Genomic DNA, 60948 nt, shown 5'->3' on the forward strand with positions numbered 1-60948 from the left:
ATTTCTGTATGTTTTTTAGAGTTGACTCAGTGAGTACTCAAATGAAGATGACAGATAAAAAAATTAATAGATGTTTATTGCCTTTTATATACAAAGCCTTATTGTGGGAATTCTTCAGCTTTAAAACAGATAAATCTTTTTTTTTTTTTTTCACTCAAAGACAGATGATACATAATTCAAAGAAATGGTAGTATGCTTTATGAAGTCATTAATCTATGTATTATTGGTAACAACATAGGCACATATTGACTTAAAGGATAGAGTCACATTTTTAAGAACACATGCAATAGAGTTAATCATTAATTTCTCAAAACAAATTCTGGATTTTATTTTTTTAAGTCTAAACTTGAACAGAATTAGTTTTATGAACACTAGCACAGTTGGCTACAGCTGCTAATTGAATGCATTCTATTCTAAAAATATTTTTCAAACTGAGACATTAACAATAGGATATTAAAGTGCATGTCTGCAGAATAGAAAAAGAAAAACATATTGCATATTGTTTTGGGTAACTATGTGGAAATAATAATGCCAAAATAGACCCCACAAGAATAAACATTTCAATGCATGTTGTAGGTATTTCTTTTGCTAAGAATCTTCACAAAATTTCAGTTAATGTACATTTTTAGATTTTCTCTTCATTTGTACTGAAGCATTCTGTAAATATTTATATAAGAAAATGAAAACAATCAAACAAAAATTGAAAATTGAAAAAATACTGGGCTCATATTTTTAGTCCACAATGAGATCCTTAAGAAAGTATTACAGTAAATTTATATTGAAGTCAGCTTTTCTGTATCTTATATAAAACATCTGCCCACACAAATACTTCACAGAATTGTTCTTCTTCTCTTATAAATTCTAAAAATATACTTAAGTAATTAGCTCAGGAAGAATGTGGTAAATGCATAAGATGGCCATGTGAGAAAGCATTGATTCTTCTGCTGTCTTAAAGTCCAGAAAAGATTTGATCAAAGAAGAAAAGTCTAGAAGAGAAATGTGAACCTAGTGAATGGTGATAGTCATAAACTTGGGAATAGATTTTTCTAATATTACGTGTGAAGATTACCTTACATTAACATATGCTCTAGTAATGAGTTAAATTTTCAGAAAGAATAAAATTGGAATTTGATTACACCATTAATTCTGATTGTTTTGTGCTGATTGATCCATAATTACTCTAGAAGACTTGATGCTATCTTACCATTCATCCATGGATTCATTTATGAACCTTTTGATTCACATGCATTCAACACATAAAATATGTGTGTGTTCAGTTCCCTCAAGTTACTCAGAAACTAGAGAAAGGAAATAGAGGAAGGAAATAAATTATACTGTTAAAATAATGTAAAGTGATGAGATACATATTACAATGCTGAGTAGGGCTGCATAGGGGAGCTCAGGAAAGTCTTAGCGGAAAAAGTTGCTTTGAACTGCATTTTGAAGGATGTCCAAGAATTTTCCTGGCTAGTATGAAAATTTTATGTAGTGAGAATAACATAAGCCAGCATTTCTGAGAATTAGATGTCATATTTAAAAAAAGGATGCCCATACCTAAATATGCTTGGCAAATACTGGGCAAACAAAGGTAATAAAGGTGTCTTTATTGCAGCATTCTGAGAAACTTTAGCAAGTGTTTCTTAAAATTTTGGATTATAAATATACCTTTGGTCACTTAATAAAAATACAGATTTTACAAATTCACTGTTTTAGTCCATTCAGGCTGTTGTAACAAATACCACAGGCTAGGTAGTTTATATACAGAAATCTATTCCCTACAGTTCTGGTGGTTGCAAGTATGAGATCAGGGGAACACTATAGCTGAATTCTCGTGAAAGCGATCTTTCGGGTTGCAGATTTTTCATCCTGTCTTCACGGTGGAGGGGGCTTAGGATCTCAATCCTCTTTTATAAAAATATTAATTTCATTCATGAAAGTTTTGCCTTCATGACCCAGTTCAGTTCAGTTCAGTTCAATCACTCAGTCGTGTCCGACTCTTTGCAACCCCATGAATTGCAGCATGCCAGGCCTCCCTGTCCATCACCAACTCCCGGAGTTCACTCAGACTCATGTCCATTGAGTCAGTGATGCCATCCAGCCATCTTACCTTCTGTCGTCCCCTTTTCCTCCTGCCCCCAATCCTTCCCAACATCAGAGTCTTTTCCAACAAGTCAACTCTTTGCATGAGGCGGCCAAAGTACTGGAGTTTAAGCTTTAGCATCATTCCTTCCAAAGAACCGCCCCCAACCCGACCCAAGACCCTTCCAAAGGCCACACTTCCTAATATCATCACACTCCAAAAAGAAAAAGAAAGGTGGTCACTCACTCATGTCTGACTCTTTGTGACCCCACGTACTGTAGCCCACCAGCCTCGTCTGTCCACGGAGTTTTCCAGGTGAGAATACTGGAGTGGGTTGCCATTACCTACTCCAGAGGATCTTCCTGACCCAGGGATCGAACTGAGGTCTCCCACATTGCAGACAGACTCTTTACAGACTAAGCCAACAGAGAAGCCACCATCACACTAGGCATTAAGATTTCAGCATGTGAATTAGGGGTTGGGGGAGCAACAGACATTCAGACCACAGTGCTCACCTTAGATATGTGATTCAGAATCTTGCTTTAAATAGGCTGGCACTAGTGGTTAAGAACCCACCTGCCTAATGAAGGAGATGTAACAGACGCTGGTTCTATCCCTGGGTTGGAAAGATCCCTTGGAGGAGGGCATAGCAACTGTTTCAGTATTCTTGCCTGGAGAATTCTATGAACAGAATAGTCTGGAGAGCTATGGGTATAGGGTCACAGAGAGTCGGACATGAAGCGACTTAGCACACATGCACAAGAATCCAGACTTTAAAAAAAAAAAAAAAGATCTCTCAGGTGATTCTCATAACCTTTAGGTTTGAAAAATACTATTAATACTTCCAATTTAAGCAAACGTGCAGTCAGGTCTTCATAAGAAGAGTGTGGTATATGCCACTTTCCAAACTTACTTGATACTATAACTTTCATATGAGTTATATGTGAAATAATTTTGCTTCTCAGAGTATCTTTGAAGATATCATCAAAATACAAAGATGTGGAAAGTTGAAAAGCTAGGATTTATTTAGTGACTCCTTAGAAGATCTGTGGTCTTGAACACTTGACTCCGGAATGTGATGCTGAAAAATTGTAGCAATCAGACAATGCAGCCATGATAAGGTTTTTTTGTACTTTGCTGCTGCTGCTGCTAAGTCGTTTCAGTCGTGTCCGACTCTGTGCAACCCCATAGACGGCAGCCCAGAGAATCCCCCGTCCCTGGGATTCTCCAAGCAAGAACACTGGAATGGGTTGCCATTTCCTTCTCCAATGCATGAAAGTGAAAAGTGAAAATGAAGTCGCTCAGACGTGTCCAACTCTTAGTGACCCCATGGACTGTAGCCTACCAGGCCCCTCCATCCATGGGATTTTCCAGGCAAGAGTACTGGAGTGGGGTGCCATTGCCTTCTCCATTTTTGTACTTTACTTAATGAGTATTAAGGACTCAAGAATAGTTTTTGTAGTCAGTAAAATTAGACTTGGAAAATGTGCATGGTTGACTATATATATGCTTCATTTGTGACACAACTTAATTGATTTTGAAGTGACACATAACTCAAGACAATGATGAAATAGAAAAAGTAAATAAGAGAGAATTACATTAAATGGAGTAAGCAATGAAGCTGGTGTGCCAATGTATTTGCTAATGAACTTACACATCTGTGGTGAGTGAGCTATAAAGATGATTCAAACTTTATAATGGGGAACCTAAAAAGGAAAGCAAAACCAAATTTGGGCTCAGAAATGGTATTGCTTGAGTATTTCTTGAATGAGAGAATAAAAGATGACCAAATGACTGAATGATTGACTGGAGATTGGCTTTATATAAGAAGATAAATCTAGTAGCCACGTAGAAAGAAGAAAGCTTCTGGTGACTAAAACATGACTGAGAAAAGCATGATTATGTTTTGAGTTAGGTAGCACTAATACAGAATGATAAGGAAAACCAGATTTAAGAAACAATTTTGAGATTTAATTACAGTTTTTAGTAATTGATGTGATGTTGGAGAATTAAAAAAAAAATGTGATATGTGATGGGAGTTGAAGATGATTCACTACTTGTGAAGTTTTTGGATCCACTACTTGGAAGTTTTTTTTTTTTTTTTTTTCAGATTCACCGCCTTTATGAAAATACTGCTCAGACTCTGCACACCCCACGGGCGGCCCGCCTACAGCATGAAGGGCAGGTCTAGGTTCTTCTCGCCGGTGCCCACTTAGATGTAGCCATAGTTTCTGGTGCGAGGAGCATGGTAGAAGGTGAGGCCGGGCCAGAGCAGGCTGCGCAGCACCACCAGGGCGTTGCCTCTCTCCATCTGGACACTCCAAGACCCTTTGGGGATGTCGTGCTCCAAAGAGTCCATGAAGTCTAGGGACGGGTCGAGCTCAGCCTTCTCCAGCAAGGTCTTGTTCTTCAGCTCAACAGGCTCCCTGAAGTGGAAATAAGAACTCAGCTTCTTGGCTTCAGACAAGGACAGTCCTTCAAAGGTCCGATTGACATTGATAGGTCCAAAAGGGGTCTTAAAGAGGGCACCTCGGGGGATGACAGCCACAGCCTTGTCGATCTGGTCAATAACGGACACCAAGCGCGTCTCTTCCTTGATCTTCCATGATTGATTGACAGCATATACTATTTAACAAGAATAAGGATTATGGGATGAGGACTAACCTGAGGAAGAGGATACTTGTTGGTGAAGGATAAATTAAGTGTGAGATGAAGTTTGACCTTTCAATAAAATATTGGAAATATATTTTGTGAAACTCAGGAAAGAGGATACAGGCCAGTGATTTTCAACTGTCAGTCCATGTATCTTTTCTAACAGATCAATAATATTGATTAGATCTTTTCTTCTTTCCCCAATAATACTATAAAAGTGTAATAAAAGGATATCAAAAAAAGAAGACAAATGTTTTCAACATACAAGAATATGAGTTTGAGAAAACAGTCAATAAATAAAATCATGACTAATTTTTAAATTTCTTAAAATTTAAGAAATTTTTATCATGAAAAGAATGAAAAACATTTACTTGATTAATTTTAGAACTAGAACAAAATTTCTAACATAAAAATTCAGATTAATGCTATCTATATTATTTTTATTACAGAAAATAAATCAGGAGTAGTTTTTAATAGATTTTTCTGCTTTACTCAGTTGTATTGTCAGAAGCCAAGAGATAAGCAAAGCTGTCATTCATAAACAACACAGCCAACAACCTACCAACCAATATTTTCTTGTGAGATAACGCAGAGATTAAAACAAAACCATGGTTAATCAGTATTAGTTCTCAAGATCCCAGAAAATGTATTTTAACTATTCTGAATGAATTTGTTAAATTAATAGATATCAAGGGAAGAACCATTTACAAGTCTTTTATAGAAATTATTGTTACATGTATAAAACCTCATCAGGACATGCTGATTTAGGAATATTTTAAGGACTATCATATAACTGTTAGATCTTAGGAAAAGGAGAAAGAAATTTTTTTTGTCCCTGCAGGCACTATGGGGCACTCTCAGGGGGATTACAATCCTGGAACAGTTTCTTTAATTCCAGGCAATCTGGACACCCGAGCTGTTTTTCCCTGAGTTATGGGTGGAATGGAACTGAGGAGATGCTGAGTTGATTTTGCTTGGGTTTTGCTGAAATGGGTGATTCAAGGGGCAATATTCACAAGCAAAACCAAAATCAAAACTAACATCTGAGTAACATATTCAAGTTGTTTATCAATTTCAGGGCAAAGAAAGAGAAAAAATTATGTATAAGGACACAGGATAGAAACAAGAAAATCAGGTAGGAAGAGGGCAGAGGGGATTGAGCCAAATAGTGCCTAAAGAATTTCTTGGACTATTAATATGTGGCTACTTCTACTTTACACATAGCATGTTTCACCTTGAAGAATACGAGAGAGGAACTATAGGAGCAGTTCTCAACTCAATTACTGAAAATGAACATCAGTGATTACTCAACAAAACTCAGCAAATCAACTATTGCTAACATAGATTCTAAAACACACCAAGTTTAATGTCATTCTATATCACCCAACCCTAGCTTAGTTTTTTTAGTGCTCACAAAGTGCCAAGAGCTGAGCAAAAAGCAATGCCTTGATCAACTCCTTACTTTTCATAGAAAAATTTAGAGTTGTCAGTCCAAAAAGGAATCATAACAAAATTTATTTGAATTCATGTTAAGAGAATATGACTTAAAAACATTTGGGAAAGTATAAGAAGAATGTGACAAACCTATTAAATTAATGTAGTAATTTGTAGCTCAGAAGAGCATGAGATTATTGAATTTGGGCCCAAATGCTACTCTTTCTCTGAGGCTTTTCCAAATTAAGCAAGCTTGCATCCTTTGGAAACTTCTTCAGATGCAAGTGCAAGTACTCATTCAGACAATGAGTGTGGTCTCATTTAATGGACTCATTATCTCTGTTTTTGCTCCATCCTGGGTTCTCTGCCTTTATTACAGAATTAATTTAGAAAAACTAGCTGTCTTCAAAGCAGCTAACTGGTTTGGTTCCTGGCCAACATACCAAACACTCTTCATAGGAGCTCATAATATTGAAAACAAACATTTTGGAAGTGTAGTGGATCGTGTAGGTACTCTCCGCTCTTAACTCCTACAATCCTCCTCTGGACCACACAGTTGAGCGGTTGGTTAGCTACTTATTAGCCACTCTATAAATACTTGTTGACTCATCAACTATGTGAGGTTTCATGGTTTTTAATTGTTTGCCCTCTTTAACTCATATTTCCCCAAATAGAATGGTGACTCAGATGGTAAATAAGCCGCCTGCAATGCGGGAGACTGGGTTCGGTCCCTGGGTTGGGAAGATCCCTTGGAGAAGGGAATGGCTACCCGTTCCAGTATCCTGGCCTTGAGAATTCCATGGACTGTATAGTCCATGGGGTCACAAAGAGTCAGACAGGACTAAGCGACTTTCACAATGTGATATTCAAACAGCGTTGTTTTTCTGTCTACATATAATCCCTTAGTATTTTCTTCTAAAGTATTCAGGTAAGGAGAAAAAAAAATTTTCCCTATCTTTCACTATTTTTCTTCACAAACTACAGAGAAACGTTGAGTTACTCTCAGTGGCCTTCATGAGAGTCAAGTTGCAATTTCAGGAAATGAAGCTAATTCCAGCTTACTTTTGTAATACATTTTTATGTCTCCTTAAAAGAAGAAAGACAGGTTGAAAAAAGAAAAGATGGTGGTGATATAATACACTCAGGGAAGATTTAGAGGGGTTTAATGAGGACCATATAAATCAGGGGGAAAAAAAAAAACTATATGCTTGAGGTAGAGAAAGAAAAGACTGCAATAAATTCTGGTTGAAATGACAGATGACTGCAAAACACCTTGTATATATGAGATGGGATTTGACTTGCATTATAAACAAATGCCTTTTATACTTGCTTGCTATTAGTCATTGCCCAAATTGGTAGCAGAACCAGCAGAACTGATGGTTGAATGAAGGTCTTCTATCATGCAGTCTAATGCATTCTCATGATTTGCCTGTGGTACACAAGAATTGCTTTTCATCATGTCGAACTTTACCAAGAAAAGTGGATTGTGGTGCTTAGCAATAAAACTGGGTATGTGGCTCTCTGACATATTTCAACTTTTGAAGCATAACTTCCCAAGAAGCAGTAGACCAAAAACCACCCTAATGTTTTTTTCTATATTTTACTATGGCATGAATTCTATCAAGAGGTTTTTGGGAGTAACAACACTTTTTGAAACATTCATCCATATTTATAAAATTAAAGTATCCCCCCTACTTTTGAATATTGATTTTATTAAGGTCAAAGGAGTGCAGGAATAAGAGTAGAATGGAAGATAGACCCTGCTTTTTGAGGCTCTCTAAACCAAAATACATCTCAAAATATTAAAAATTAAAATACAAGTATGAAAATGTTAAAATATTTTAAAGAATCCAATTTAATATTTTATAATTTTTAAAATGGTGTGACCACTTGATGTAAGTTTTCCTACTTCTTCTCTGCCTACTTGCAGACTTTGACATTTTTTCTACCTTTTGGAGGATTTATTCTAATTATATGGTACCAAATATTAACTCATAAGTAAAAAAAAGAAAACAAGAAAAACCAATAAAATCCATTCCGCCTCTTGAAACAGGAAATCACTACAAAATAGCAGTTAAAGCTTGTCTTTTTTCTGCTAATGTCCACCCCATCAGGATTTCCCTATATCCAGTAATAGAGCTAATACTAAGTAACATTTGTGTAGCAATTTCTAGGTTACCATTACAGCTTTTTCACAAACACTACCTCATTTAGTCCCCACAATAAACCTTTGGGATGGTTATTATCATTACCATGCTGCAGACAAGGAAACTAAGATTCAAAGACACTAAGCAACTTGTATATAGTTTTCAGAATTCACTGGACTCATTATACAGCCATTAAAAATGAGGATTTCGTCGACAACTTAACAACATGAAAAAGTGCTCATGAAAAAAGAAAAAAAGAATCTTTAAAAACAAAACCCAGCAGGCCATAAATTATAGTAAATACATCTTATTTTCTCCTTTCTGCACTTCAAATTTTCCATAAAAAGCATGTACTAATTTTCATAATGTGATTAGGTCCACAATAATTTTTATTGTCTAGCTAAAACATTAACCTCATACTTTGTTCAATTCCATTCCCAACTTTCTCATAGAAAAGCTATTAATGCCATAGCTGCATAATTGGAGACAAATGTTTTGGAAATGATGAACTGAGGTTTGCACATGAACAGGTTAATTTGTTAATAAAATCACCAGTGTTTTGTTCTCCTTAATTATTTTTTTCCAAAAGCCATTGAATTGTCAGTCAAGAGTAGACTAACTAGAGTGTATTCATTGTAGCTAGAAAATTTTACATTTCCCGTACTCCTGGGGAATACACAGGACTCAAAATAGCTAAGATTTATTGAGTAATTATTTTGTGTTAGATCTTTTATAAAATGCTATAGTAGATTAAGCCACTTAAATCTGACAATAACTCTATGAAACTGGTCTCATTTACCATGCACTTTCATAGCGTGGGAAACTGATCTTGGAATGGAAGATGAACTATCCATGTTCACAGCATGTGAATAGCAGAGATACAACTCAAACCCAGATTTTTTTTTTTAAGCCCGTGTTCTCAAGCTGCTAATTCTGTTCTCCCTAAATTGAAGAATATATGAGTGATCTTAACCCTTGTGACCTGAAACTCAGCTAGTAATCATAATTTATTGGGTAACCTCCTTCATTATTTATTTTAAATTTTAGAGCCATATTTAGTTCTTAGCTCTGCTTTCCATTAACTAGTTATTTGTTATTATAAAGATAAATAAATATAAATTCATCTTCTTTTGCTAGCTTCCACTGACTAGTCATTTGGAGAGCAGGAGAAAGAACTGGGGGGATAATCAAACAAGCAAAAAATGTGTCACGTGATGAATTCACAATTCTCTGGGCTTTAATAAATTTTGAAATGTTAAGAGTCAGATTTTAACAGCCCAATTAAATTCACATTGTGTAATTTGTAAATAGAAAAAATATTTCAGACAAAAAAATTATTTTATTCATCAAATACCAATCACAGATGGTCTTCTTTTTTTAATATCACAGAAGTAGAACTTTCTGAAGATGTTCTTCATTTGAGATTTTGGGTTGGTGATAGGTTGCCTCAACATTTATCCAAAAGGTATTTGAAAAACTAAACTATCGTCTTATCTTTGGGGCAATAAATTCTGGCTGCACTAAACTCTCTGGATGTTCATGGGTTTAAACTGTAATGTGTCAAGATAAAAAATGCTACAGGTCAAATGGGAACTGAAATGAAACCAAAGGGAAATAACTAGACTGAGGGGGAGCATTTTCTTGGTCACTCTAAGTTATTTGGTTGTTTTCTACGCAAAAACGTATCTCATGATTTTATTTTATTCTGTCTTTTAGTGAACCATTGCGTTCACATAATTATATATTCTATTCTCCACATTCAATTTGATAGAACATGAAAAGAATCAGGTTAGAATTGAAAAAGTTTTTCTAAGTATTTCACTTATTTCTTCTGTTTGTCTTTTAGAGGCTGATCCTATTGATAGCTATATTTGGTGATTCTTGGATAGCAAACTGCAAATACAGATGTACAAGGCTTTAAACATTCTTCAAATATGAACAGTCTTTGGTTATTCACTAATTCACCCCAAGTTACATTAAGGATCATGCTATTTAGTACAGTTATATTTTTGAATATTAAAGCTTACAAATCCCAAAGAATCTATAACTTTAGGAATATCTGTTTAATTATAAATAAATCATTGTAAATATATTATGGGAATTTTGGTAAGTTTGCATTAAATCAATAACTTAATCTGGTGATCATCAACATCCTTACTGCCTTGAGTTTTCCAAATTATTAAAATGATTATATACCTTCATTTACTTAAATTTTTTTTGGTTTCCTTTTACCAGAGCTTTGTGATTTTCAGTATACAAATACTGTACATGTGTTGTTAAATTTATATGTATGTATTTTGGTTTTTGAGTGATTGTAAATGGTATTGTTTTTAATTTTGGTTTCTATGTTTTTATTGCTAATAAATGGAAATACAATTGATTGGTAGATTCCTGGAATTTTCTATGTAGATTATAATGTCATCTGCAAAAAAAGTTTTATATCTTCTTTTTTGATTTATATGCCTTTTATTTCCTTTTCTTTCCTCATTAACAGCTATGTTGAATGAGTGATGAAAACTGATATCCTTGTCTTAACCTCATTTTATGAGGAATGCAGTCAGTCTTTCATTGTGAAGCATGATGTTAGCTGTAGATTATTTTTTTAAGTTTGTTTTGAATTATCAATTATTACATTACTGTAAGCAACTTTTCCTCCAGGAAAACAATAGAATGGGAAAGACTAGAGTTGTCTTCAAGAAAATTGGAGCTACCAGGAAACATTTCATGCAAAGATGGCCACAATAAAGGACGAAAAAGGCAAGGACCTATCAGAAGCAAAGGAGATTAGGAAGAGGTGGCAGGAATACACAGAACTGTACAAAAAAAGGTCTTGATAACCCAGATAACCACAATAGTGTGATCACTCAGCTAGAGCCAGAAGTCCTGGAGTGTAAAGTCAAGTGGGCTTAGGAAGGATTGCTACAAACAAACCTAGGGAGATGATGTATTCAAGCTGAGTTATTTAAAATCCTAAAAGATGATGCTGTTAAAGTGCTGCACTCAATATGCCAGCAAACTTGGAAAACTCTGCAGTAGCCACAGGACTGCAAACATTCAGTTTTCATTATAATTCCAAAGAAAGGCAATGCCAAAGAATGTTAATTACTGTACAATTGCTCTAATTTCACATGCTACCAAGGCAATGCTCAAAATCCTTCAAGTTAGGCTTCAGCAGTACATGAACCAAGAACTTTCAGATGTACAAGCCAGATTTAGAAAAGGCAGAGGAATCAGAGATCAAATTGGCAGGTCAAGAATCAACAGCTAGAACTGGACATGGAACAATGGACTGGTTTCAAATTGGCGAAGGAGTACATCAAGGCTGTATATTGTCACTCTGCTTATTTTTAACTTATTTACAGAGTACATCATGCAAAATGCCAGGCTGGATGACTCACAAGCTGGTATCAAGATTGCCAAGAGGAAAAAAAAAAAAAAAGATTGCCAAGAGAAATATCAGCAACCACGCATATGTAGATGATACCACTTTAATGGCAGAAAGCAAAGAGCCTCTTGATGAAAGTGAAAGAGAAGAATGAAAAATCTGTTTTTCTTTTTTAAGAAAAATCTATAGGTGAAAAATTACTAATGAAACTGTGTGCGTATATGTGCGTGCAACATAAAAGTACAGTAGCACCAAGGAGCTTGAATCTTGGTTCCTGTAAAATGCAAATTGATGTGGTATTAATAAAAAAGAAAAAAAGAAAAAAAATTTATTTAAAAAAAAAAAAGAAAGAAAAATCTGGTTTAAAACAAAACATTCAAAAAATGAAGATCATGGCATCCGATCCCATCAATTCATGGCAAATAGATGGTGAAAAAGTGGAAACAGTGACAAATATTATTTTCTTGGGATCCAAAATCACTGTGGATGGTGACTACAGCCATGATATGAAAGACGCTTCCTCCTAGGGAGAGAGGCTGTAACAAACCAGGACAGCATATTCAAAAGCAGAGACATCACTTTGCCAATAAAAGCCCATATAGTCAAAGCTATGGTTTTTCCAGTAGCCATGTATGGATGTGAAAGTGGGACCATAAAGAAGTCTAAGTACTGAAGAATTGATACTTTTGAACTGTGGTGTTGGAGAAGACTCTTGAGAGTCCCTTGGACAGCAAGGAGATCAAACCAGTCAATCCTAAAGGAAATCAGTCCTGAATATTCATTGGAAGAACTGATGCTGAAGCTGAAGCTCCAGTGCTTTGGCCACCTGATGTAAAGAGTCAACTCATTGGAAAAGACCCTGATGATGGGAAAGATTGAAGGTGGGAGGAGAAGGGCACAACAGAGGATGAGATGGTTGGATGGCATCAAAGACTCAATGGACATGAGTTTGAGAAAAGTCAGGGAGACAGTGAAGTGTGACAGGGAAATCTGGGATCGCGAGAGTAAGACACAACTTAGTGAGTGAACAACAACCTGTATTCTAAATATCTTATAATGTGTAATTATCTTTTTGTATTTATTAGTTACTCATCTATCTGGAGGTCAAAATGGGAATACATAATCTTTTTTCAAGACATAGTTACAAAAAATATTTTTGGTCTTTCAAGACTCTTACTTTTTGATATAAACCTATAATTTTTTGTTTATGATAAATATTCATTGAAAACAAATGGAATTAAAATGTGCTTTTCATAGTAATGCAGATGCTTGGAAATGTAACAGCAAATTTTCTTCACTCATTGTAGAAATTTTAGTGCTATACATACAATTCTGTAAGGAATTATATAGAAAAAAACAAGCTTTTAGAAATCAGAACATGTTTGTATTCATTCTAGCTGTTCCACCAACAACAGGGGGAAAAGAAATGAAAGAGACAATTTTCAAACCCCTGCCAGCAAATAATTGCATGGCATTGGGGAAAAAATTAATTTTCTGGGTCTAGTTGCCTCAAAAAAATCTAAAGGATTGAACCATAAAATTTTTGTTTGATTTTCTTTATTTGAATTATTCTCTAAAATGTCACTTTAAGAAAAAAAAAATTCCTGCCATGTAACAAATTTAGAAAAGATTCAAAGAATGCCTGGAAACATGTGTCCTCTGGTTTTCAGACTTAACTTCTAGCTTTTATATTAGCTGGATCATTGTGGTGGTGAGTATGCCATTTTTAATATTTTAAAATGAAAAATTTTTTTTCTATATGTTTAAAATATATTCACAAAAGAAACTTAACGTAAGATGGACAATAAAGTATAAAAAAAATCTACTCCTGGATAATGTCATTTCATCCTTTCTTCCTAATAGCAATATTGTGTGCTTAGTAACAACCCTTAATGAAGAATGCTTCCAGACATTTACTGTTGTATTTAATGGATGGCATGCCAGAAACTTTATGCAAATTATTAATGAATTCTCGATAACCCCATAATGATCTTTCATGTTGCATCTAGTATTTGGGGGTCTTTGCTTTGAAGGTAGATAAAAAGACTACTCTTTCAGATTACACCATGATTGAGTGGGACCATGTAGTCAGTGATGGTCACTTCTAGACTGAATCATTTATTTGTGAAAGCTCTTTTCCTCTGCTTCAGCTAATCACAACTTTTGAAATAATGGTTTCTGAATCAGATGATGTCACAGACTGAGCAGATATGATAGAGAGCAAATATGATGAAGTCTGTCAATTCATGACAGACACACAACCCAGTAACTTTTTAATAAACTACTTAGGTTTATAGGGATTTGGGTACTGTAGCCTAACCAGACTACCAATAAATGCCCTGTTTTACAGGTTAAAATAAACTATGCAGCTAGTAATAAGGAGAATTAAGATACAAACTAAAGTCCATTTCCAAAATGCATGCTTTTCCATACAGCCTACAGTGGTGCAAGAGGCATCCTGGATCCCTTTGCACCAACATTTGGACTTTCAGTCACTTAGTATTATAGCTGTTGTGAAAACCTCAGGTGTTTTGATATTATAGAACACTAAAGTCTTTTCTCTTAGAATGCATTAAAATACACTGTTTATCTAAGGCTCAAATTAATAACTCTGTTACTGCTATGATTTGCATACGGAGGGCATTGGGAATTATGTAGAACAACATTTCATGGTCTTGATGTTGCATAACTCCCAGCTGCTGACCATATGAAGAAGATACATAAACAACTGCAAACACACAATAGAGGGTTTTATTAAAAATACGTGAACTCTGGACCAAACACTGGTGCAAATTGTTAAACTTTTTGGTTTGATTTAAAATATGTAATAAATCTCAGCATAGAGAGTTTAGTTATATGGTACAGTTTCATCTTTTTGTTTAAAGTAATATTTTCATTGGGTAAAAGAAGACATTGTATTATATGCGTCAACTTAGTTTATACACAGCCTTTATTCATTTTAAGAGAAACGCTATACTAACTATTGAACTATTGGATGGTACTTGGAATGAATGATGATCCAATATTTATGGTATTTACAACATTTAAAACATTAAAATTTGATTTTATCTCCGTAGCTCTAGCACAAATCAAATGACAAAATTATATGATGTTTTCGTTTTGTGCTACATTTATACTACAGACTTTATTGGTCTAATAGATTTTGAAAGTGAAAGTAAAAAGTGAAACTGAAGGAGGTCGCTCAGTTGTGTCCAACTCTTTGCAACCCCATGGACTGTAACCCTCCCTGCTCCTCTGTCCCTGGAATTCTCCAGGCCAGAAGACTGGAGTGAGAAGCTATTCCCTTCTCCAAGGGATATTCCCTACCCAAGGATTGAACCCAAGTCTCCCCCTTTACAGGCAGACTCTTTACTGACTGAGCCACCAGGGAAGCCCAGTGTATTTTGGTTGTAAGCAAAAATATATTGATTTTGCTTGCTTGAGTGCCAATAGGAAGTGACTAAGGAAATCATAATCCAAAATCTTGAGTCAAGAGATTCAGTTAATAAGTCAAACACTCCAAGAAGTTAAAAAAACACCAGTTGGATCCAACCTTCACAAAAGAAAAAATATTTATTCTAAAGGAAAGTGATCTGAAATAACGTGTTCTAAAGCATAACCAAAAAGCATGGCCTAGAACATAATTTGGGTTTCAAAAAACTTTTGACTGACTTTGGAAGGCTCTTTTATCCTATAAATGGACTTCTTCTTCCTTAAAAAGTCATAGTAATGTCCTTCCAGTATTATTGTATCTAATATAAATATTCCTGGAGACCTGAAAAGAGCTATCATTATATGTGTTATGTAGCGTTTTAAAACATTAAGAAAAAAAGGCAAGACATAACCTAGGAGGTGTCAACTGAAAACTATAGAACCAACAATGGATTAATATTCCAAACATATAAAGTGAAAATTCAGGGAAAAATTAATATGATAAAATGCAAGAAACTTATAAAAATAAGAAAATATTTACATGCAAGTAAAAACACATGCCTAGGCTGCAGCCATGAAATTAAAAGACGCTTACTCCTTGGAAGGAAAGTTATGACCAACCTAGATAGCATATTCGAAAGCAGAGACATTACTTTGCCAACAAAGGTCCGGCTAGTCAAGGCTGTGGTTTTTCCTGTGGTCATGTATGGATGTGAGAGTTGAACTGTGAAGAAGGCTGAGGGCCGAAGAATTGATGCTTTTGAATTGTGGTTTTGGAGAAGACTTTTGAGAGTCCCTTGGACTGCAAGGAGATCCAACCAGTCCATTCTAAAGGAGATCAGTCCTGGGTGTTCTTTGGAAGGAATGATGCTAAAGCTGAAACTCCAGTACTTTGGCCACCTCATGCGAAGAGTTGACTCATTGGAAAAGACTCTGATGCTGGGAGGGATTGGGGGCAGAAGGAGAAGGGGACAACAGAGGATGAGATGGCTGACTAGCATCACTGACTCGATAGACGTGAGTCTGGGTGAACTCTGGGAGTTGGTGATGGACAGGGAGGCCTGGCGTGCTGCGATTCATGGGGTCGCAGAGTCGGACACGACTGAGCAACTGAACTGAACTGAAGGGCTTCCCTGGTGACTTAGATGGTAAAGAATCTGCCTGCAATGCAGGAGACCAGACTTCCATCCCAGAGTGGCAACCCACTCCAGTATTCTTGCCTGGAGAATCCCCATAGACAGAGGATCCTGGTAGGCTACATTCCATGGTGTCGCAGAGCCAGACATGATTGAGTGACTGACACTTTCACTTTCACTCTTAAAAACACATGCTGAATAAACATAAATTGAATTTGTAATTAAACCACAGTGGTGGCTCAGACAGCAAAGTGTCTGTCTACTATGCGGGAGACCGGATTCTATTCCTGGGTCCGGAAGATCCCCTGGAGAAGGAAGTGGCAATCCACTCCAGTGCTATTGCCTGGAAAATCCTATGGACAGAGGAGCCTGGTAGACTACAGTCCATGGGGTCGCAAAGAGTCGGATACGACTGAGCAACTTCACCTTCACTTCACTTTGCATCATCTTTTATGTACTCATATGGAGGAAATCGAAAGAGCAGCTAATATTACGTGTTCATAGCATGTGAATGACAGGAACTCATGTACACTGCTGAATGGAGTGTAGTCTATAAGCCGCTACATAAAGTCCAAAGCCCTTACTTTGACAAGCAATTTGGCACAATTTTGTAAAGCTGAAGATGTAGGTGCCTTACATTTAAACAATTCCAGCTCTAGGAAAAGTACCATGATATCCTCTACCATTATGCTCCAGGTGACACATACAAGAATATTAACAGAATAGTTTATAATACCAAAATATTGGAAACAACTCAAACTATTCATCAACCTGAGAACAGGAAAATATACATTATGAAACAAAAATGAACCTCATCTACATAATATATCACCAGAGATGCAGCTTATAAATGTAAAATGTAGTATAAGAGAAAAGTTACAGCAGAATACATACATATGACCCACCTAAAATTAATAAACTAGATTCTATATTGTTATGGAACATCTATCTGTGCCAAAAGTATAAAGCAAATAACCTATCACTATAGTTAAATCCGTACAAAGTGTCAAAAAATATAGCCTTATAACACTGAGAGACCTCTTGCTAATGTACATATTCAATGAACTTCCTAGTTGTATAATGCAGGGCCATGAACTAAACTTCCAAGTATATTGCTCATTTTAAAAATTTAATCATGTGCACTTACTATGTCTAAATCAACCAATGCTCCTTATCTAAAGGAATGCCTTATCTTATGTTTCTATAATGGGCCCTTGAATCCTCTAGTGAATATTTTGTTTCAATTTTGTGTTTATTTTACAGCAAACGGTTTTTACAACTAATCACTCACCTATCCCACTTGCCTATCTCTGAAATGACAACTATATGGTCTAAAGAGAAGGTACGTAATATGACCACATTCAAGTGATAGCATGTCATGGAATTCTAATGCTTTATTGGACCAAGTCAGCATCTTCTCTTACTGCAGCTATTCAGCTCTCCCTATCAGGGTCTCTCTGCTTCTACTGCTCTCCATGACTTCAGTGGTTTCTCAACACTGGTCAAATAAGTTAACAAATAAGTAAAATTATTCCACTTCCCTATTTAAAATCCTCCAGTGGTCTCATCCTAAAGGAGATCAGTCCTGAGAGGACTGATTGGAAGGACTGATGTTGAAGCTGAAACTACAATACTTTGGCCACCTGATACGGAGAGCTGACTCATTTGAAAAGACCCTGATGCTGAGAAAGACTGAGGGCAGGAGGAGAAGGGGACGACAGAGGATGAGATGGTTGGATGGCATCACTGACACAACGGACATGGGTTTGTGTAAACGCCAGGAGTTGGTGACGGACAGGGAGGCCTGGCGTGCTGTGGTTCATGCGGTTGCAGAGTCGGACACGACTGAGCGACTGAACTGAAATGAAGTGGCCTCTTGTTGTTGTTCAGTCACTAAGTCATGTCTGATCCCATGGACCGCATCACAGCAGATTCCCTTGTCCTTCACTATCTCCCAGAGTTCGTTCAAACTCGTGTCCATTGAGTCAGTGATGCCATCCAACCATCTCATCCCCTGTTGCCCCCTTCTCCTCTTGGTTTCAATCTTTCCCAGCATCAGGGTCTTTTCTAATGAGTCAGCTCTTCACATCATGTGACCAAAGTATTGGAGCTTCAGCTTCAGCATCAGTCCTTCCAATGAATTTTCAGGACTGATTTCCTTTAGGATTCACTGGTTTGATCTCCTTGCTGTCCAAGGGACTCTCAAGAGTCTTCTCCAGCACCACCAGTTCAAAAGTATCAATTTTTCAGCACTTAGCCTTCTTGATGGTCATAGCCAAATGCTTACACTGGCCTTCGAGACCCCATGTGAGGTAATTCCTTGTTATCCAAGTCATCTGCCCTTTCCCATGCTCATTCCATTCTATTTCTATTCTGTTAGACATGCTCCCACAGCATGACCTTTTAATATACACGTTGTTTCCTCTGCTCGACATTCATTTTCTCTAGAATCCTATAGGGCTTGCTGCCTTACATCCTTTGGGCACTTAATTATCAATTTCTCAGCAAAGCATTTGCCCACCAAACAATTAAAAATTTAAACTTATTTTTATCTGTGCTTGTATGTGTATAGAATTTTTATAACTTACTTTTTCCATTTATTCATCCTTTCCTTTGACTTCTAGAATGTAAGCTGTATAAAGGCAAGAACTCTCCTGACTTTCTTGAGATCTCCCCCCACTCCCCTTTTTTTCCCCTGTATCAGTCATGCTGCTGTCAGTGCCATATACATAATAATACTGATTTTGAATGAATTATTCCTCAAAATTTTGGTATTAGGATTGAGGCATTAACCTCATAAAACCCATTATAAAAAACAGGAAATGTATAATAAGAAGGAAACTTATAAAACATTTAAACTTCCTCTACACTTGTGACCCAGGAAGAATAAGGCCATATAGGAATGGTCATGGTACATCAAAGACACCCATTAAAGGTGAACTGAATGAAGGGATTTTGGCACATAGGAGAGGTAAATGTCCACAGGAAGAGAAAAATTTCCGGAATAGGATTTAAACAACCTCACAGTCTAAGAAAGGACAAAATAATTTCATTCAGCCTAATACTTTCATATTTTGTATTTACTTAAGAGTTTTATGCACAGTTCAACCTTCTTTCTCTTTTCCTTTCTCCAAATAGATTCTTTTCTTCATTGCAAGATGAATTAACTTGTTAGATTGCAACATATTTTGTTTGTTATTATTGCTTCAACTGGAATTGTGATCAGTACAAAGAATTCAAACGTAAATTTTATCCATATTATGCAAATATTGCTTTTGTTTCCTGCAACTTTGAAAAAGACCAATCAAAAGAAGTTAAAACAAAAACACAGATTAAAAAGAATATGAATAAGCACTTACATTGTCATATTTGACCACATACTAATTATTTTTTTTATAATATACTAACCATATGTAAACTGTAACCTCCATGAGAGTAGGAGTATTGTTTATTTTCTTTGTTTCTCTTAGTAAATTTCTTATTAAAGTTGCAAAAAAAATGTTGCATAGCTAACAAATTTCAGTGGTATCTACCAAAATACTTGTTTTTTTTATTCAGGTTACATGAGGGCTATGGGTCAATCAAGGCTCTGCTGGATCCTGCTGGGTTCTGTGGAGATGTATGTAGCTTCTCAGACCAGATTGAGGAGATATAGGACAAATGTAACCATTTTCTGGGATGTGCTTATTGTAGAAAGCAGAGCACACTACCAAGACATTTAGCAAAAATTGTAAGCTTCTCCTTGGATGAGACACATAATGGGCTCACTCACTATGCTTTGAAGAAGACTGACAATGGATTGAGAAACTTACAAGAATTCATGGTAAGTCTGAGCACAGACAATTATCTTATACAGGAGGAGTGGATAACTGAAAACAATAGTGAAGTCTACCACAATCATATAACCCAAGCAGCTAGAACAATGTCTGTTTTGTTAATGTATATCGAATGCATATTTTTAAGATTTAATAATTGAGTTTTTTTAATTTCATACCTGAAACTTATATAATAATAGCAAATAACTTTATAATTGATCAAGATTAGGAAATATACATGTTACATATATATATATATTTTAGGAAAATCAAAGACCATTGATCTCCTAAAGTGGTCTACAATTTGGATATACACACACCCAAGGATATGTGAGTATGGTGGACATCAGGATCATTGAAGGGATTGATATTTAGATCCTCAACTTCCATGTTATTCTTTCCCGTTTTTGTTCTTCCTTAAGAAACATTTCTGGGGCTTTCCTGGTTGCTCAGTGGTAGAGAATCCGCCTGGGAGAGATCTGCCTAGGAGAGAATCTGCCTAGGAACATAGGAGACATGGGTTCAGTCTCTGGGCTGGGAAGATTCCCTGGAGAAGGAAATGGCAACCCACTTCAGTATTCTTGCCTGGAGAATCCATGGACAGAGGAGCCTGGTGGGCTACAGTCAGACACAACTTAGCAATTAAACAATGACAGCAAATAAAGCATTTTTAGTCTGTCAAATCTCCTATCTCAGCTCCCTTTTTAAGTTGCCATTCTATGTCATTAAGAAAGAAAGCATATTCCCTTCTATGGAGAATCTTTGCAGCCCAGGATCAAAAAATCTCCAGGGCATCAAACAAAGGAATGTGCTTCTCAGTAAAAGCCAGGCAAAGATAGTTTCATGGGGTCTATGTCCAACTTTATTCTTGTGACCCCACTCCAGGCAATGTTTCACGGCATTACTCACTTTCTTCCTTAACTATCTTATGGCTGAAATTCAAAAGTGAGGAAGTTTACAATATATAAATATATATATATACACACACACATTTACATATATATACATGAAACGTGAAAGTGTTAGTCTTTTAGTTGTGTCTGACTCTTTGTGACCCCATGGACTAGCCCACCAGGTTCCTCTGTCCATTGGATTCTTCAGGCAAGAATATTGGAATAGGTAGCCATTCCCTTCTCCAGGGGATCTTCCCAACCCAGGAAGTGAATCCAAGTCTCCTGCATTGCAGGCAGATTCTTTACTGTCTGAGCCACCTATATATATTTATCATATATGTACATATATAATAATTTTAAAAATAAAGTCTAATTCTTTTTGCCAAAAAAAATTATTTGGCTAATTGATTTTACAAAGAGGACTGTCTTTGTCAATTGGATTATACGGCAACATTTCTCATAAACTGAATGAGCTAAATATGTTACTCTGAGGTTATCATAAAATCCAATTAAAGAACTAAAGTTTATAATATATAATATTCCGTAAAACTTATCCTTCACTACTATTAAAATCATAGTCATTTTATATCAAATTTGAAATGAACAAGTGAAAACAGTATTTCAAAACTTTTCTGCATGGCATGCAAGAAAAAGTGTTTCATCTGGTCAGTGGAGACAAGAAAATGAACTGCCAGTGTAATATGAAGACATTGAAGACGTATTTTATCTAATTATCAATTATACATGAGGCTAACTCTATTGTTACTTGCAAAAAGCTAATGATTTCTAATAAATGTCTAAAATCTCCACACACAAAACCAAATACGGGGTTTTGTGATTGATACCTTTGAAGGTTTTATTTTGATGAGCTGTTATAAGGCAGGTGTCCCAGCTATTGTGAAATAAACACAAGAAATGCAACATAATGATAAGGATCTGAATGTCATAATCGTTATTCTTTTGCACCTAAATTATGTAGTGACTAGTCATTCACAGAGGCTGCATTCACATGTGGTAAACCACAATTGAGGAGCTGAAATGGTTTGTCTTGAGGGTGTAAAAGAAATCATTTCAGGGCTGTAATGATTGGATTGCAGGGCTCAACACCACCTACTTCAGCTATCAGAGCTGATGTGAAGGTACGGTCAAACAATCAACCTATTGAAAATTAAATATATACGAAAGAATTGCTGGCTTTAAAGCAATCTAAACTGTATATTCTAAAAAAAACATACTATATAGTCTGAACTATGTATTATAAAGTTGATTGGCTTAGACTACTTGACTGCTTTTTTAGCCACACAACAGGTCTTATGTTGCAGAATTTGTATTTTACATCAATCACCTGGCAGTGAAATACTGAACTTATGAACTAAATTTTAAAATGCATTTTTGGAAATTACGTTATTACTTCTTTATATGCTAGCTAAAACTCTGATGGCATTCTAGCCACACAGTGACTGTATACACCTAATTCTAAATATCTACAAATAAAGGAAAGCTCTTGATCAATGATGCATATTCCCCTATATCCAGATTTATTCCAAGTATTTGTTATAAAAAAGTTAGGTAATTGATATTTCGTCTTATTTTTGTATCTTTTGGACATAACATAGAAAAATAAAATTTAGACAACTTCATAACAAAGACCATCATACAGTTTTAAGTAGTTGAGAGGAAAGGACTTATAAACCATGTTGATAGCAAAAGCCAGGAGGTAAAAGTGCTCTTCCAGGACTGCTATAAGCCACTTTCATTTGGTTTGGGAAACTTACTTTTTGTATGTTTATTTTCCCCTTTATATTTAACCACGGAGAAGGCAATGGCACCCCACTCCAGTACTCTTGCCTGGAAAATCCCATGGATAGATATTTAACCAAGTATGCTATCTGAGGGGGAAAATATCAGATATACAATTATTCTCAATGTAAAATTAAATTCAACAATTAAGTATATTAAATATATTTTCTAAGTTGAAATCATTCAGCAAGCTATTGACCCATTTCCTTAAGTATATTTTTTAGTTCTTTCCACTTCCTTTGTCTTGACTACAGGGTTAAGGCTTTTGGAGTTTTAAAGACAAATTAATTCTCTTTTAAAATTGACATGTTTTAATTGACATGACATTAATTCTCTTTTGAAATGTTTCAACAAATGGCATATTACATTGTATTACTAAGCTTTTAAAGATGCTATTATATTTTTTATTAAGTTATAATCAGACTAGTTGAGTACATTGAAAGTATTCGGTGGCTTCACACCACAACCCCTCAAGTCCCCAGACCCAGGGAGGAGATCCCCACTGCCTGAACTGAACATGGCAGGGAAGGGACAGCTTGTGATTCCATCCGACTCTTCAAAGAATGATGCATCTTTCAAAATGCACCTGGAGGGATAAAATTGTATTTGGGGTGTGTCTACATTCAAGGAAAGATAAAGTTGTAAATGGTGATTTAATGCATGGATTAAAAAAGCAAACGTTATTGCTTTTGAGGAATTTAAAATTTAGGGGAAAATGTAAATGCATTAAATAATATAAGTATTTGCATGTAGTCTAATGTGTTCCTTAAGATGAATATCTTAAGAATATATTTATCTTAAGATATTCACCATTGGCTTCCCTTATGACTCAGACAGTAAAGAATCTGCCTGCTCTGTGGGATACCTGGGTTTGATCCCTGGGTTGTGAAGATCCCCTGGAAAAAGGAATGGCTGCCCACTCCAGTATTTTGACCAGGAGAATTTCATGGACTGTATAGTCCATGGGGTTGCAAAGAGTCGGACACAAATGATCAACTTTCACTCTCACTTTGCATGTAGTTCGATGGGTTTCTCAAGATGAATAAGGTGTGGTAGTTGGTGTCTCTAGCAAGGTAGCAAACCAATCAGTTGCTGGAACACAAGAGCTGTCCAGGTTTTGTGAAAAGAAGGTGAAGGTATACTGGAGATCAAAGCTTCATCCAGTAGGATAGAAGTATTTGTTTGTTTGTTTTTTTCCAAAATAAATGATGTTTTATTGAAGTATAGTTGACTTATAATTTGCATAACTTCAGGTATACAGTAAAGTGATTCAGTTATAAACATACATACATATACATATATGTATATACATATGTATTCTTTTTCAGATTCTTTTCCATTGTAGGCTATTACAAGACATGGAATATAGTCTGTTATGCTATTCAGTAGGTCCCTGTTGGTTTTCTATTGTATATATAGTAGTGTATCTGTTCATCCCAAACTCCTAAATTATCCCTCTGGCCCCTTTCCCCCTTAGTAATCATAAATTTGTTTTCTATGAAATAGGACAGATTTCTGATCCTCTAATGTACCTATTCATATAAACATGACATACACAGCTAAAGTTAAGGTAAAACATTCTTTTTAGCTGCATCAGCGTGGCTTAATGGCAACATGAGCTTATGGTTCACCTAATAAATTCACAAGATTAATTCCAGACTTTACCACTAGGCTAGATAGATTTGCTATTACATTCAGGCGTGCTCCAGATTAGGCCACAACTTTGATGGGAATGAGTCCATAGACAGAATTGTCTGATGTTTAACTTGAGTAGAAAAAATGATTAAATCACTTTGGATTTATTCACATATTTCACTTATAAGTCACTTCACTTCAGTCGTGTCTGACTCTGTGCGACCCCATAGACGGCAGCCCACCAGGCTCCCCGGTCCCTGGGATTCTCCAGGCAAGAACACTGGAGTGGGTTGCCATTTCCTTCTCCAATGCATGAAAGTGAAAAGTGAAAATGAAGTCGCTCAGACGTGTCCGACTCTTAGCAACCCCATGGACTGCAGCCTACCAGGCTCCTCAGTCCATGGGATTTTCCAGGTAAGAGTACTGGAGTGGGGTGCCATCGCCTTCTCCGATTTCACTTATAGCTATTGCTAATTTATTAGATAACCAACACCATTCCAGGTACTGATGATATACCATTAAATAACATAAATACCCTGATTTCATGATTCTTAACATACTAGTGGACATAGTTATAATTCTTCATTCATTTTCATGGTACTTTTCCTTTGAGAAAAAAATAACTGAAGGAAATCTCAATGAAAAATAACATATTGAAGTTTTTGATTTGGCCCTAAAATTTGCTCTCAAATAATCTGTGGTTTCTATCTACCTTTCATTATTCTTTTGGGTTTTGCGGACTATATGGGGCTGACTATGTGCTCAGTTGCTCAGTTGTGTCCAACTCTTTGCCACCCCATGGACTGCAGCCCACCAGGCTCTTCTGGCCTTGGGATTTTCCAGGCAACAATACTGAGTTGGATTGCCGTTTCCTCCTCTGGGGTGTTTTCCTGACCCAGGGATCAAACCCACATCTCCTGTCTCCTGCACTGCAGGTGGATTATTTGCCCACTGAGCCACCTGGGAAGCCCAGGGTTGACTATGGAAAATTCCAAAATGAGGAAATTGGGTCTTGGTGTTTGTTACTACATTTTAGTGTTCTTTGTTCTCATCCCCCCTTAAGATATTTTCCAATGGTAAAGCAGCATAAAGAAATAGATATATTACAGTTTGCAGGCTGGGGCCTGTTGGATTTGAATCTGGAGTCTATTAATTACTAATTGTATATCTTGCTGCTCAGATGTCTAGAGCACCTGTTTCCATATGTGTAAAACCGAGTTGGGAGCTGAGACTGTGACTGAGGAGGGAAGGCAGGAGACTATTGCTGCTCCGTTCCTCCCTACCTCTGACAGCTGCTGGGCTCCCTCCAGTGCCCTGAGAAGCTATGAGAGATCAGCAGAATTCATGGTTCCCAGAGAGATTTGAATTTTTTAAAGATGTATATTTTTTGGATAGCTAAACTTCTATCTCTAGCACTATGTTAAGAGTTTGGAACAAAAACAACTGAAAAAATAATATTCAGATAAACATATTTTTCTAAATTTTCTAGGAAATAGTATGTATCTCTCCTCTTTTTCACCCAGTACATAACCTCACTGAGTCCTCCTAAGTAGGTATCTCAGAAAATATTAGAATATACTAACAAAAAGTGAAAGTCTCCTTCTGAAACTGAGGTTTTCCAGACCAACTCATTTATTTTGTGGCAAAGATTACCATCACACGTCCAGGGCTTTGTTTGCCTGGGGTCAATTCCTGTGGTTCCCATAGTTGGAAGGGAATCATAAGAAGTTGGGAAAGACAGATGTTGGGCAAGGCTAACCATTAGTCGGCAGCTGCAGTTTCACATGTTTGAAATCGCATTGTGGTTTTTTAGTTTGATTCTTATTTTCTGTTCAGCCTAAACACTTGCCACTCTTGTGAAACTATGGATTATAAAGACCAGAGTCCAAATCTTAATCACATTGCTTTAATATCTCACTGTTATAACCAATGCCATCCAGAAATCTCTCAAAGAAGCATATTATAATGGTACCAAGGAAAAGTTCACAGTCTAAACGTTCATTGTTGATTTTAAAGATCATTCTTAGAGTTTTGCTTGCTTTAAAGGAAGGTAAAGCTTACATTAAGCCTTCTCAGGTGGCTGGAGCTGTGGTAAAGAATCTGCCTGCAATTCAGGAAACGCAGGCTCGATTCCTGGATTGGGAAGATCCCCCGGAGTTGGAAATGGCAACCCACTCCAGTATTCTTGCCTGGAAAATCCCATGGACAGAAAAGTTTGGCAGGCAAACTGTTTGCCATAGGGTGGCAAACAGTCGGACATGACTGAGCAACTGAGCTCGCACACAAAAGCTTAACTCTTCTGAAAAATGTGTGGGTAATTCTTAATACCCATGCCACTGAAAGTCAGCTCTCACCTCACTTGAGGTGAGATTTCACCTCACTTGAAAGTGATACACGGATAATTCTCTGATCCTTTATCAGCTTTTTTTCAAAAGCAGTAACTCAGATTCTTGAAGTTGCAGTCACACAGGAAGTTCACACCAAAGTTTTGCTCTCTGTTTGCTGTGTGACCTTTTTGCAAATCCCCTAACCTCTCTGAATCTTATCTTGTAATTTGTAAATGACTACCAAGAACTGTGAATGGAACTGATATTTCACCCCAAATTTAAGCAAACACATTAGCATGCCTCATTTTCATGGATTCTGGCAGAGGACATAAAACTACTGGGTCAGAGAAAAAGAACAGTTTATTACTCACAGCAATAACAATAGCCAGATTTTCGTTTTCCTCTGCCTTTTCCCCAGGCTTCAGTTCCCACAAAGCAACACAATGGGGACTTTTGAGAATTCAGAAGTGGAAGGGACTTTTATATTAACATTTACTTAATCATCCAGATTTTTTTTTTTAAAGAACACTGCTTCGTGCTCACTCTTTCTTTGCTTTTATCATGGAATATAGATTATCTCGGTAAAACTTTTCATATACTTTTGCTTGGTTTAGTTAAAGAATTTACTGTTTCTTCAAGCAGGGGCAAGACTCAGGGGGTGTAAATATTTCTTATAAACTTTCAAATTAGCCAACATCTTTTCTTTAGTTGTACCTGATGCTCCCAAGCCCTAAACTTCAGTGGATTCTTGACATGAAAGCCTCAGTTTCTGGCTTCTTGCCTATAGGCCTACATTTTATTTGTCTCCAGTCTTCTCAATCAAGCCCTATTTCCCATCCATTTTCTGGCTTTGAAAATTTTATTGACATGACATGTTTGCTGTTACATCTATTCCCATTTTCTTTGTCCTTGTAGATTTATACTTCTTTTTTTGTTCAGTCTCATTTAAATCAATTTTCAGGAGGAAGTGAAACTTAAAAAATCTCCGTTAGCATGATTTTAGAAACCAATGTTCTGAGGTGTTGCAAGTGTTTTCTTACTCTTTTTGAGTCCCAAGTTATTACTTGGTGTAAACAAACTGAACATAAATGGTTCTACGGCATTTAATTATTTTTCCTTAACTCTTTCCCCAAGCCCCGGGATAAAAATAATATTTATTTTACTGTGGATACTTATGACACCAACAACTTTTCTGAATTCCTAAAAGGATCATAATTGTTCATTCTTCAAGGTGAAGTTACTATAATGTGATCCTGTGTAAAATTCTTCTCCTTACTCTTCCCCTAACTGGCTCCATAGTTTGTTTGATTCCATTTCCCTGATACGTAAGAAAAGTTAGTGCTTGGGCTTCCCTGACAGCACAGTGGATAGGCGTCTGCCTGCCAATTCAGGGGACACAGGTTTGATCACCGGTCCGTGAAGATTCCACATGCTGCAGAGCAACACAGCCCATGTGCCCCAACTGCTGAGCCCACACTCTAGTGCCCATGAGCCACAACTACTGAAGCCCACACGCCTAAGGCTTGTGCTCTGCAACAAGAGAAGCCGTCTCAGTGAGAAGTCCATGCACCACAACTAGAGTAGCCCTCACACACTGAAACTAGAGAAAGCCCACAAAAAGCAAAGAAGACCCAGCACAGCAAAAAAAATAAATTATATAAAGAAATAAAATCCTAAAAAAATAACTCAGTGCTTTTGTAAAGATTCGGTGTAAAATATACATATTAAATGATTTGAATACAACAAAATATTATATAATGTAAAAGATTAATTGAGGGAAAATAGTCTATATATTTTAAACTTTTAAAAACAGTGCTATTTTTTTTTAAATCATCATTTTGGTTGACTTCTTTGTATATGCTCCAATTGCCTTACATTCTCTTTTTTTTTTTTTTTTTAATTTTATTTTATTTTGAAACTTTACAATATTGTATTGGTTCTGCCATATATCGAAATGAATCTGCCACAGGCATACACGTGTTCCCCATCTTGAACCCTCCTCCCTCCTCCCTCCCCATACCATCCCTCTGGGTCGTCCCAGTGCACCAGCCCCAAGCATCCAGTATTGTGCATCGAACCTGGACTGGCAACTCATTTCATATATGATGTTATACATATTTCAATGCCATTCTCCCAAATCATCTCACCCTCTCCCTCTCCCACAGAGTCCAAAAGACTGTTCTATACATCAGTGTCTCTTTTGCTGTCTCATATACAGGGTTATTGTTACCATCTTTCTAAATTCCATATATATGCATTAGTATACTGCATTGGTGTTTTTCTTTCTGGCTTACTTCACTCTGTATAATAGGCTCCAGTTTCATCCACCTCATTAGAACTGATTCAAATGTATTCTTTTTAATGGCTGAGTAATACTCCATTGTGTATATGTACCATAGCTTTCTTATCCATTCATCTGCTGATGGACATCTAGGTTGCTTCCATGTCCTGGCTATTAAAATTCCTTCTGAGACATAGTACCTTCAATTGAGAGTAACCAATGTCAAATACAATGCTTTCTGTTTTCACTCATTCCATTAACATGTTGCATTCCAGTATTTTGTCAGATTTTGAAGTATATGTGGAATTCCACTTTAACAAATATCATTTTAATGCCAGTTCTCCACAAAAGAGTACTTCCAGGTTCCAGAACGCATAAAAACGGTATATGAAAAAGCTCAAATACTATTTTATTGACTTGGATATAATAATCTGTAGTAAATGGGAAAAAGTATGTTTATAAGACATATTTAGAAATCCATGTCTACCTGGTGATATTTTAAATGTAGGTCTTGTTCTTTAAAATATTAGCTATAGTGGATAATTGAAGAAAATGGAAATTGTTATTTAATATTTAATCTGGGCTTTCCAGGTGGCACTAGTGGTAAAGAATCTACCTGCCAATGAAGAAGACACAAGAGGAAGCGGCTGTATCCCTGGGTTGAGAAGATCACCTGGAGGAGATGGCAACCCACTCCTGTATTCTTGCCTGGAAAATCCCATAGACAGAGAAGACTGACAGGCTACAGTCCATTGGGTCGCAAAGAGTTAGACATGTCTGAGCACCTGAGCACACATTGTAATATCTAGACCTCATCTAGGATATTTGTTATGCTAATACTAGAAACACCTAGTGTTCTGAAACGTTTTGTGTTGCAAATCTACAAAAACAGTAAAGATAACTTCTCAAGGACCCAGGTTGTGGCACTTTTAAAAAGTGAAAGTGAAAGTTACTCAGTCTTGTCCACCTCTTTGCGACCCCACAGACTGTAGCCCAACGGGTTCCACTGTTCATGGGATTTCCTAGGCAAGAATACTGGAGTGGGTTGCCATTCCCTTCTTCAGGGAGTCTTCCTGACCCAGGAATTGGACTTGGGTCTCTTGCATTGCAGGCAGATTTTTTAGTGTCTGAGCCACCAGTGAAGCCCAATGTAGTCACAAATTATTTGATGGGCTGCTTTATCTCATCATGATATAGGGTCTATATCACTTCTCCTTGAACCTGGGCAAGATTGTGACTGTTTCAATGAATACAGTACAGCATACAAGCTCATGAAAGACTGTACATCTTCATCTTGTTATCTGGAACATTTCTTCTTGAAACCCTGGGTCATGGTGTATGAAGTCCTACTACTCTGAGGTTTCCATGCCATTAGGAAGCCCATGTTACATGGAAAAGCCACATGAAGACATTCTGGTTGACAGTTCCAGCTAAACCCAATTTGAGTCATCCCAGCCCTGGCACAAGATAAATGAGTGAAAATGTATCTAAATGATTTCAGTTCCCAGCCTGTTAAGTTACTTTCAACTATTTCAATCTTCTCATGTCAGACCCTGGACATCATGGAGCAGAGACCATCATCCAACCTGTGTGCATCTGAACGTTGGACCTATAAAACTGCAAGCATAAGAAACGGTAATTGATTTATGCCACTGAATTCTGAGATTTGTTTTGCAGTAAATGATATCTAACTAACCTTAAATCAACAATGGCCTTGAAAAAGTTTTGTTCTTTGCCACATAAAATTAAAAGAATTTAATCTTTGGATCAATTACTTTGCAGAAGTCAAGAGAAGCATAATAAATTATCTTTTGAAATCAAAGGATGCACACACTCTAATGCTATCTGTCATATTTAATAATGAATGTATTGGATGTGCTTTCATTTTTTGCTTTAGGTAGGCACATTTAAAAATTGAGTATCTTACAATATGTCTTACAATATATTCACAAATATATTCAATTTTCTTATGTGCAAAATAAATTATTTTAATAATATTATCTCACACACAGTAGAATACAAATGTATCAGAAGTGGTAATGGAGATATCATATATCACAAAAGTTTCAAAAAGTACACAAAGTCAGGGTTAAGGCAGGCAAGTTGAAGTTGGGAAATATTCTTAGGAATATATCTTTACTGACATTGTTTGATTTCTCATGCAAATTTTAATTTACAAAGTACTCCTTGGTTTCCCTGGTAGCTCAGCTGGTAAAGAATTCGCCTGCAACACAGGAGACTCCGGTTCGATTCCTGGGTGAGGAAGATACCCTGGAAAGTGATGGGCTACCCAACCCAGTATTCTTGGGCTTCCTTGGAGGCTCGGATGGTAAAGAATCCTCCTGCAATTCAGGAGACTTGGGTTTGATCTCCGGGTTGGGAAGATCCCTTGGAGGAGGACATGGCAACCCACTCCAGTATTCTTGCCTGGAGAATCCCTATGGACAGAGGAACCTTGCTGGCTACAGTCCATGGGGTCACAAAGAATCAGACATGACTGAGTGACTAAGCACTGCACAGCACCTTGCCTAAAGCCCTTTTCCCCCTTCATCTAAACATACCTCAAGTTTGACTTACTATTTTCTTGAATACTCATAATCACCCTGAATTCTTCTCTGAAACTATGCCTATCTTTTCAACACATTAAAAAAAACTTAAACATCCGTGTCAAAAATTTATCTAGAAAAAAACTCTAGTGTTATTTATTGCCCTTTGCAGTGGGTTGTGGCAATTAAAGATGTATCTAGAGAATTTCACGGAAGTTTATATTAAATAAACTTGGGATAGAAATGTTCATTCAGAAATAAATGCTGTAGATATACCTGGGATAGATATGCTTCTTTAAAAATAAACAATGTTTGACAGAGATTATTCAAAAGGGAATTCCCAAGTAACTCTTATGCTTTCAGGGTGAATGAAAGGTGATTAATTCTTAAGAGTCCCTCCTAACTAAAAATGCCCAAACCATTTATGAACGGTCAGGCTACATAGTGAGTGACAGGATGAATATTAGAAATGATACTTGCAGGAATTCTTACTAATTCTTACACATGGCAGGTCACTCTTCGTGATAGCTTAGGTCATCATCATTCACACTCTAAGAACGTATATTCTAAGAATGCCTATTTCAGAAGAAACACAGTTGACATCCTCACCAAGGAGTTCTTGTCCCATTCAGACATCATAAAAACAGCCTCCCTGGTGGCTCACTCAGTAAAGAGTCCTCCTGCAATGCAGAAGACCCAGGTTTGATTCTCAGGTTGGGACCATCACTTGGAGAAGGATATGGCAAACAGCTCCTGTATTCTTGCCTGGGAAATCCCATGGACAGAGGAGACTGGTGGGCTACAGTCTATGGTGGGCTACAGTCTATGGGGGTCTCAAGAGTCAGACACAACTTAGCAACTAAATCACCAACACTAGTTAAGCCTCACCATACCTCGGAACTGTATATTAAATCAATTTTACAGGTATGGAAAACAAGAATAATAATAGATAGTGAAAGTGAAAGTGAAGTCGCTCAGTCATGTCCGACTCTTAGCGACCCCTTGGACTGCAGCCTACTGGGCTCTTCCGTAGGGATTTTCCAGGCAACAGTACTGGAGTGGGGTGCCATTGCCTTCTCCCAATAATAGGTAAGTCAATATTTATTGAGCCATTGATAGATAAATAGATACACACATAAAAGTCATTCAAGTGCTTTATATCTATTATTTAATTCTTATTACAACCATATGAGATAGTATTATTTTCTTAATTTATAGATGAGTCAGCTGAGGCCAAGAGAATTTAAGTACTTCCTACAAAGTCATCTAGTCATGAAGTAGTAAATATGAAATTTAAAATAAGTCAGACTTGTTTCTTAACCTATATTTTTAACATTATGCACTGAAAATGCTGTCTGGACTTGTTTATATCAATTAAATCTTTCCTTAAAAAAACATGGATTTACACCCAATTGTTCATCAATCTTAAATTAGGTTAATTATATAGATAATTTTCTGAGACTAATATATGTTTTCATCATTTTTCACAGTGAATAGATTTAAAGAAGACTTTTTCCCTTGGCATTCAACTGGTTTAACATTACAGGGAAAGAAGCTGAATCCAAACTCACTGTCTTCACATTTTAAGTCTCCACCTTACATTACCACTGTATTAAGATCTAGGTATTAAGTCAGTTTGGTTCAGTTCAGTCTTACAGTCGTGTCTGACTCTTTGCGAAACCATGGACTGCAGCACACCAGTGCCCCCTGTCCATCATCAACTCCCGGAGGTTGTTCAGACTCATGTCCATTGAGTTGGTGATGCCATGCAACCATCTCATCCTCTGTTGTCCCCTTCTCCTCCTGCCTTCAATCTTTCCCAGCATCAGGGTTTTTCAAATGAGTCAGCTCTTTGCATCAGGTGGCCAAAGTATTGGAGTTTCAGCTTCAACATCAATCTTTCCAATGAATATTCCGGACTAAGTTCCTTTAGGATGGACTGGTTGGATCTCCTTGCAGTCCCAGGGACTCTCGAGAATGTTAAGTAACTTGTCCCTATCTTAAGAACCAGCTGGAGAATTCCCTGGACAGAAGAGCCTGGCAGGCTACAGTCCACAGGGTTGCAAAGAATCTGACACAACTGAGCAACTAAGAAAAAATTCTATCTCAGCTTGCTAGCTGAGAAAACGTGATTATGAGTCCTTCAGATTTAAATCCTGCTTTTAAATTATCTTATACTATAATACAAAAGTCCCTTCCCTTATTTTCCCATCAATCTCTTTCCATGTATTTTTTGATGTCTCTCCATATCACAGATGACTTTGGTCTGGGATGCATTTTATATTGGTCCCAATTTCATACCTAAAATCTCCATTACCCAAGAAGTACTGAACAGGATATTCTGGGAAATGCAAATTTCTGCAAGAATTATCCTATTATAGAGATCAAATTATATTTGCAACTCTGCTGTCAACAGCCTCATCGACATACGAATAAGTTAAAACTGTCAATTTTACCTTCAAAAGATCTCGTGTTTATTCTAGTCTAGTCATTTTCACCACCATTCACACCAAAGGAACAAAACCTATGACAAACCTAGCATATTAAAAAGCAGAGATATCACTCTGACAACAAAGGTCCATATAGTCAAAGCTATGGTTTCACCAGGAGTCATATATAGACATGAGAGTTGAACCATAATGAAGGCCAAGAGTTGAAGAATTGTTGCTTTCAAATTGTGGTGCTGGAGAAGACTCTTGAGAGTCTATAGACAGCAGGGAGATGAAACCAATAAATCCTAAAGGAAATCTACCCTGAATATTGATTGCAAGGACTGGTGCTGAAGCTGAAGCTCCAATATTTTGGCCACCTATTGGGAAGAGCCAGCTCACTGGAAAAGATCCTAATGCTGGGAAAGATTGAGGGAAGGAGGAGAAGGGGGCAACAGAGAATGAGATGGTTGGATTGCATCACCATCTCAATAGGCATAAGTTGGAGCAAATGCCAGGAGATACTGGAGGACGTGGAAGCTTGGCATGCTGCACAAAGAGTCAGACATGACTGAGCTACTGAACAACAACAGCACATTCAAGCTCACATTTTGTCTGACATGGATACTTCAATGGATCCTTAAATATTCTGCACACATCCACGCTGACTTACTTTCAATCTGTTCTCCACTACATATCTCAGGCAAAGTTTGGGGGATGCAGATATGATCAGTTTTACACCCTATTAAAAATTTTTATTGGCTTCCCATTGCTCTTAAAATAACTTGACCAGGAGGCTTTCATAGAATGCAGGCCCAGATATCAAGAGAACATTGCTCCTTATTAGTGAAAGTATTAGTTGCTCATTTGTGTCAGATTCGTTGCACCCCATGGAATGTATCCTGCCAGGCTCTTCTGTCCATGGAATTCTCTAGATAACCCACTCCAGTATTTCTTGCCTGGAAAATTCCATGGACAGAGGAGCCTGGTGAGCTACAGTCCGTGGGGTCTCAAAAGACTGAGCTTGCACACACAAAGATAAGAAGAATACTCTTATGCTTGTTTTAAAAATAGAGTCAATAATATAAAATCTTCAAAAAAAAAAAGAAAGAAAATCACTAGACCCAAATATTTAAAAGAAATATGATACTGCTGCTGCTGCTGCTGCTAAGTTGCTTCAGTCGTGTCCGACTCTGTGCAACCCCATAGACGGCAGCCCACCAGGCTCCTCCATGCATGGGATTTTCCAGGCAAGAGTACTGGAGTGGGGTGCCATTGCCTTCTCCGAAATATGATACTAATCCCTCACTAAATTTTTTCAGAAAATAGAAGCTATGGGCACTTCCTGACTAATTTTATGAGGTTAACATTACCCTAATACCAAAATCAAATAAAGACATTAGAAGAAAAGAAAGCAGACCAACATCCCTCAGGAATATAGGAGAAAAAATTTCAAACAAAGTATTATCAATTTAATTTAGCAAAAAATAAAAAGGATAAACTCCTGTCAAGTATGGTCATTCCAGGAATGCAAGGCTGATCCAATATTTGTACATCAATCAATATAACTTATTATACTATCAGTTAATTAAAACTGCTGCTACTGCTGCTGCTAAGTCGCTTCAGTCGTGTCCAACTCTGTGCGACCGCATAGACGGTAGCCCACCAGGCCCCGCCGTCCCTGGGATTCTCCAGGCAAGAACACTGGAGTGGGGTGCCATTGCCAGTTAATAAAATTCAACACCTATTCATAAAAAACAAAACTCTCAAAAAACTAGGAATCAAAGGGAGCTTCTTTAACCTAATAAAGAATATATTTGAAAAACCTACAGCTAACATGATGTTTACTGGTTAAAACTAAAAACACAAGCAATGTATCTGATCTGACCATTCCTATTCAACATCAGATTGGTTATTCTAGCTAGTACCACAAAGAAATAAGAAGATAAGAAATAAAAGAAGACAAAGAAAAACATGTGCAGCTTATAAAGAAAGAAATAGAATTGCTGTATATAAACTGGTGAAATCATTGCCTTTGTAGAGAATTTGCAAAAATAATCTTGGAATTAATAGTGAAAAGCCATCCAAGATCTCAAGATACAAGGTTAATATACAAAAGACAATTGTTTTCTATATACCAGCAATAAAAAAAAAATGTACTTTGAAATTAAAACAAGCAAAACCACTTACTATAGCATCTCCTCCTCCCACAAAGTACTTTTCTAACAAAATAAACTGAAAACTACAAAACTATCATAAAAAAATGGTACATATACACAATGGAGTATTACTCAGCCATTAAAAAGAACACATTTGAATCAGTTCTAATGAGGTGGATGAAACTGGAGCCTATTATACAGAGTGAAGTAAGCCAGAAGGAAAAACACCAATACAGTATACTAACGCATATATATGGAATTTAGAAAGATGGTAACAATAACCCTGTGTACGAGACAGCAAAAGAGACACTGATGTATAGAACAGTCTTATGGACTCTATGGGAGAGGGAGAGGGTGGGAAGATTTGGGAGAATGGCATTGAAACATGTATAATATCATATATGAAACGAGTCGCCAGTCCAGATTCGATGCACGATACTGGATGCTTGGGGCTAGTGCACTGGGACAACCCAGAGGGATGGTATGGGGAGGGAGGAGGGAGGAGGGTTCAGGATGGGGAACACATGTATACCTGTGGTGGATTCATTCTGATATTTGGCAAAACTAATACAATTATGTAAAGTTTAAAAATAAAATTAAAAAAAACTATCATAAAAAAATCAAAGGAGATATAAATAAATAGTTATTTCAGGTAGATTAATTAGAAAAATCAATATTGTTTTGAGGCCAGCTATTCCCAAATTTAGGGTCCTGTTATGCCCTAATGCTTTCCAGGTGGCACTAGTGGTAAAGAACCTGCCTGCCAATGCAGGAGACATAAGAGACATGGGTTCGATCCCTGGCTTGGGAAGATCCCCTGGAGAAGGAAATGGCAACCTACTCCAATATTCTTGCTTAGAAAATCCCATGGACAGAGGAGCCTGGCAGGCTACAGTCCATGGAATCACGAAGAGTCAGACACGGCAGAGCGACTAACACTACAACACTACTATGCCCTAATAGGAGGTTCTACGATAGATTTTGAAACAAAAAAAGTAGACTTTGATTTTAACTTTGTCAAAGTGGCATTTTATCATTTGAGTTGCACTTATCTTTATTCTGCCTCTTACTCCTTTTTAGAATATTGGAAATCTTGAAATTGAACCCAGCATTAGCTCTTTTATTATTTTCTACTGTCACCTGCAAATGTGGCTCTATTAGAGACGTCAATATTAATACATGTGTTTTCCAATTTAGGAAGAATTGAGACAAGTTACCCTCATTAGTTTTTCTTTTCCCAGGACTAAGTAGGCTCATTTTGTAAATGTCTCTGGATTAATATTAAAGTCACCTTGAAATTGGCTCAAAATATCTCCAGCTACCTCTTAAAGTCTTCCACTGTTGACCCTGAATACAAATATGTTAGAAACCAATATTTCTTTGTAAGGATTTTATTTTCTATCAAATCGCCATAATTCTTAAAACACTTCCCTGCTTTAAAAGTCCATTTGATATCATAACATAATTTGTAAGTTGTGTGGGGTCATCCTAAGTGCATGCTCCAAACAAAGTTTTCCAAGAATAATGACAATCTTACTTGAAATTAAGCAGGTTACCTTCTACTAAAGGATGTCCATTCAACTAATTGACAAAAATTGATTTTCCAGAAGCAAATGAGTTGTCTTGTTGCCAGATTAAGTTCTCTTTGTATTTCATGAAGCACTTTTGGGATAACTGATTTTATTCCTATTAGAAAAGGAAAGTCCCAAAGTTTTGCCCCATCTTTTACTAATGAAGGAATTATGAACAATGCCTCAATATGGGACTCTTTTTGAAAGGAAGTCCAAGTGCAAAAAGTAATAATTGATTTCCCTGTATGTTGTTCAACAATATAAGTGGCCATTTCACCTGCAACTATTTCCCTGGGTTACTGCCCAACACAGAACATGTATACAGAAAGTGCCCAGTATTATACATATATACATGTTTGTATTGTATATATCATATCATATATATTTTATCAAATATATGTGATAAATATTATAGCTAGCTAGCTATATAAAAGAAGAAAACCGTATGCACACAGAAATAGAAAAACCTCAGGATAAAATACTAGAAGTCATCTTAGGGCATAATGATAACTACTGACAACAAAGTTTTTTTTTTTGATAGAAAGAGATGGAAAGGATAGCAGATAAAATCTGTTACATAGAATTTGTAGAAATAAAAAAAAGGGGTGTCTTATTCACATAGTAACATAAACAAATTATAAGTGCAACTATACTTAAGAAAAAGACAGGTAAACAATTGAGACAAAAAGTTACAATCAATTAAATTAATTTGACCCAATCTAACTGTGGTGTTGGAGAAGACTCCTGAGAGTCCCTTGGACTGCAAGAAGATCCAACCAGTCCATCCTAAAGGAGATCGGTCCCGGGTGTTTTTTGGAAGGACTGATGTTGAAGCTGAAACTCCAGTACTTTGGCCATCTCATGCGAAGAGTTGACTCATTGGAAAAGACCCTGATGCTGGGAAAGATTGAGGGCAGGAGGAGAAGGGGACAACAGAGGATGAGATGGCTGGATGGCATCACTGACTCGATGGACGTGAGTCTGGGTGAACTCTGGGAGTTGGTGATGGACAGGGAGGCCTAGTGTGCTGCGATTCATGGGGTCGCAAAGAGTCGGACACGACTGAGCCACTGAACTGAACTGAACTGAACCTGATATCTACCTGGGGCAGATCATGACAAGACAGCAAATGATATTTAGAAGTTCATGGCTCTGATGAAGAATGATTAAATTAATAATAAGAAAAAATTATGACTTAAATGTACATTTAAAATATCCTGCACTACTAAGACTTTCATACACTGCCATTGAAGAATGAATTGGTGTAATTACTATGGAAGTACATTATCTAAGTTGAACATGCATATGTGCATGCTGTCTCTTCAGTCGTGTCCTACTCTTTGCAACCCTATAGACTGTAGCCCACCAGTCTACTCTGTCCATGGGATTCTCCAGGCAAGAATACTAGAGTGAGTTGCCATTCCCTTCTCCAGGGGATCTTTACCACCCAGGGGTCAAACCCTGTGTCTCCTGTGTCTCCTGCATTGCAGGCAGATTCTTCACTGCTGAGTCACTGAGGAAGCCCAAGTTGAATAAATACATTCCCTATAACCCAGCACTTTTACTCCTGAGTATCTGCTCAACAGAACTTTTATTATGAACACTGAAATGCCAAGAGTGGAAACCACCCAAATCTGTCAATGGCACAATGGATAAATTGTGGTAGATTAATAATGGAATACTATATGCAACAATAAGAATAAACAAACTACAATTATATGCAATAACAATGGTGAATCACAAATACATTGTTGAGGGAGTATTAATATATTAATATAAATTAATATAATTATATTAATATACAATGTTTGATATAAATGTATACTGTATATAAGTTAATATATACTATATGATTCCATTTCTATAAAGTTAAAAATTAAGTGAAAATCAGTTTAATCTTGAGGAAGGGTAATAATCAGAAGGATCACCAGAGGGCATTCTTACAAGGAAACAATCAGTTTTCCTAAAGTTGCAATTTTTTATCTGAGTTTTACTAACATGGATTAGCTTTTTTGTAAAAAAATTTTTGGAACTGCATTTTCTTGTACTATATGTATGCTATAATTTAATTTAAAAATTAAAAAAATCACACTTTTAAAAAATCTACCAATATAATTTGCTAAATGTAAAAAGCTTAAAATTTCTACATGCTTTTGTTAGCATTTTGCCAATAAGAAAATGAAGATGATTGTCAAATTATTCACATTTCCTGCTTTAACTTTACTCCAGCAATTGCTAACATATACAAGAAACGTAATAAATGGGAGAATTATTCAGAATACTAACTTACACATTTATTGATAGCAAAGAATTGGAGGGAAACATGAATTATACAACTGCAGATTTAGTGTGGTTTTCTTCTACTCTTTTATAAAAACACAAAAACAAAAAAATTTTTTCTCTAAATATTGTCTGCATATGAAGACTAGGGACTCATTCGTCTAAAAATCAAATTGGCATTTATTCCTCAAACCTAACAAAAAAAAAAAATCAATGAATCTTTTAAACTTTAGCATTACAATGATCAAAAAGACAAATAGAATATTGTTGTGTGTGTGTCCAGTGGTGTCTAACTCTTTGTGACACCATTGACTATAGCCCGCCAGGCTCCTCTGTCCATGGGATTTCCCAGGCAAGAATACTGGAGTAGGTTGGCATTTCCTTCACCAAGGGATCTTCCTAACACAGGGATGGAACCTGCCTATGTCTCGCATGTCTCTTGCATTGGCAGGAGGATCTTTACAACTAGTGCTACCTGGGAAGCCCGTATCTAAACTATCAGATCAGATCAGATCAGTTACTCAGTCCTGTCCGACTCCTTGTGACCCCATGAATCGCAGCACGCCAGGCCTCTCTGTCCATCACCAACTCCCAGAGTTCACTCAGACTCACGTCCATCGAGTCAGTGATGCCATCCAGCCATCTCATCCTGTCGTCCCCTTCTCCTCCTGCCCCCAATCCCTCCCAGCATCAGAGTCTTTTCCAATGAGTCAACCCTTCGCATGAGATGGCCAAAGTACTGGAGTTTCAGCTTTAGCATCATTCCTTCCAAAGAAATCCCAGGGTTGATCTCCTTCAGAATGGACCGGTTGGATCTCCTTGCAGCCCAAGGGACTCTCAAGAGTCTTCTCCAACACCACAGTTCAAAAGCATCAATTCTTCAGCACTCAGCCTTCTTCACAGTCCAACTCTCACATCCATACATGATCACAGGAAAAACCATAGCTTTGACTAGATGAACCTTTGTTGGCAAAGTAATGTCTCTGCTTTTGAATAAGCTATCTAGGTTGGTCATAACTTTCCTTCCAAGGAGTAAGTGTCTTTTAATTTCATGGCTACAATCACCATCTGCAGTGATTTTGGAGCCAAGAAAAATGAAGTATGACACTGTTTCCACTGTTTCCCCATCTATTTCCCATGAAGTGATGGGACCAGATGCCGTGATCTTCGTTTTCTGAATGTTGAGCTTTAAGCCAACTTTTTCACTCTCCACTTTCACTTTCATCAAGAGGCTTTTTAGTTTCTCTTCACTTTCTGCCGTAAGGGTGGTGTCATCTGTATATCTGAGGTTACTGATATTTCTCCCGGCAATCTTGATTCCAGCTTGTGTTTCTTCCAGTCCAGTGTTTCTCATGATGTACTCTGCATATAAACAAGGTGAAAAGACAGCCTTCAGAATGCGAGAAAATAATAGCAAATGAAGCAACTGACAAAAAATTAATCTCAAAAATATACAAGCAACTCCTGCTGCTCAATTCCAGAAAAAGAAACAACCCAATCAAAAATTGGGCCAAAAAACTAAACAGATATTTCTCCAAAGAAGACATACAGATGGCTAACAAACACATGAAAAGATGCTCAACATCACTCATTATCAGAGAAATGCCAATCAAAACCACAATGAGGTACCATTTCACTCCAGTCAGAATGGCTGCTATCCAAAAGTCTACAAGCAATAAATGCTTGAGAGGGTGTGGAGAAAAGGGAACCCTGTTACACTGTTGGTAGGAATGCAAACCAGTACAGCCACTATGGAGAACAGTGTGGAGATTCCTTTAAAAACTGGAAATAGAACTGCCTTATGACCCAGCAATCCCACTACTGGGCATACACACCGAGGAAACCAGAAGGGAAAGAGACACGTGTACCCCAATGTTCATCGCAGCACTGTTTATAATAGCCAGGACATAGAAACAACCTAGATGTCCATCAGCAGATGAATGGATAAGAAAGCTATGGTACATATACACAGTGGAGTAATTCTCAACCATTAAAAAGAATACATTTGAATCAATTCTAATGAGGTGGATGAAACTGGAGCCTGTTATACAGAGTGAAGTAAGCCAGAAAGAAAAACACCAATACAGTATACTAATGCATATATTTGCATTTTAGAAAGATGGTAACGATAACCCTGTATGCGAGACAGCAAAAGAGACACAGATGTATAGAACAGTCCTTTGGACTCTGTGGGAGAGGAAGAGGGTAGGATGATTTGGGAGAATGGCATTGAAACATGTATAATATCATATAAGAAATGAATCGCCAGTCCAGGTTTGATGCAGGATACCGGAAGCTTGGGGCTGGTACACTGGGATGACCCAGAGAGATGGTACAGGGAGGGAGGTGGGAGAGGGGTTCAGGATGGGGAACACATGTACACCCGTGGCGGATTCATATTGATGTATGGCAAAACCAATACAATATTGTAAAGTAATTAGCCTCCAATTAAAATAAATAAATTTATATTAAAAAATAAAATAAAATGAGGTTTCAAAATAATTATTTCACAACACACTATAATTAATTATATTCATGTATTAAAGTAACACCCCCTACTATCATAATAATTTTAGAATCATTGGTTAAGAAGCTTGTCTGTTTTCAAAATATTCTGCAATTTGTCTACTCCCATTCCATTGCTATCAATATAGTCCAAGCTTCCATAATATTTCACCTGGATTTTTACAATAGACTTCTAATGAAAAGTGTAAGTGTTAGTTGCTCAGTCATGTTGGACTTTTTGTGACACCATTAACTGTAGCCAGCCAGGATCCTCTGTCCATGGATTGCTCCAGGCAAGAATAATGGAGTAGGTAGCCATTCCCTTCTCCAGGGAATCTTCCTGACAAAGGATCAAACCTGGGTCTCCCACTTGCCAGCAGGTTCTTTACTGTCTGAACTATCAGGGAAGTCCCAGCCTCCCAATAGTTTTCCCTATTTTTGTACTTAGCCTCCTGGCAGTGTATTATGAGCAAAGTAGCCAGAATGATTTTGTTAAAACATAATGATGTCACTGCCCTGATCAAAGAGCTCTGTGGCCATTTACCTTGCCCAGATTAAAAATCAAAGTACTTGTTGTAGCCCTCAACATCTCTCAGTTCTCTCCACACCAGCCACAATGGTTGGTTTCATTGCTGTTTTCTCTACCCTGTGATACACAGTCTTGCCTCAGGGACTTTGTACTTACTGTGGTCACATTGTTGGCATGCTCCCTCACTTCCTCCTTGTTTTAAATATACTTTATTATTAGGTATTCCTTTACCATGCTAACTGAAATTTCATAAGCATACACCATTTTATAACTGCCTTTCTGGATTATTTTTCCTCTGTAGTTCTTTCATTATGTAATATGATACATATCTTACTTACCTTGTTCAATTCTGTCTCCTCTCCTAGAAACAAAACTCCAGATAGGAAGGGGTTTTTGTCAATTTTCTTTACAATTACATTATCAATGCCTAAGTCATAAATGTTAAATGAAATTTAGAGACCATTTGAAAGAATATCTAGGAGTATGTTGTTAAATATAAATATTTTTAACTTCTGAAAAATTATACTCAGAAATTCTAACTACTCGGTGTAAGAAACAATTTTTAAATGAACACTTTTTTAAAAAAAATACTAGAACTTGAGCTGTGAAGACAGATTTCTACCATGAGATAGACCACAAAATTTAAATGAAATTCCAATTTTCATAAGTAAAATGCTTGGCAGTGCATCCTAACAAGTAAGAATTTGAACAAACCAAAAAATTAACAACTCTTCTTACCTTCATCAGAGAGCAAACTGCTGCACCCCAAATTGGAGAAACAGACAAAGAATTACAACCTGAGCAGAAGCCAACAAGTAGAAACCCCAGGGGGAACCAGTACCCAGCATAGGAAAACCTGAGCGGTAACTGATGAATTGCTAGAGGCTGTGTGGAAAACTCTGAGAGTCAGAAACTTCAGGGGGACCCAGGCATAAAACCTACACTTCGTGATTTTCAGCTCTAGGCCTCCTACTAGGTTCTCACGTTGAATCCTAGAGAGAAATATGCTTTTGGAAGGGAAAGGGGAAAATGAGCCATGGTGGAACACATATGTTTTTCTTAATAAGGTCTGCCCCCAGGAGAAACTGTCTTAGCAGTACCTAACCTACTGGGGTTTTATCAGAGCCTAACTGCCCACCCACATGGAAAAAGATCCATGTGTTATGTCAGTTATCCATTTGAATTTAATAATCCTTTGAAGACAATGAGTGCAGAACACACTAAATTGCTTCAGTCATGTCCAACTCTTTGTGACGCTATGGACCCATAGCCTGCCAGGCTCCTCTGTCCATGGGATTCTCCAGGCAAGAATACTAGAGTCGGGTGCTGTCCCTTCCTCCAGGGGATCTTCCCAATCGAGGGATCAAACCTGCGTCCTGCGAGTTCTTTACCACTAGCACCACCTGGAAGCCCCTCCAAGACAATGGCAGAGGTTAAAATGGAGAAGAAAATTCTAAAGCAATGGTAAAATCTTTGATAATTGGAGTACATAGCAGCAAAATAATGAGGAAGGGCAGAAGACCAAATAGCTAAAATGTCAAATATGCATGAATTTTTATGCAATGATGGAGAAATAATAATTTCTAAGAAATAGCTGAATAACAAAGAGGAAATGAACCTCACTTCCTGGCGCAAAGTGTGTGGAAAAGTCAGACAGTGAATTTCAGTCAAGCAAAGAGAAATGTATGTTTTGTGAAGAGCTTGAGAATGATGTATGGCCTGTGTGCTCCGTCGTGTCTGAATCCGAGACCCTCTGGACCATAGCCCACCAGGCTTCTCTGTACATGGGATTTCCCTGGCAAGCATACTGGAGTGGGTTGTCATTTCCTTCTCCAGGGGGGTCTTCCTGACACAAGGGTGGAACTCGGGTCTCATTTACTGCTGAGTCACCAGGGAAGACCAGGGTTCATGAGAGCACAGTGTGAAGACTGTGAGGGGGAGGAGCTCTTGGATGTCATGCAAAGACATGAACTATGTTCATAGATGACCTGGAATCGAGACTGGAAAATGAGGAGGCAATATAGAAATAGGAAGTGCAGACAATCACACTTCCTGCAACATTTTCTGAAGAACAATCTCTATGGTCCCTTAGTGTCAGTGGCAATATCGCTAAAGGTCTTGGGGAAGACAAATGCTTATTTTATATCTATAGCTGATCTGATGACCTTGAGAAGTAAACAGTGTCAGCTTGGGGTTTATGGGGAAAGCTCTTTTTTTTTTTTTTTTTCTTGATAAAAGAGATCCTGCTGACTTCCAGGCTGCTTCCCAGCACTTAATTGTGGACATAAATTTGACATCATTCACTGAACTGTTGACCAAATGTCAATAACCATACACCTTCAGAATTCTTATTATGTGCTTCAAAACAAAACAAATAAAACACCTCATTTCAAGTGGTTGCAGTTTGGTTTTCTATTACTTGGAACTTGAAGCGATTCTGTCTATATAACTTCCATGCTTTTTTTAGGAAGAATTAATTGTTCTCCTCTTTATACATTTTTATTACATTTAATTTCTTTCCAAACCTACCTTGTAATAGTTGCATAATGTATTGTTATTTGTCTTTTTCCCACATAGACCAAACATTCTTCAAAGGCAAAGATGCCATTATATTTACATTTGTGTTCTAAGACCATCTTACAGTATCTAGTAAATGATAAAAAATTAGTTAAAAATGTTGAATAATGGATGAATTTTGAATATACTAGAGACCTATTATTTTATCTCCCAAGAATTGCTTCTGGGAATTGTCTTTTCTTTCTTATATTCATGGCAACTTCCTGCTGAATAAAATAATCTTATGCCCAGGCCACACACACACACACACAAAGACAATTTAGAAATGGGACTTTCCATAGTGACATGCCAATTACAGTCTTTTCCTAGGCATTTGGAGTACAGTATTAAAATGAAAAAACTTGTGGAACCATGGAAACAGAACCATACTATTGACAGTATCTCAGTGGAAGAATTCATAAATTATTTTGATAAGTAGAATTAGAATCTACTCTAATTCCCATGTCCCTTAATGCATGGTTGATCAATTTCTCCTTGGCTTCAGAGAGATACTGATGAACATTTCCAAATGATTTCCTTTGTGGCCTAACCTAAGCAGAGAAGATTCCTGTTTCTCATAACCAAATAAACTTTAGTAATTAGTACCCAATGAGATACAGCTGGATATGGAGGATAGGTACAATTTCAATATATGGTGGATATTACACATGGTATGTACAAGAGAACATTATTGGGGCAAATCTGAAATAAAACATTTTAAGCATTGTATCACAAGAGGTGGGGTCAGATGACAAGTTTAAAATACAAACTTGATTCACATTGTGTAGGGAATTGAATTCAAGTCTCTCTTTAACATGACTTCTTAGGAGGGCAGAGCACTCATAACACCAAGTTGTTAGACAAGCAAATCCCTAAATGACCATATAAGTGATGATCACAAAACCACAGGGCTTGCCAGGCATTAAGCAAGAAATAGAACTCACAAAATTGAACTAAGTCCCACTCTCTAACCACTAGCACCACTCCCTTCCTACAGTACATTTAATGTGAAATAATTTTTTGGTTTCTTTACATGGTTGTAGTCAACTGAAGTAGAGTGGAAAAAATTAAAACCAGGCCATGAACTAAAAATGCATTTTTTCCTTCCATTTAAGGACCTTGAAATTAAAAAAAATAATAACTTAAAAATTTCATGGAAATTAGAAACCCCAAATGTAGTTTTCTACTACTAGCATCAATCTTCTTTTATACTAGAGCACGTACAAAATTTGCAAAACTTTTTATCTGTACATGAAATTAGACTATTTTTCATCTCTTTGAGAAATGGCAGTTTTTTAGAGAGGGACTGTTAATAAGGAGGTATTTTCTTCAGATGCTCTGGCCAGTCAAACTCTGATAAGGCAAGCTTATGAAAAAGATGAAATTGACTTTTACATTTAAAGTTATATCAGATTATTACTTTACACATTTTTATTTTTCCAGAATAAAGGTAAATTATAATTTTTATAAGAAGAGAATTCAAAGGTAAAGGCAGTTTGGTGTCTAAAGATTCAGTAATTCATGAAAGAGCCTCTTTTTTCCCCTTTCATTTCCTGTTTTTGAACTCCTTCCACTAGCACCATTCAAGCTAAGAGTAATACTGTGCTTCAGCACAAATGGCTGAAAGTGACATTAATTATTTTATTTATTTATTTTTTGTTTGTTTGGGCAGTCTGCCTGCAGACAGTGGGACTTGGCGAGCTGCTTTGCCTTGCAGATGTGCTAACTTTAATTTTTTCTGACAGAGATGATAGCTTTAATGATGCTGATTTAAATTAGAAGATCTGACTCCTGAAATATTAATTGAAAATATTGGTCTGACTCAAGGCTAAGCATTCAAAATAAAGTTCTCTATGGTCATATAGTTATCATATTTTGAATACTTAGGTAAAAAACGAATGACTAAGTACCTATTTAAAATTTTAACAGGATACCAACATACCAACAAAATTCATTTCAGTGTTCTAAAAGACCATTCTAGTTTAAAGTGCTCCTCATTACATATGGCTGCTTTTGTTCTTAAAGTGTGTATCATGTGTCTATAAGTATGATTATGCCAATACTAAATAAGATCAAGAGTTTCATTAATAGAAAACTGCAATGAATTCATTTTTTGGAAAATAATGAAGCCATTTCAAACTAAATATTTTCATCCCCAAAGGATTAGGATAGAACAAAAAGACTTTTGATTAAAAAATAAAGGGTATGGAATTTAATAATCATAAATAGTAATAAAAGGTTGTTCTAGAGTATGGCTCCTGATTTCCCAGAGTTCATGCCCAGAGTAATTTACTTTGGTGTTTCAAACTCCACATTCTTTTCCTCACCTCAGACCAGCTGAGCGTTCAGACCTTTGAATTCCTCTTTCATAATTTCAGCTCTTCATGGTGTTTTGAAATGCATATTTTCCAGAAATAGAATATTAGTCACAAAGAAAGGAGTCAGTTTGGTTTCACGATCAAATTTTTTCCCCCATATTTAGGTTGTCCTGTAATAACTGATCTCTGAAGCAATAGAATTGGATTTCTAGGCCCACTTCATCCTAGGTGGAATTTTCCATATACTTTTACCTGCTAAGATTCTATAGTTTGGGTAACAATTTCTACATTTTTAATATTGTCTTACCCATTCATAAGGATACATTTAAATTTTAGATTAAATACATTTTCTACTGCAATTTATAATTTTATAATATTTCCTCAATAAGCATTTTTGACAAATATTTTCTGAAAATAATATTAATTTGCTAAAAGGATATCAAGAGACTGTGAACTTATTAGTGGCAAACACTTGTTTTTCCCACTCTTTTTATCTCTAGGAAGTAATTCTATGTGTATGGTAAACTTGCAATCATTAAAATGTGTTGAATGCATGAATAAATAATAATTTTTTTAAGTTTCTATAATGTTTTAAAAATAAACATTTTAGGGAATGTAGCAGTTGCCTATCACTACTCTGGCTGCTACTGAAAACATAAAAGAATATAAATTTTCACAGAACATAAAGTTTCTGTGAATAAAAAATCCACATAGCAATAAAATTAATTTTAGTATTGAAAAAGACTCATCATTTTAAATGCTCATTATTGCATATCATTTCACAGAATATCAGATTTTAAAATAATATTGAATATTTAAAAAATTCAGTTAACTTATTTTTATAAATGAGGGACTGAGGATAGATTAGTTAATGGTGTTGCCTGAATTCACTTAAATAACAACATACATTGGTGAAGTTGATTTAGAATTGAAATCTCTTTAAAACCATGTTAGTGAACTGTCAAAAATGGAAAAAATTCTTCCCTTTCATACAATCTAGCAAAGCAAATATAAAATTTAGGACACAAACACACATTTATAAGAAAATAAATTCCTCAATTAAATTGCAATTTCCTACTGACTGTATAAGAACAAAAACTTCAAAAAAAATATAGGTACTTTGAACTAAATTATATTCCCCTCATGTCTGTAAATCAAACTTGCCAAAGTAAATATGAAAGAAAGCACCTTTATTCTTTAGTCTCATTAAAGCTTATATTACCTTATGTAAAATAGATAGCCAATGGGAATTTGCTATATGGCTCAGGAAACTCAAACAGGGGCTCTGTATCAACCTAAAGGGATGGGATGGGGAGGAAGATGGGAGGGAGGTTCAAAAGGGAGGGGATATATGCATACCTATGGCTGATTCATGCTGAGGTTTGATAGAAAACATCAAAATTCTGTAAAGCAATTATCCTTCAATAAAAAATTAAATAAATTTAAATACACAACAAAAAAAAGTTAATTTTTATATTGGTGGATCCAGCTATAGATGTACTAAACATGCATGAGTACACACCATATCCTCTTACTGGTCTCCAGCACAGATTACAGCTTGCTTTCATTTCTTCATCAAATATTAGCAAAAGGGATGGGAGAAATCCATAATATCACTTAACACAGGTTAAGGTTTTCCCTAAATAGGAAGGCAAAAGGAGAATGGGGTGGCAGAAGATGAGATGGTTAGATAGTATCACCTACTCAATGGACATAAATTTGAGCAAACTCTGGAAATCAGTGGAGGACAGAGGACCCTGGCATGCTGCAGCCCAAGGCATTGCAGAATCGAACACAACTTAGCGACTAAACAACAAAGTTAGGAAGTACTGATATCAGTTATTAACCTGGATATATATTTTGACCTGAGGGCTTCCTAGACTGCTCAGTGGTAAAGATCTACCTACCAATGCAGGAGACTCAGGAGATGTGGGTTGTATCCTGGGTCAAGAAGATCCCCTGGAGGAGGACATGGCAACGCACTCCAGTATTCTTACCTGGGAAATCCCATGGACAGAAGAGCCTGGCGGGCTACAGTCCATGGGGTTTCAAAGAGTCAGATACAACTGAGCACACACACACAATCAGAAACAAACACAAGTACTACCCTTTTCCTTGCAAGTACAGTGGAAAGCTAAAACCACTGTACAGTATCTTTGGAGTGGATAGGGTAAATGGTGGGTGGGACACTTAATCTAGTCAATCCAGCCTTAACCTCTTCTGAAGTTTCTTGTATTCTCAGGCCTGGGACTTTCCTCTTATCTAGCTTATTTTCCTGCACTGGAGACCATATGTTTCCCTGCTATGTTCTATGAAATACTGGGTTTTGCAAATCAAAGGTGCACAAAAGACATCCTTGTTGTTTTAAAGTTCTGGAACCAGTATCTGCCTGCCATAATGTTGCTGAGTCCTCCACAAGTTCTTATTTCAGATGTCAACACCAACCCTACTTTGTACCCAACAGACAGACATGGAGGACCTCCTGCTTCATTTCTGTGGATTTATTAAGGAGACTAAATTAATTCTGTGTCTAATCTCCTTCAATCTAAATTATGTCCAGGGGGCCCTGCCTTTCAAAACTAAACTTGATCTTTGATAGTATTCCTATTCAGTTGCCCCTGCAGTTATTCTAAAACTCATTTAAAATTACATTTTTACTGAAAACAAAATAAATATTTATTTATTATAGAAAAAACTTCACATAATAAAACAAAAATCACTTATAATCACTTTTTGGTTTCTGTGCAGTTCTTGCAACCAGGGAGCCTTTATGATAGTGGGACGACATGAACATAGATATGGATGTACATATTGGCTTACCTGGTGGCTCAGTGGCAAAGAATCCACCTGCAATGTAGGAGACGTGGGTTTGATCCCCTGGGTGGGGAAGATCCCCTGGAGAAGGAAATGGCAACCCACTGCAGAATTCTTGCCTGAGAAATCCCATGGACAGAGGAGCCTGGGGGGCTACACATTCCACAGGGTCCCAAAGAGTTGGACATGACTTAGCAAATCAACAACCACAAAAACAAATTATATGCACTCATTAAGTAAATTGCTTTAGATATATTCTGAGCTATATATTTGAATGCCAATATGACTGCATGGAAAACACAAGCTGATATTGCAGTCCATTTCAGCAGAAAGGTCTCCTGAGTACCTGGATTCTGTTCTATTATAAAAGTCTTTGAAGAAACTTGTCAAAAATTTGGAATGACAGTACTTGGCTATTTCAGTGGAAAGATCATTTTCACTTCTAAGAAATACGGCACAAATTGTTCTTTTTCCATATGTTACAATATTCAGTATTATCACACCTAAAGACATTCCATGGACAGATTTAAAAAACACAAACACTTTTGTTGAGACTATCCAAAATGTAGACATTATCTTTGAGAAAATAATCATCTTTATAATCTCTAAATAATCTCATGTGAACAACTTGATCTTTTAAATCTGTAATTTTCATGATGCTCACTATTTCTGTGTGTGTGTGTCTAAGAGAAAGAGAGAAGAGTTGATTTTGTTGATGCTTTTCTAATACATAGATAAGTAAAACAACATTTTTACTCTGAACATGTAAGCTAAACATATCCTTTCTTCATGAGAGGTTTTTTAAAAGATTATATATTCCTTCCTTTTTTTTGAAGTAAACAGAATTTCATTATGGAAATATCTACAGATAAAGTATGTATGAAATAATGAAATATAATATGAAAAATGAAACTTATAAATACAAAATTATGAGCTAAGTGTCAATGACCTTGCTTATGGAGACTTTCAACTCTTTTGCAGACTATTCTTTTTTATTTTTATTATCTTTATAGTATACTATCCTTTGGCAACCCACCCCAGTATTCTTGCCAGGAGAATCCCAGGAATAGAGGAGCCTGGTGGGCTGCCGTCTATGGGGTTGCACAGAGTTGAACACAACTGAAGCAACTTAGCATGCATACATGCATTGAGAAGGAAATGGCAACCCACTCCAGTATTCTTGCCTGGAGAATCCCAGGAACAGAGGAGCCTGGTGGGCTGCCGTCTATGGGGTCGCACAGAGTCGGACACAACTGAAACGACTTAGCATGCATGCATGCATGCATCCTTTACACTGATATTATGTATTTAAATAAAATTTTCATTCTCCCTAACTTCAGTGTTCATTTAGGCACACAATTTGAATGATCTTGTTAAATATTTTTCAAGAAGTCCGTTTTCTAGCTAGTCAAAGTTCTCCTCTCAACTCTCCCTATATATTCCTTATAAATATCTAAATTGGTCTTAATGTTTGTGGATTTATTGTACCCCAAATCTATCCATGTTCTGTATAGTGTGAAACTTTCTCCAAGTTTGCAATGTCTGCGTTTTGCAACTTCAACTCTAGAAAATCACTGTGACAATTGTTAGAGTTGTCTCTTCTCCAGGGAAATAAACTTGGGATCAACTATTATTCTGCACCTCAGAAATATCTTCAAATTTGTGGGAAAACAAAATAACAGACTATCTAGTCATAACATATTTATTTAGTATATAAAGCCCTAAGAAAAAAGGTATTATTTTCCTTGTGTTTTTAAAATTGTTCTTCACTTACTTCATTATTAGTATATATCACTTGCTTTTTGGTTACCTAATTTGTGTTCAAAGCAAAAAGAATACCCAGCTGTGGATGTGACTGGTGATAGAAGCAAGGTCCGATGCTGTAAAGAGCAATATTGCCTAGGAACCTGGAATGTCAGGACCATGAATCAAGGCAAATTGGAAGTGGTCAAACAAGAGTGAATGTCGACGTTCTAGGAATCAGCGAACTGAAATGGACTGGAATGGGTGAGTTTAACTCAGATGACCATTATATCTACTACTGCAGGCAGGAATCCCTCAGAAGAAATGGAGTAGCCATCATGGTCAACCAAAGAGTCTGAAATGCAGTACTTGGATGCAATCTCAAAAATGACAGAATGATCTCTGATGTTTCCAAGGCAAACCATTCAATATCACAGTAATCCAAGTCTATGCCCCAACCAGTAACACTGAAGAAGCGGAAGTTGAACGGTTCTATGAAGACCTACAAGATCTTTTAGAACTAACACCCAAAAAAGATGTCCTTTTCATTATAGGGGACTGGAATGCAAAAGTAGGAAGTCAAGAAAGCCTGGAGTAACAGGCAAATTTGGCCTTGGAATACGGAATGAAGCAGGGCAAAGACTAATAGAGTTTTGCCAAGAAAATGCACTGGTCATAACAAACACCCTCTTCCAACAACACAAGAGAAGACTCTATACATGAACATCACCAGATGGTCAACACCAAAATCAGATTGATTATATTCTTTGCAGCCAAAGATGGAGAAGCTCTATACAGTCAGCAAAAACAAGACCAGGAGCTGACTGTGGCTCAGATCATGAACTCCTTATTGCCAAAATCAGACTGAAATTGAAGAAAGTAGGGAAAACCACCAGACCATTCAGGTATGACCTAAATCAAATCCCTTATGATTATACAGTGGAAGTGAGGAATAGATTTAAGGGCCTAGATCGAATAGACAGAGTGCCTGATGAACTATGGAATGAAGTTCATGACATTGTACAGGAGACAGGGATCAAGACCATCCCCATGGAAAAGAAATGCAAAAAAGTAAAATGGCTGTCTGGGGAGGCCTTACAAATAGCTGTGAAAAGAAGAGAAGTGAAAAGCAAAGGAGAAAAGGAAAGATATAAGCATCTGAATTCAGAGTTCCAAAGAATAGCCAGAAGAGATAAGAAAGCCCTCTTCAGCGATCAATGCAAAGAAATAGAGGAAAACAACAGAATTGGAAAGATTAGAGATCTCTTCAAGAAAATCAGAGATACCAAGGGAACATTTCATGCAAAGATGGGCTCGATAAAGGACGGAAATGGTATGGACCTAACAGAAGCAGAAGATATTAAGAAGAGGTGGCAAGAATACACAGAAGAACTGTACAAAAAAGATCTTCACGATCCAGATAATCACGATGGTGTGATCACTGACCTAGAGCCAGACATCCTGGAATGTGAAGTCAAGTGGGCCTTAGAAAGCATCACTACGAACAAAGCTAGTGGAGGTGATGGAATTCCAGTTGAGCTGTTTCAAATCCTGAAGGATGATGCTGTGAAAATGTTGAACTCAATATGCCAGCAAATTTGGAAAACTCAGCAGTGGCCAGAGGACTGGAAAAGGTCAGTTTTCATTCCAATCCCAAGGAAAGGCAATGCCAAAGAATGCTCAAACTACTGCACAATTGCACTCATCTTACAAGCTAGTAAAGTAATGCTCAAAATTCTCCAAGCCAGGCTTCAGCAATATGTGAACCATGAACTTCCTGATGTTCAAGCTGGTTTTAGAAAAGGCAGAGGAACCAGAAATCAAATTGGCAACATCCATTGGATCATGGAAAAAAGCAAGAGAGTTCCAGAAAAACATCTATTTCTGCTTTATTGACTATGCCAAAGCCTTTGACTGTGTGGATCACAATCAACTGTGGAAAATTCTGAAAGAGATGGGAATACCAGACCACCTGATCTGCCTCTTGAGAAATTGGTATGCAGGTCAGGAAGCAACAGTTAGAACTGGACATGGAACAACAGACTGGTTCCAAATAGGAAAAGGAGTACATCAAGGCTGTATATCGTCACCCTGCTTATTTAACTTCTATGCAGAGTACATCATGAGAAATGCTGGGCTGGACGAAGCGCAAGCTGGAATCAAGATTGCCGGGAGAAATATCAGTAACCTCAGATATGCAGATGACATCATCCTTATGACAGAAAGTGAAGAGGAACTAAAAAGCCTCTTGATGAAAGTGAAAGAGGAGAGTCAAAAAGTTGGCTTCAAGCTCAACATTCAGAAAACGAAGATCATGGCATCCGGTCCCACCACTTCATGGGAAATAGATGGGGAAACAGTGGAAACAGTGTCAGACTTCATTTTTCTGGGCTCCAAAATCACTACAGATGGTGACTGCAGCCATGAAATTAAAAGACGCTTGCTCCTTGGAAGGAAAGTTATGACCAACCTAGATAGCATATTCAAAAGCAGAGACATTACTTTGCCAACAAAGGTTCGTCTAGTCACGGCTATGGTTTTCCCAGTGGTCATGTATGGATGTGAGAGTTGGACTGTGAAGAAGGCTGAGCGCTGAAGAATTGATGCTTTTGAACTGTGGTGTTGGCTAAGACTCTTGAGAGTCCCTTGGACTGCAAGGAGATCCAACCAGTCCATTCTGAAGATCAGCCCTGGGATTTCTTTGGAAGGAATGATGCTGAAGCTGAAACTCCAGTACTTTGGCCACCTCATGTGAAGAGTTGACTCACTGGAAAAGACCCTGATGCTGGGAGGGATTGAGGGCAGGAGGAGAAGGGGACCACAGAGGATGAGATGGCTGGATGGCATCACTGACTCGATGGACATGAGTCTGGGTGAACTCCAGGAGTTGGTGATGGACAGGGAGGCCTGGCGTGCTGCGATTCATGGGGTTGCAAAGAGTCGGACACGACTGAGCGACTGAACTGAACTGAACTTGTGTTCCTAATTGGAAAATCTAGGCTTATTTTTCCATAAGAGATACACAGATTATGTGCATTTTCCCCTTAATGTGTCACATTCCTGCCTGTGTCACAAACCTGCCTACATTTACTACCACTATTATTTATCTAATGTTGCTGGTAGTTTTTCTATCTTCCAGATAAGAATAAGCTGTGCATTTTATATCTTAAGAAAATCTAAGAAACTAGATGAATAAATGTTAGAATTCATAAAGCAGTTCTGTTTGACAGAAGTTAATAGCTTCCATTAACCAATAGTAATTGGAAAATAAGAATTGAGAGAAATCCTTACTCACATGGCAATAATTCCTACCACTCCTACACTAATTTGCTTAGGACAGTTATTCTTATTCTTCCTACTCTCCTTCGACTCCCACTTCTTCTCTTAGCACTGTCACCAAGAGCTGGTGCAGTACTAGTACGACTAGCATGTTACTAGGACTTTTCTTACTATTAGACCATGGCAACAATAAACCCCAAGGGTTTATTGATACATTGATAAATAGGAGAGGGCTCTATAAAGATAACAAAACAATACCTGAAAGTCAGGAAAAATAAAACCTAAGTTAAATATATACTATACTCTTGGATTGTAAAAAATGAATTTTTCAAAAAACTTCATACATGCTAAGTTAATTTAAATATTTACAGCAATTTTGATCAAACTTAAACAAAATGATCCTGAAATTTATCTGAAAGTAGAGAAGAGTTGTTTTAATTGAAGAAGTATGATGGAGATGTACTTCATGTGCTATTTCAAAGAAGTGTTTATTCATTCACTTGTGAAATATTTAATGAGTTCCTTACTCAGTGATAGACATTCATGACACAGCAGCAGACAGGTAAACTTTATTCCTTCATGAAGCTTGCAATCTGATTGACAATATCAAAAATAGACTAGTCAACACATAAGTGGATGATAATTCCTGATTATAATTTCTGTGAAGTATATTGTAGGAAATGTCATTTTGAGGAAGTGACATTTGAGCAGAAACTCCAAGATACGAATCAGCCAGCCCTTTTTTTGCACAGATGAAGGAACAATATTCCTAGTTCAAGCTACATGACTCAAGCAAATTCTTTAATTTCTCTGTCCTTTTCTTTATCTGAAAAATGGGGACTTTATAGTATATACCTTATAAAAGTGTTAGGAAAATGAGTTATTTTTTGTCAAGTATATAAAACAGTGCCAAAAATACTGTAAATATTCAATAAATGTTGAAAAACTTTTGATAATGCCTGAAACTTCACTAAAAATGAATAGAGACGAACAGAAAATCTAGCCATTTTATATACAATTTATCCTCATTGGCAATGCAGTAATAAGTGGAAGTCATTTGATTTTGTTCATTACACACATTTAAAATCATTCTATTTAAAATAATATAAATGTGTAGATTTACAGAACTAAAACCCAATGACTTTAATTTCAAATATTGTCAGAATGATTCAATGTGCTTAACTTAAAATTTGTATTGTTTAACAAAATTTAATGCTTATAAAGAGACAGTGGAAACCAAAGAAAACCAGTTATTGAAACATGTAGGCAGAAAGCAGGAAATCTGGGTTCCTTTATGAACACTCCCACACAGATTCTCTGCCTGCCACCTTGAAGTTCGTTCAGGCTTTCATGTTCTTATATATAGAAAAAAGCCACAGAGAAACGAACATTTAGAAACTTGTAACATTTCTCAATATAAAATATTTTTGCATAGCTCAAGTCTGAATCTGAATCTGAATTATCAATGAATGGTTTTATGATTCTCCAAAAAGGGTTATGATATGTACATTTGGGGAAGCTATAATAAGTTAATGTTTTCATGGGAGCTGGAAAAATAAATGCCAACATGTTATAAGAAATGCTATCACTTGAGACCTGATTTTTAAATTTTTCCTCTAAAATTTCTAAAATAATGATAATAATAGGAATATAATAGTAATAATTAATATAATACATTCCCCCTAGCAGATGCAATATCTCAGGCATATCAGAAGTTCAAGGGAAAGAAAAACTATGAAACTGGATGACTGCTGCTGGAGGTAATTGACATATGAGAGAAATAAAAGGAAATTTTAAGCATGAGATGATTAGTCACCAACTTTTGAATTGCATTGTTGGAGAAAACTCTTGAGAGTCCCTTGGACTGCAAGGAGATCCACCCAGTCCATCCGAAAGGGAAACAGTCCTCAATATTCATTGGAAGGACTGATGTTGAAGCTGAAACTCCAATACTTTGGCCACCTGGTGCAAAGAGCTGACTCATTTGAAAAGACTCTGATGCTGGGAAAGACTGAGGGAGGGAGGAGAAGGGGACAACAAAGGATGAGGTGGTTGTATGGCATCACCAACTCAATGGACATAAGTTTGTGTAAACTCCAGGAGTTGGTGATGGACAGGGAAGCCTGGCATTCTGCATTCCATGGGGTTGCAAAGAGTTGGACATGACTAAGTGACTGAAATGACTGAACATCTGAATTTATGCTTTTGAGCTGTGGTGTTGGAGGAGACTCTTGAGAGTCCTTTGGACTGCAAGGAGATCAAACCAGTCAATTCTAAAAGAAATCAGTCCTGAATATTCATTGGAAGAACTGATGCTGAAGCTGAAGCTCTAATACTTTGGCCACCTGATGTGAAGAACTGACTCACTGGAAAAGACCCTGATGCTGGGAAAGACTGAAGGCAGGAGAAGAAAGGGGCAAAAGAGGATGAGATGGTTGGATGGCATCACTGATTCAATGGACATGAGTTTGAGCAAGCTCCAGGAGCTGGTGATGGACAGGGAAGCCTGGCTTGCTGCAGTCCATGGGGTCACAGAGTCAGACATGACTGAGCTACTGAACTGAACTGAACTAAACTGAACATCCATGTACAAAATCCAAGAAGCCCCTTCAGCAGTCAACGAAGTTCTTTTATTTTTCAAGTGTATTGCAGAAAAAACTGAGCATCAGGTCCAGTACATAATTGTAATTGATTTCTAGAGGAGGTTGAATGCTCAACCTGGGAAAGTCTGGCACACCACCCTGAGCCCTGATTAGAGAAATGTGAGGTTTGGTGGTATCAGATGAGTATTTCTGACTCAATGTTTCAGAAAATTTTGAATCTTCAGATTCCTCTGAATCCTTTGGGTGTGCAGAATTTTCTCACTCTATTATATTCTGCTTTATCACACCTCTTTTCTGGAAGATGATTCAGAGATCTCTTCTTTAAAGAAACATGCACACTGCTGTGCACCACAGCATAACTCTTAATGACCCAGTCAGGAAGCACTGGCCCTGCTAAAAAAGGAAAGAGATGATACCCTCTTTGAAATGACTGTAGGATCTTGTACAATCAGGAATTTCCATAGTGAAAGAGTACAATGTAATCAACTTGTCACAAAATGGCTGGTTAGTTTCCTTGAAAGATAATTTTGTATTGGATGCTCAACTTTGACCAGACTTTGATTGTATGTCATCAGTGATGGTAATTTTATCTGCATTTTTTTCTGCTTTATTTTCATATAAGAAGTAAGGGCAGGTTCAGGTTTTGATGTCTGGGTCTTCAGGCTCCAGGAATGTCCAGCTCTTGGACATTCATCACAGCCCAGCTGCTGACTCTGGCAGTGGTCATTTGGCTTCTTCGCCAGATCTTCTGCATCAGCTGCTCTGTCATCCTCAGGTACTGGTTCCTCGTCCAGCTCCAGCTGACCCATGTTAACTGGACCTATGCATGGCCTCCATTTCTGTCGTCATAGCCCTTCCATTATTGTACTCCTTGTGCCAACACTTGGATAGCCAATCATAGATGTTGGCTTTTGCCAACTGGTCATTTTCTCTAATTTGGTGCTCCTTTCATTGTGAATGCTCTCTTGGGCACAGTAACATATAATGCGAAATTCTTTAAACTTCATTCCTATTCAAGTAGCTCCAAATTCTTCAACTGAGGCTTTCTGTAAAACTCACACACAGCATTTTTTTTCCACTACTGATATTCTAAAACCATAAGGACTCCAGGGCACTTGTGCTGCTTGCTATACAGCCTGGATCTACTGAAGATGCCTTTCCTATTCTCCACCCTATCCAAAACTAGCAGTCTTTTGTATCATCCAGGGAGCAGAGCAGAGTAACATTTATGAGTATGAAATATGCTACCTCTGAAACTTTAAGAGGTCTTCTACCAAATGTCATCCTTCTTTTTTTAATGGTGGAAGGTATATGGTACCATACACATATAATTTTATATATATGCTTTACTTTGAATAACTTGTCTAGACATGCAACAGCCAACTGGATCTCAAAAATCTTCACTGAAAGGACAGATCCTGAATCTTCATATGTTTTATCTTCTATCTTCTGTAGCATAGGCGACTTTCTATGGCCTCCAGCATGCGTAACACACTGTGGTCACTCAGTTTAACATGATGTCATCAATATAGAGGACGAGGATGATATTCTGCAGAATGGCCAGATGGTAAAAGATTCTCTGACTATATTATGACAGAAGGCAGGAGAGTTATCATATCCTGGAGCTAGGCCATAAATACATACTACTTTCTGTCCCAAATAAATTTGAAGTGTCTAATCCTCTTTCCTGATAGGGATGGAAAGAATGGTTCATCAGATCAAAGAGTGCATACCATATACCTGAGACCATGTTAATTTGCTGTCATAAAAATGTCACATCTGAAAGAGGAGCTGTAGGAATGGGCAAATTTATACCCTCCTCCAGGATCTGATTACTCCTTCACGTCTTTAAGGATGGCTCAAAAATCTGCCACCACATCACTTCTGTTGCTGTGATATAATGTTTTTATTTTACAATCTTGATTGGGAGAGGGTTAGTTTTAGAGCCTTTGACTTCACTTTTTCCTATTATAATAGCTCTTATACCACAAGTGCAGATAAAATAATTGCCACTGATGATATCCAATCAAAATTCTGGAGCACTATACCAAGGTCATAGGATAAAAATCTCTGGCACTGACTAAGCCCCACAGCAATTGTTACCATGAGCCTCCAGATCTAAGCTGGCCAGTTCTCTGACCTCCATACTAGGTCAAATACCTAATATATTACCCTACAGCATCCTAATCAATCACCAAATGCCAGCATTCCAATAGAAATTTTCTCTGTCTTGAGGCTATAAATATTGATTGCTAGCCTGTGAAAGGGTTTGGCTCTCTGCAGCTGGCCTGCTGTTCTAACAGTGTCTCTCAGTCTAATAAACATTATTCTCCTCTCATTCTGTCTCATGTCTGGAAATTCCTTTCCAACCCATGCACCAGTGAAGTTGCAACCAGTGAAGTTGTTCAGTCATGTCCGACTCTTTGCGACCCCATGGACTGTAGCCTACCAGGCTCCTCCATCTATGGAGTTTTCTAGGCAAAAGTACTGAAGTGGGTTGCCATTTCATTCCCCAGGGGATCTTCCCTACCCAGGGACTGAACCCAGGTCTCCTGCCTTAGACAGATGTTTTACCATCTGTGCCACCAGGGAAGCCCAC

General features: G+C 37.1%; 1 pseudogene; it reads right to left on the reverse strand.

Moving 5' to 3' along the window:
- Positions 1–4180: 4180 nt before the first annotated feature.
- LOC113890314 lies at positions 4181–59158 on the reverse strand (annotated as a pseudogene).
- Between the last annotated feature and the right edge of the window lie 1790 nt (positions 59159–60948).

This window comes from Bos indicus x Bos taurus, chromosome 3 (genome assembly GCF_003369695.1).
Source record: "Bos indicus x Bos taurus breed Angus x Brahman F1 hybrid chromosome 3, Bos_hybrid_MaternalHap_v2.0, whole genome shotgun sequence".
NCBI lineage: Eukaryota > Metazoa > Chordata > Mammalia > Artiodactyla > Bovidae > Bos > Bos indicus x Bos taurus.